The sequence below is a fragment of the Borostomias antarcticus genome (genome assembly GCF_949987555.1).
Source record: "Borostomias antarcticus genome assembly, chromosome: 3".
NCBI lineage: Eukaryota > Metazoa > Chordata > Actinopteri > Stomiiformes > Stomiidae > Borostomias > Borostomias antarcticus.
Window position 1 is genome coordinate 36,917,699 of NC_140236.1, and position 71,004 is coordinate 36,988,702.

General features: G+C 43.9%; 5 protein-coding genes across 9 annotated transcripts; 4 read left to right on the forward strand and 1 right to left on the reverse strand.

The window, feature by feature from the left end:
• The first annotated feature begins 3,780 nt into the window (after window positions 1-3,780).
• Window positions 3,781-19,028, forward strand: pkn2b (protein kinase N2b). Its single transcript, XM_084461821.1, has 22 exons — window positions 3,781-4,302; window positions 8,484-8,784; window positions 9,739-9,896; window positions 10,570-10,693; window positions 10,808-10,962; window positions 12,170-12,383; window positions 12,487-12,672; window positions 12,797-12,906; window positions 13,759-13,902; window positions 14,044-14,119; window positions 14,234-14,366; window positions 14,471-14,600; window positions 14,740-14,870; window positions 14,960-15,029; window positions 15,147-15,238; window positions 15,459-15,635; window positions 15,728-15,790; window positions 15,900-15,976; window positions 16,364-16,506; window positions 16,649-16,756; window positions 16,935-17,015; window positions 17,742-19,028. The coding sequence occupies exons 1-22, from the start codon at window positions 4,279-4,281 to the stop codon at window positions 17,943-17,945; spliced, it is 2,901 nt and encodes a 966-aa protein (XP_084317947.1). The 5' UTR covers window positions 3,781-4,278; the 3' UTR covers window positions 17,946-19,028.
• A 1,938-nt stretch (window positions 19,029-20,966) lies between these two features.
• On the reverse strand, window positions 20,967-25,972 carry LOC311307039 (kynurenine--oxoglutarate transaminase 3-like). 4 transcript variants are annotated; one of them, XM_084435781.1, is made up of 15 exons: window positions 25,888-25,972; window positions 25,114-25,208; window positions 24,956-25,017; window positions 24,703-24,847; window positions 23,995-24,144; window positions 23,815-23,901; window positions 23,580-23,705; window positions 23,274-23,394; window positions 23,094-23,170; window positions 22,868-22,957; window positions 22,576-22,762; window positions 21,833-21,903; window positions 21,503-21,589; window positions 21,302-21,402; window positions 20,967-21,205 (listed from the first exon to the last, which is right to left on the reverse strand). In XM_084435781.1, exons 2-14 carry the CDS (start codon window positions 25,201-25,203, stop codon window positions 21,337-21,339), a joined length of 1,359 nt encoding a protein of 452 aa, XP_084291907.1. In that variant the 5' UTR covers window positions 25,204-25,208; window positions 25,888-25,972; the 3' UTR covers window positions 20,967-21,205; window positions 21,302-21,336. The 4 variants fall into 4 exon arrangements, with proteins under 4 accessions (XP_084291907.1, XP_084291905.1, XP_084291906.1 ...); XM_084435779.1 differs by having other exon boundaries at window positions 20,967-21,402; XM_084435780.1 differs by having other exon boundaries at window positions 20,967-21,402; window positions 25,114-25,205; window positions 25,888-25,971.
• A 904-nt stretch (window positions 25,973-26,876) lies between these two features.
• Window positions 26,877-29,943, forward strand: LOC311307395 (volume-regulated anion channel subunit LRRC8B-like; the record flags this gene model as incomplete). The annotated part of the gene is made up of 2 exons (XM_084436189.1): window positions 26,877-28,943; window positions 29,584-29,943. The coding sequence occupies 2 exons, from the start codon at window positions 26,877-26,879 to the stop codon at window positions 29,941-29,943; spliced, it is 2,427 nt and encodes an 808-aa protein (XP_084292315.1).
• A 574-nt stretch (window positions 29,944-30,517) lies between these two features.
• On the forward strand, window positions 30,518-36,148 carry LOC311307465 (volume-regulated anion channel subunit LRRC8C-like). The gene is made up of 3 exons (XM_084436268.1): window positions 30,518-30,584; window positions 32,293-32,435; window positions 33,674-36,148. The coding sequence occupies exons 2-3, from the start codon at window positions 32,298-32,300 to the stop codon at window positions 35,936-35,938; spliced, it is 2,403 nt and encodes an 800-aa protein (XP_084292394.1). The 5' UTR covers window positions 30,518-30,584; window positions 32,293-32,297; the 3' UTR covers window positions 35,939-36,148.
• Window positions 36,149-43,345: 7,197 nt separating this feature from the next.
• lrrc8db (leucine rich repeat containing 8 VRAC subunit Db) lies at window positions 43,346-45,877 on the forward strand (the record flags this gene model as incomplete). 2 transcript variants are annotated; one of them, XM_084436267.1, is made up of 2 exons in its annotated part: window positions 43,346-43,573; window positions 43,697-45,877. In XM_084436267.1, the coding sequence occupies 2 exons, from the start codon at window positions 43,346-43,348 to the stop codon at window positions 45,875-45,877; spliced, it is 2,409 nt and encodes an 802-aa protein (XP_084292393.1). The 2 variants fall into 2 exon arrangements, with proteins under 2 accessions (XP_084292393.1, XP_084292392.1); XM_084436266.1 differs by having other exon boundaries at window positions 43,346-45,877.
• Window positions 45,878-71,004: the final 25,127 nt, after the last annotated feature.

Genomic DNA, 71,004 nt, shown 5'->3' on the forward strand with positions numbered 1-71,004 from the left:
AGTATTATGTAAAGCTCAAAAGTATTATTATTATAAGGCTATTATTATTATTATTATGATGATTTTACAAATAGTACTAATAAAGTAATAATAATTACAATGCCTGTAAAATAGTGAGTAGAAAAAAAGACATGTCTTTTTTGTGTTATCAGCATTGGCCAATAATTTTAAACATGGTATCGGCCCAACATGTCATGGTAGTACATGTAGGCCCTACATCCCTACAACCGGCCAATGTCTGAATCAGTTTCATACATTCTGACGTGCACGCACTTTCAGTTCAGTTCCTCATTGAACGAATGTGAGATTAGTTGGTACAAAGCTACCTGTAGCTGTAAAAACCAGCTAGCCAGCTATATCTTATCCACATTGCAATCTTATTTCTCTACAAACTAAATGGTTTTATTTTATCACCATACTTTTTCGTGCCATTTTGGGCTGAATGTGTGAATATCAGGTAGGCTACTTGCATTCAGCCCTTAACACTCAGTAACTCACTTCAAATCAAACATCAGCACATGCTTTCCTAACCCACGTTAAGGGCTGCTTGCCCAGGGCGGGATTACATTCAATTGTTCCCTTGTGCTGAGCATGGATGTATTAGGGTCAGTAGCATGGATGTATTAGGGTCAGTAGCATGGATGTATTAGGGTCAGTAGCCTGGATGTATTAGGGTCAGTAGCATGGATGTATTAGGGTCAGTAGCATGGATGTATTAGGGTCAGTAGCATGGATGTATTAGGGTCAGTAGCCTGGATGTTTTAGGGTCAGTAGCCTGGATGTATTAGGGTCAGTAGCATGGATGTATTAGGGTCAGTAGCCTGGATGTTTTAGGGTCAGTAGCCTGGATGTATTAGGGTCAGTAGCCTGGATGTATTAGGGTCAGTAGCCTGGATGTATTAGGGTCAGTAGCATGGATGTATTAGGGTCAGTAGCATGGATGTATTAGGGTCAGTAGCCTGGATGTATTAGGGTCAGTAGCATGGATGTATTAGGGTCAGTAGCCTGGATGTTTTAGGGTCAGTAGCCTGGATGTATTAGGGTCAGTAGCCTGGATGTATTAGGGTCAGTAGCATGGATGTATTAGGGTCAGTAGCATGGATGTATTGGTCAGTAGCATGGATGTATTAGGGTCAGTAGCCTGGATGTATTAGGGTCAGTAGCATGGATGTATTAGGGTCAGTAGCATGGATGTATTAGGGTCAGTAGCATGGATGTATTAGGGTCAGTAGCCTGGATGTATTAGGGTCAGTAGCATGGATGTATTAGGGTCAGTAGCATGGATGTATTAGGGTCAGTAGCCTGGATGTATTAGGGTCAGTAGCATGGATGTATTAGGGTCAGTAGCCTGGATGTATTAGGGTCAGTAGCATGGATGTATTAGGGTCAGTAGCCTGGATGTATTAGGGTCAGTAGCATGGATGTATTAGGGTCAGTAGCATGGATGTATTAGGGTCAGTAGCATGGATGTATTAGGGTCAGTAGCATGGATGTATTAGGGTCAGTAGCCTGGATGTATTAGGGTCAGTAGCATGGATGTATTAGGGTCAGTAGCATGGATGTATTAGGGTCAGTAGCCTGGATGTATTAGGGTCAGTAGCATGGATGTATTAGGGTCAGTAGCCTGGATGTATTAGGGTCAGTAGCATGGATGTATTAGGGTCAGTAGCCTGGATGTATTAGGGTCAGTAGCATGGATGTATTAGGGTCAGTAGCCTGGATGTATTAGGGTCAGTAGCCTGGATGTATTAGGGTCAGTAGCCTGGGTGTATTAGGGTCAGTAGCATGGATGTATTAGGGTCAGTAGCATGGATGTATTAGGGTCAGTAGCCTGGATGTATTAGGGTCAGTAGCCTGGATGTATTAGGGTCAGTAGCATGGATGTATTAGGGTCAGTAGCCTGGATGTATTAGGGTCAGTAGCATGGATGTATTAGGGTCAGTAGCATGGATGTATTAGGGTCAGTAGCATGGATGTATTAGGGTCAGTAGCATGGATGTATTAGGGTCAGTAGCCTGGGTGTATTAGGGTCAGTAGCATGGATGTTTTAGGGTCAGTAGCCTGGATGTATTAGGGTCAGTAGCATGGATGTATTAGGGTCAGTAGCATGGATGTATTAGGGTCAGTAGCATGGATGTATTAGGGTCAGTAGCCTGGGTGTATTAGGGTCAGTAGCATGGATGTTTTAGGGTCAGTAGCCTGGATGTATTAGGGTCAGTAGCATGGATGTTTTAGGGTCAGTAGCATGGATGTATTAGGGTCAGTAGCATGGGTGTATTAGGGTCAGTAGCATGGATGTTTTAGGGTCAGTAGCCTGGATGTTTTAGGGTCAGTAGCATGGATGTATTAGGGTCAGTAGCCTGGATGTATTAGGGTCAGTAGCATGGATGTATTAGGGTCAGTAGCATGGATGTATTAGGGTCAGTAGCCTGGATGTATTAGGGTCAGTAGCATGGATGTATTAGGGTCAGTAGCATGGATGTATTAGGGTCAGTAGCCTGGATGTATTAGGGTCAGTAGCATGGATGTATTAGGGTCAGTAGCATGGATGTATTGGGGTCAGTAGCATGGATGTATTAGGGTCAGTAGCATGGATGTATTAGGGTCAGTAGCATGGATGTATTGGTCAGTAGCCTGGATGTATTAGGGTCAGTAGACTGCGCCAACGGTCTGTCTTCTTCCTGTTTACATGGTAGCCGCTGCTAGGAACGTTGGGTAGAGAATCTAGCGTAGGTGGATTAGAGAATATAGCGTAGGTGGATTAGAGAATATAGCGTAGGTGGATTAGAGAATATAGCGTAGGTGGATTAGAGAATATATCGTAGGTGGATTAGAGAATATAGCGTAGGTGGATTAGAGAATATAGCGCAGTAGAGAATCTAGCGTAGGTGGATTAGAGAATATAGCGCAGGAGTTCAATGGATTCAAACGAAAATAATATAAAATAAAAACTACTGACAATGAACTATCTGGGGCGAGTTTGTCAGCACAAAAAGGGGAACAATTTAAAAATATGTTTTAAAGCAATCACGTTCCACTTTTGAAAAATAGGTAAAATGCGAAAATGCAAATAGCCTATATTTTAACGTGAGCTTTGCTTTGGAAAATTGATTTGCGGTAATGTGATATACGTTGGGTGACTAGTTTAAGGAGATCAAATGCGAAAATGCAAATATCTTAAACTGTTCGTCACAGGCAGTTTTTTCTCTCCCCCGGCCCCTGCAACTTTTGCACTAAACTGACTTTGCACTGACTCTATGTAGTCCAATTGCACTACTACTTTTGGCACTATATTTGTATCACTGCACTTTACAATCCCTGTCCTGTCCTGTCCTGTCCTTGCATCTGTCCATTGTTGTTTTGTTGTAAGCACCAGTGTCAGAAAAAATGCCTATGTATGTAAAAGTACAGTGGCATATATTCTGATTCTGATAGATAGATAGATAGATAGATAGATAGATAGATAGATAGATAGATAGATAGATAGATAGATAGATAGAGTGATTGATTGATATAACCTACAAAACACAACGGATCCACCTATGCACTAGTTAGGCTATAACTAACTGCAAAAGGCATGGCCTATATGCCCACTACACGCACGCGCACACGCGCGCGCACACACACACACACACACACACACACACACACACACCCTACCAGGAGGAAGGGACTTCCTGGGAAAACGACCTGTGGGGCGGCGTGTACACTATGATCACGTGACTGGAAGTGTTATCAACTGCGAAACCCGGAGAGCCAAGTGCGTTCAAACCTCCGGGGCTCAACTTTCTAACTCGGTGAGGAGCTCGTTTTAAACTAGGCCTGTATGTAGGCCTACCCTATTTACAGATTATTTGCCTGTTTGTAGGCCTACACTATTTACAGATTATTTGCCTGTTTGTAGGCCTACACTATTTACAGATTATTTTCTACGCATGAAGATGCTGGGATTGTTTCATAAACCGACATCACAGCCAGGAGAATAGGCTCTAGTGTAACCTAACGTCTGGAGGAAATTCCTATCGCACTGGACGTCACAGCATTGATGTTTTGTTGTTGTTTTTCAAAGAAACCAAGGAAGAAACAGGATGGGAGGAATCTAGTGTTTCCTCATGTAGCCTAACTCCTACTGCGTGGTTTCGGTCCCAGATCCTCGGTCCTCTCTCCTCTGTCCTCTGTCCTCTCTCCTCTGTCCTCTCTCCTCTGTCCTCTGTCCTCTGTCCTCTGTCCTCTCTCCTCTGTCCTCTGTCCTCTCCCGAGTTGGAAAGTTGAGCGAAGATGGCGGCGGACGATTCTCTACAGGTAATTAACTCCATCCGATTTGAGAAATATATCGATTTAACAGCTTTTGGGGCTTACTGAATGTTTGTCTTACTATTATATCTACAGTTCCGAAATAACTGCTTCCTATAAGCCTACATGTATGAATGTCTCGAGTAGCCTACCTGTAAACTCTGATAGCGTGTCGCTGTCGGACAAAGTCTGGGAAGTTGCCAGTTTACAGTGTATCCGACTGAGTCTACAGTGTATCCAACTGAGTCTGTATCCAACTGAGTCTACAGTGTATCCGACTGAGTCTACAGTGTATCCAACTGAGTCTGTATCCAACTGAGTCTGTATCCAACTGAGTCTACAGTGTATCCAACCGAGTCTACAGTGTATCCAACTGAGTACAGTGTATCCAACTGAGTCTACAGTGTATCCGACTGAGTCTACAGTGTATCCAACTGAGTCTGTATCCAACTGAGTCTGTATCCAACTGAGTCTACAGTGTATCCAACCGAGTCTACAGTGTATCCAACTGAGTACAGTGTATCCAACTGAGTCTACAGTGTATCCAACTGAGTACAGTGTATCCATCTGAGTCTACAGTGTATCCAACTGAGTCTACAGTGTATCCAACTGAGTCTACAGTGTATCCAACTGAGTCTGCAGTGTATCCGACTGAGTCTACAGTGTATCCAACTGAGTACAGTGTATCCAACTGAGTCTACAGTGTATCCAACTGAGTACAGTGTATCCAACTGAGTCTACAGTGTATCCAACTGAGTACAGTGTATCCAACTGAGTCTACAGTGTATCCAACTATATCTACAGTGTATCCAACTATATCTACAGTGTATCCATCTGAGTCTGCAGTGTATCCAACTGAGTCTACAGTGTATCCAACTATATCTACAGTGTATCCATCTGAGTCTGCAGTGTATCCAACTGAGTCTACAGTGTATCCATCTGAGTCTACAGTGTATCCAACTGAGTCTACAGTGTATCCAACTGAGTCTACAGTGTATCCAACTGAGTCTACAGTGTATCCGACTGAGTCTACAGTGTATCCGACTGAGTCTACAGTGTATCCGACTGAGTCTACAGTGTATCCGACTGAGTCTACAGTGTATCCAACTGAGTCTACAGTGTATCCGACTGAGTCTACAGTGTATCCAACTGAGTACAGTGTATCCAACTGAGTCTACAGTGTATCCAACCGAGTCTACAGTGTATCCAACTGAGTCAGTGTATCCGACTGAGTCTACAGTGTATCCGACTGAGTCTACAGTGTATCCAACTGAGTATCCATCTGAGTCTACAGTGTATCAACTGAGTCTACAGTGTATCCAACTGAGTCTACAGTGTATCCAACTGAGTCTACAGTGTATCCACCTGAGTCTACAGTGTATCCGACTGAGTCTACAGTGTATCCGACTGAGTCTACAGTGTATCAACTGAGTCTACAGTGTATCCGACTGAGTCTACAGTGTATCCAACTGAGTCTACAGTGTATCCAACTGTGTGCATCAATGCGACACCATGGAGACGCACGACCTTTGATCTCCTAGGCTGAGGGTCAAGGAGGGAATATGAATCATTTTGATCCGTAGCCTAGTCTACTCCTCATCTTTACTTTACGGTCTAGATGACTGGGTTTATTTGACGTGTCTCATGTGACATGTCTCAGTGAGATTCAGTGGGATTGTGGGAATTGTCAGCAACAGGTTCTATAGGCTAGCTCATTATGTGATGGACTACCAATAGTCTAGCTATAGGCTAGCTCACTCTCAACACGCTAATAAGAGGGTTAGTAGGCTACATTTTTGAGCCAAGGATCTATACAGCCTTCCTTTACCACAATGAAGAGAGGGTGGGAGAGTTAATGTTAATAGTTAATGTGAATTAATCGAGCCAAGCATGTTGCCATTCACACTGAGGGCTACACCCCTCTGTATCCTGATAGGGCACATGGCCACCTGTTGTCTTAACAGTGTGATTTAGAATTATGCAATAAGGCAGCGGTTAGGATTTCAGTTCCAACGCTCCTTCAGCCATGGAGGCCGTGTTTGCAGGGTGGTGCTGGGGAGAGGTACTGGAAGGAGGGCGTGTTTGCAGGGTGGAGCTGGGGAGAGGTACTGGAAGGAGGCAGGGTGGAGCTGGGGAGGTACTGGAAGGAGGCAGGGTGGAGCTGGGGAGAGGTACTGGGAGGAGGCCGTGTTTGCAGGGTGGAGCTGGGGAGAGGTACTGGAAGGAGGCAGGGTGGAGCTGGGGAGAGGTACTGGGAGGAGGCCGTGTTTGCAGGGTGGAGCTGGGGAGAGGTACTGGAAGGAGGCAGGGTGTATCTGGGGAGAGGTACTGGAAGGAGGCCGTGTTTGCAGGGTGGAGCTGGGGAGAGGTACTGGAAGGAGGCAGGGTGGAGCTGGGGAGAGGTACTGGAAGGAGGGCGTGTTTGCAGGGTGGAGCTGGGGAGAGGTACTGGAAACAAAAGCGCAAAATCTCTCTGAGTCATTTTCCTTAATACCTGTGGATAAATGGAATGTTTTCAGCTGCTGTGACCTGATCTTTGATGACTGAAACATCAGTCTTCAAGAGGCTGGATGATGTATGGGTGATGGTTGCATGGGTCCTGGCCTGTTTATAACGCGTCTAGGAGTGCTAATCTAGGATCAGGTTCCTCCTCCATCTCATTTCATTCAGGGTCCTATACTCTGAGACACTCGATGGATTCGGGCCCAGGTGTCTGAGCACCGAGCTGTTCTTTATTTAAGACCATCCTGAAACTGATACTAAACCTGTCTATTTGCATCAGTAGGATCTTATCCAGTTTGAGGCTTAGCCGGATTTGTCCTCACCAAACTGCTTATCAGCTATTCTGATGTCCAAGGAACAACCTTCAAGAAAACAAAGGGCATGACTATCTTACTCAACAGATCCTAGTCTCTGGTTCTATTATGGTTGTGTCTCAAGGCACTGGGGATTTATCAGCTTCTACACTTTTTAATGTCTCCCTTAGACTGAAAAACAGGAAGACATTTTACAGTTAAAATGCCCACATCTGAGCTGGTAATATGGTAACTCTGGTAATAACGGTCCTTTTTCTGAACACTATAGTGGTCTTAAAAGCTAATCATTAATCTTTTTACTTATGTGACCTTAGAATACTATGCACATGTATAACTTTGGTTGTGAACACCAAGCTGTGCAGTATGGTGATGAATCTTGCATCCAGGCGCTTGGTAGGTAGGCTAACCTGTGTTTGTGTGATCATTGCAGCCCAAGTTGAAGTGAAAAAAAATCCCCATCACTGATCTTGGTATCACTTGAGAGAATGTTGACTTGCAAGGTGTCAACAACATCCTCAAATTAGTTTTTAAATGAAGACTAGCGAGTTCATGGAGTCACAGTCACAAGGTGTGCTGCTCCGATACAAAATAGTATTCATAGCTACAGTATGTATGCACAGAAACCGGAAGTACAACAGCTATTTGACTTTACGGTAAAGGAATGCTGATGTTAATCCTTGAATTGGTGTGTGTGTGTTTGTGTGTGTGTGAGCGCGTGCGTGTACGTGTGTTGAGGGACTATGTGCAGCAGTGCTCTAGACCTGTTACGCATGTATGCAGCTGTCCGTGTTGAGGTGTAGTCTCTGGCAGTGACGTGTTTCAAGGCAAGGCACTCCTCCCGCCATTGTGTGACCATGGCCCTTTGTTAAGGTCAGCTGGCGTGTTTTGAGGTCAGTGTAAAGTAGTACCGTTGAGAGGCCCCATACCTCCCCAGTCACAGATTAGCGCTGACTTTATGCCATTACATAACCACAGCCACTGCTGATCCATGTGAGACACGCAGGTGAACATTATTGGTTAAAGGGATGACTGATTGTTCAAGACTCAGGATCTTTTTATTGCTGTGTATATGGTTCACACATACTGGGAATCTGACTAGGGTTAAGGCGTACGCTGTTGTACATGACAGTACAGGCGCAGGACAAGATGGGACAGTGCAAATACATAAAACAGTGCAACAAAATGCAGCGCAATGTAGAAATTACGACATACTGTTAAAATTAAAAAATAAAAGGGGAGGCACAATTTCAGTATATGTACTATATACAGAATGGGTTGTGGTGAGTGTATGTACAGTGTGTGTGTGCAGAATGTAGTGTGATGGGTGAGTGGTGTTGTTGCTAATGTTGTGTTGTTGTTGTTGTTGTGTTCTAGGGAGACACCAGGGTTCACATGATGTCTGAGCAGCTGGGTCTGGGTCAGAACCTGGACCTTTCAGACGCCATGGTGCAGCAGAGGCTGGATGAGATCAAAGACCAGATCAAAAGGGAGATACGCAAGGAGCTGAAAATCAAAGAAGGCGCAGAGAACCTCCGCAAAGTCAGCACCGATAAGAAGAGCTTGGCCTATGTGGAGAATATGCTAAAGAAGTCCAGCAAGAAGCTGGAGGAGATGCACCAGGAACTTCAGGAGCTCAACGCCCACATTGTGGTGAAGGACCCAGAGGAACTCCTAGGTATGATAGCGGTAATGTGAGAAACATCAAAATCCATGTACATCCATCTGCCCTCAGATTGTTAGAGAGGGAACCCCGCAGTATCATTCACAGTCTGTGACAGTTAAACCCATTTCTTGTCTCTTTCTGTGCACTCCCACACTCTGAATACAACGTTTGCTTGTGGATTTCAAACCTGCTCCACTCTAGTCACCATTCATAGACGCACAGTCTTTTTACAGCCTCGCTCTGCAGTGTACAGTGTTCCACACTAAATCACGCCCTGAACAAGCACACATTTGTTTTGTGTGAGAATGCATACAGTAGTGCGTACAGTGTGTCTGCCCTCTTTGTGATCGGCCCTGTAGACTACAGGAAGGACATTTGTGTTTACATTTTTTACTAGGGAGTTCTTTGATGATAAGTAGAATGGCCATATTTTTAGCTTGCAAAATTTTCTTATATTGTTTATATACAAGTGTGTGTGTGCGTGTGTGTGCGTGTGTGTGCGTGTGTGTGCGTGCGTGTGCGTGCGTGTGCGTGCGTGCGTGCGTGCGTGTGTGTGCGTGTGTGTGCGTGTGTGCGTGCAAGAACAAGTGACACCAGAAGTCAGTGCTAGAAAAAGGAAGAGGTCCTTTTTATATTGGTGCTATTTTCCATTTCACCTCGAAACGTTTCATAGAAACCTGTTTGGTGATGAAACGGAGCTCGTCTGCACAAGCCCTAACAACGCTCTACCTCTCAATCTGATGATTAATCATGTTGCTCAACTCCTCTTTACACAACAGTGACTGTGGAAAAGTCTGTTCGTTTGTCATCATTAATCCATCCAGCCATGTGACTTTTGCTATCAGCTGTTTATTGGCCGGATACAACACAGCAAATTGATGTTAAATCTCATCACGTAATATTTGAATAATATTTAACGCACTGTTGTTTTGTTGTTGTGATTTGTTGTTGTGTTGTTTTGTGTAGTTTCAGAATGCCAGCTTACACCAGACACCCCCAGCAGTGAGCGGACGAGCACAAACCGCTGCAGATTAGCGGCGCTGAAGAAACAGAATGACATTGAGATGAAAGTGAAACAAGGTGCAGAAAATATGATCCAGATGTACTCCAACGGATCGTCCAAGGTAGCCGCTCTCCCCCATCTCTCTCTGGTCATGGGCTGTTCTGGGGGGGTGATTCACGGCAGTTTCAGGCATGCCTTTAAGCAGCTTGCCAATTGCCCTTCTGGTTTGTTTGAATTTCCTGTTTCTCCACGTTGTTTTGTAACAAAGACGGGCAGCAGTCATTTGTTTGAGGGCCCAACCCCTCCCGTGTGAACGGCTGAGGGAGAGGTCGGTATCAGCCTCAATACTACAGCTCCCACAACCAAAGCAGGGAGGGTGTGACAGGAAGCTGTTCTCTCAACCTCTGTTCTTTCTACCCTTTTACCATGAAGGTCATTTGATTTATTTATAAATGAATGGACAGGGGAACTTTTCATCATTACTATGCACCTGTGTGTGTGTGTGTGTGTGTGTGTGTGTGTGTGTGTGTGTGTGTGTGTGTGTGTGTGTGTGTGTGTGTGTGTGTGTGTGTGTGTGTGTGCGTGTGCGCATGTGTGCGTGTGTGAATGTGTTCTGTGTATGTGTTCTGTGTGTGTGTGTGTTCTGTGTGTGTGCATGTGTTCTGTGTGTATGTGTTCTGTGTATGTGTTCTGTGTGTGTGTGTGTGTGTGTTCTGTATGTGTGCATGTGTTCTGTGTGTGTGTGTATGTGTTCTGTGTGTGTGTGTGTGTGTGTGTTCTGTCTACCTTTGCAGGATCGAAAGCTGCTAGCAACAGCGCAGCAGATGCTCCAGGACAGTAAGATGAAGATGGAGTTCATCAGGATGCAGATCCTCAAATCCAGCCAGAACAACAACGGGAACTTTGACAATAGTGATGGTATGAATATCACTGTGGATTAAACAAACCTCTTCCCAAGAGGACTCTGTACAGTAGACTTTCTCAGAGGGTTCTGTTAGAATGATGAATCTGATGTGCCTCTCACCCACACAGTCTCTGTGACCCGGCCCTTCACCAGTCCTCTGGACCTGAGGATAGAGGAGTTGAGACATCACTTTCGGATAGAATCTGCCGTCGCAGAAGGTGCCAGAAACGTGATGAGACTGCTGGGTTCTGGCAAGATCACCGACAAGAAGGCCTTCTCTGAGGTCAGATAACGAGAGAACACTCTGCTAGGCTCCAGGTTCACTGATTTATTAGCGTCTAGTGTCAGAGTAATGTCTCCAGCACCATGCTCTTCATCAGACTGAGGTGACATAGTAAGACTCCATCTATTGAGGGCAGGACAGCTCTCATCCTAATCTCTATACCCTGGTAATTTCCTCTTGGGTATCAATACAGTACTACTGACCTCAATGATGGAGGTTTGATGTTGGATATATACAGTGTATTAATGGTGCGTTCGTTCGTGGTCGGAGGTGGCAAGTCACAAGTGGCAAAATACCTACCTCCGACCTGTGTGCATTCAGCTATATACCATTATATCACAGTTACCTAGTTATATCTATATACCATTATATCACAGTTACCTAGTTATATCTATATACCATTATATCACAGTTACCTAGTTATGCATTCGAGCAACTGGGGGGATGAGAAACATCCGAATTTGCGACGAGGAAGTGCGAGTTCATGCGGTGTTTTATTTAATCATTCCTAGTAGCAAGTCGGAATTTGCCACCTCCCAGTTATAAACGAACGCACCATAAGCAACGTCCAAGTGGGTCATCATAGTCATGGGGATGGCATAAGCTGTGTAGGCTCCTTTCAACACACAGATTCAAATGGAAGAGTTGGTCGTTATGAAAACTAATACATTATGTGACCATGAGTTGCAATCAGAGTTATGATAACTCTCTCAGGCCGTGATCACACCGACGCATCGCTAAAGACGTGTTCAAAACCACCTGAAACAAAACAGCTCGGTGTGTCTGTGGAGCTGGATAAAATAGTTATCCAGGTTCCCCAGCACTAGAACACGGGTATTATTTGGTTAAACTGATCACGTATTGGGAATCTACACGGTTACTTTCTCGCCTGAAAACGTAATAAAAAATGATTTGATGGGCTGCCTGGGCCAGTGATCAGTGTGATGTGCGTCTCGAGCTGAAAAGTTGAGAACATTTTAACCTTCAACGGGTTTCTAAAATCCGCTAGAAAAAACGCTACCGTCAGCGGAAGAGAGGAGCGGCGTACGATAGGAAGACGATGCGGCGACGCGTTCCTAGCGCCGTGTCTCGGTGTGATTACGGACTTCGGTCTCTGTAACGTCACACAGAGAGACCAGCATGGCTACCATCACAGCACGCTGTCTCCCTGAGTGCCTACCTGATGTGGGCGTGTCCTATTCTCCAGGCCCAGTCCACGTTTAATGAGTCCAGTCAGAAGATGGACCTCCTCAAGCTGTCCCTGGAGCAGAGGCTGAGCGAGCTGCCCGATAACCATCCTAAGAGCGCCCTGGTCACGGAGGAGCTGGCCATGGCGCTGTCCCCACCCCTCAGCCCGCGCCAGAGCATCCGCTCGGCGCACAACCAGTACATCACGGTGGCCAAGCCTGCAGCTCTGACAGGCAAGACCTTGTCCCTTACAACATGATCCACATGACGTCTGCCCTGGACACACAGCCCCTCCCCAGTTCAAGACTCAAGCCTCACTTTTGCCGTGTCTCCTAGGAACCTTGGAGGTGAGGATGATGGGCTGTCAGGACCTGCTGGACAGCGTCCCCGGACGCTCCAAGGCGCCCTCTGCGTCACTGCCCGGCTGGAGCCCCGGTGACAACCGATCCTCGTTGTTGGGCCGCGCCAACAGAAACAAGGGAGCGAGCGGACGGCCCCTCTCCAAGTCAGACGACCTGTCCAGTTGAGTGCTGCTCCAGTTCTGTCGGCGCGCTTCTTGTTTAGCGGATGCTTATTGATTTGACAGGCAGAGAGGAATGTGAGAGAGCTGGAGTCAGTGCTGAGCTCGTCTGGTTTCCCTCCCCAGATGAGATCAGCGCTGTGCTGAAGCTGGACAACTCTCTAGTGGGACAGACGACCTGGAGGCCAGTCAGCAACCAGTCCTGGGACCAGATGTTCACTCTGGAACTGGACAGGGTATTGTTACTACTCTCACTCTAGCTCTAGAGAATTATGTCACTTTCAAGTACCATAATCCTAACAGCTCTCGTAAAAATAAACACTATTTATATCTAATAACAACCCTGTCCTGTGTAAAATAAACATATTTGTTATTGGTCTGATATTGCTTTTCCATGTTTTAGCACTTTATTGATTTTTCACTGACACCTTATTTGTTCTAACAAAAACCAGTCTCAAGGCAGGAAATGAGGGCTGCTGGGTAATCTGAAGCTGTACAACTAACTCTGCATGCCAGGGGCAGCCGTCACTGAGCTTTAGTCCTCCAAAGTCTGGTTTTTAATCAGATACACAACTTCCAGTCTGAGGTGGTCAAGCCACAGGACTGAAGAAGCCTTTTATCTGAATTCACCCTACAACTAAAGAAATCCTACAAGTACTCATCTTCATTTGATATCATGGCGTTACGGTGTCAAACACAAGAATGATAGTTGAGGAAGTGCCCCTACCTCTGTACCTTTCCATCCATCCATCCATCTTCATCCGCTTATCCGGGGTCGGGTCGCGGAGGCAGCAGCTCCAGCCCCTACCGCTTTATATTTGATTATCGTTTTGAATAGAAATAATGAGAAGGGTCATGGCTACTGTTTGCTAGTACTGGAGGCATGAGAGGGCGTGGCCGATAGGGAGGAAGCCCATTGGTTAGAGTATCTGACCAGTGACCGAAAGGTTGCTGGTTCAAGACTGGGCCTGGCCACTTGACCCTCGTTGCTTACTGATTGTGCACTTGAGCAATAAAATAAAAAGCAGCATCTGCCAAAAAAGGACCAAATTAAAAGTGTATGGTACGATGGATCCCGTGTCCCACAGTCCCGTGAGCTGGAGATCGCTGTGTACTGGCGGGACTGGAGATCCATGTGCGCTCTGAAGTTCCTACGGCTGGAGGACTTCCTGGACAACCAGCGCCATGGCATGTGCCTCTACCTGGAGCCAGAGGGCACGCTCTTCGCTGAGGTACAGACCACTTCCCCCGCAGCAGCTCACGATCCTTCATCTTCAACAGTAGAATAGATCTACATGTTAACTGTCCTAACTTATATACAGTATAAATGTATGATCAATTTAATATCTCCTGTTACTGTTTTTCCCCCGCAGGTGACATTTTTCAACCCTGTGATTGAAAGAAGGCCGAAACTACAAAGGCAAAAGAAAATCTTCTCGAAACAGCAAGGTCTCGATAGTGACATCTTATTTGCTTGTAGAGACTATGAATTCAAAGATAATGTGTCATGTTCTCACTTTGTTCAACTGCCCTGCTGTGACCGTGTGTCCTGCTGTGCCCCAGGTAAAACCTTCCTGCGCGCTACTCAGATGAACATCAACATTGCCACCTGGGGTCGTCTTATGAGGAGAGCCATCCCTTCTGTCAACAACTCCTTCAGCCCGCCGGGCCCCGAGCTGGCCCCCGAGAGCACCAGGTCACCACTGACCACACATCTCACAACTCTCCAATCACAGGGACTCGGATATGAAACCGCATGTTGTTGTCCAACTTCTGAGGTTCCTCTCTCTCTCCCCACAGTGACTCTACAGTGACCAAACTGAACGTGGACAAAGAGCCCTCGTTCCCTTCCTCAAAGCGGCACGCTGTGGCTCTGGACATTGACCAGGCGATGTTAGAGAGCAAGACCCCCGATGGACAAGAAGTTCAGGTTGTTATGAATGTGATATTGAATAGTAGTCATGCAATGTTGAATAGTCTTATATCCCTGTAAGGAAAATAGCAATGATCCCTTTTTGATAAATGTCACATCAGTTCTCTTTGAACCTGGGTTCTGGTATGTTTCCCAGGATGCCTTGTCTACGTTTGACTTCCTGAATGAGAGCAGGATCAGCATGATGGGTAAATCAGATCAGGACAAAGATGTGGAGCAGCCATCAGACCACGGGCCCATAGCTGTCCAACACACCACAGAAACAAGGTTTCTCTCTCTCTCCTTCTCTCTCTGAATGCAAATAATAATCTAAGACTGGATGTGAATCTAAATGTGAGACATTTCTTTATCACTAGCGGAGAATTCCAGTTCAATCTGAAGGACTTCAAATGTTTGGCGGTTTTAGGCAGAGGGCACTTTGGAAAGGTATGGTCTTCCTGTCATACAGCCAGTCTGATGTCCATACATGACGTCACCTCCCTCCTCCCTGTGTTTCCAACGTCACAATCATTGTCACTTTCCAATCACTCTTAAATTCAACAGGTGCTCTTATCAGAATACAAAAGCACTGGTGAAATGTTTGCCATCAAGGCCTTGAAGAAAGGGGACATCGTTTCCCGTGATGAAGTGGACAGGTAGGACTGTTCAAAGTAACAGTGAAGCTCAGTGGTTTAAAAAGAATAGCCAGAGTGAACTGCATTCTAATTTCAATTACATACAGATCCTATCCATTTTAGGTAGTCTGCCATCTTTGATGCACTACAAATGTCAAGCAGTTTTTTTAACGGCTGTGGCGATAGGTGTCTGACTGCCGCTCTGATCTGACCTCTGATCTGACCTCTGATCTGACCTCAGCCTCATGTGTGAGAAGAGGATCTTCGAGACGGTGAACAGCGTGAGGCACCCCTTCCTGGTCAACCTCTTCGCCTGCTTCCAGACCAACGAGCACGTGTGCTTCGTCATGGAGTACGCTGCGGGCGGCGACCTCATGATGCACATCCATGCAGATATCTTCTCCGAACCCCGGGCAGTGTGAGTAGCCACACCGCGTCTATCTTCATTCTCTCGTCTGTCCGTTCAGGTAATCAGGCTTTTAAAGCTTCTGTTCTGCCCCCGCCCCACAGGTTCTATGCTGCGTGTGTGGTTCTAGGATTGCAGTACCTTCATGACCATAAGATCGTCTACAGGTGTGTTCACACATTCAGAGGTCTTACAAGACCTATTTGTCACTTTAGTGAAGGTGAAGTAGTACCGTCTAGACATTCCCTCTGAGGTGCGTTTGAATGTCCCCAATAGAGACCTGAAGCTCGATAACCTGCTGATGGACACAGAGGGCTACGTCAAGATCGCTGACTTTGGTCTCTGCAAAGAAGGTAGGTGGTGAAAAATGGAAAGAGTGCAAAATGTCTGCACAGGAACAAGGTGACTCTTCAAATCTATAATTATCAGTTCCATAATTAAGCAATACCACGAGAGGCTGTGTGTTATAGTGATTTTATAACAGCTAGGGGGGTTTTAGCCACTCTGCTTCGTGTCGTGCCTAACAACGCCCCCTAGCTGTTATAAAATCACTATAACACACGGCCTCTCGTGGTTTATTGCTTAAATATCTCTCTCTCTCTCTCTCTCTCTCTCTCTCTCTCTCTCTCTCTCTCTCTCTCACACACACACACACACACACACATCCATCCATATATATATACAGTCTAGTCTAAATCATGTTGTCTTCATTCAGAGGTGTGATGCTGTGCTCCCTGCAGGGATGGGGTTCCGGGACCGGACCAGTACGTTCTGCGGGACCCCTGAGTTCCTGGCCCCCGAGGTCCTGACGGAGACGTCCTACACGCGGGCCGTGGACTGGTGGGGCCTGGGCGTGCTCATCTTTGAGATGCTGGTTGGGGAGGTGAGTGCTTGGCTGTGTCTGTACACTATCAGCTATTCTCATCTGCTTCTGAGACGCACTTCTCCACCTGCTGGATACTGCGGCTCAGTTGACTCAGACTGTGTCGGCAAATCTACTCATCTCTTTTCTCCTGGGACCACAGTCTCCATTCCCAGGAGACGATGAAGAGGAAGTGTTTGACAGTATAGTCAACGATGAAGTTCGCTACCCAAGATTCCTCTCCACTGAAGCCATCTCCATTATGAGAAGGGTGAGCTTTGCCTTGAAGACATCTTGATTTAAATCACAGAATGTAATTTGGATTAGCTTGTCTTGAGTTATTATGGCAATGCTCTTATAAAATATAGTACAATTGATTAGATAGTGTATGTATGATTAGATAGTGTATGTAATGTGATTCCATGTTCTGTGGAACTTTTACATCCCAGCTTTTGAGAAGAAATCCAGAGAGACGTCTTGGGGCTGGCGAGAGAGATGCAGAGGAAGTTAAAAAGCATCCATTCTTCAAAGTATGTCCCCGTTTATTGTTTACAATATATTGAAGCAGTAACTCAGGAGAGCGTGTGGTATATGGCCGATATCCCGTGGGTTGTTCTGCGGTCATAGAGGCATGAGGCGCAGCAGAGTGCCGTCGACCAGCACAACCCGTGGCATATTGGCAATATACCACAACCCAACTATTTCAGTCTTAATATCGATTGTACTGAACTCCGCCAAGAAAGGTAGTTCATAAAACTATCACATTGCTATGGAGTTTCAAAGCGACGAACAATGAGCCCTAGCAACCAAACTAATACTCGTGACCAACCTAGCTAGCAATGAACGGAGTCTAGCCTACTGTACTGTACCTTTGCTGTGCAACTGCGAGTTGTAAAAGTGCTGACAATAAACCAGTAGTAGGCTACAGGGCAGATGAAACAACTCAAATTTCACATTGAATGTTTCCATTTTTCTTGAGGAGAAACCGTAATGTAACCAACAGACAGTTATGCAATGGAACTAACGTTTTTACAGACAGTAATAATTGGCACAGTATTATTTCACATAAAACAGTAAAGGGGCTTTGCCCGTGGTATATCATGGCATATACAACGGCTCTTAACCAATCAGATGGCGAGGTCGGAACTACCCATTGTATAATAATATATGTTATATAAATATAATATATTGTCTGTAATGTGAGTCAGAGAGAAGCGTTGTATCCCTCTGATCTCCCGTCTCTGTGTTTTTCTCAGAGTGTGGACTGGAGCGGCCTGCTTGCCAAGAGAGTGCCTCCTCCTTTTGTTCCAACTATCAAGGACAGAGAAGACGTCAGCAACTTTGATGACGAGTTCACCTCCGAGGCGCCGGTCCTGACCCCGCCCCGGGAGCCCAGGGTTCTGACGTCCATGGAACAGGAAATGTTTGGTGACTTTGACTATATTGCAGACTGGTGTTAGTCCTCAACACTGCACCCTGCTCAACACTGTGAACTGAAACGGAGCGATTCGCCAGCCAGCAGCTAGAAAAAGGACGACCTCTCCAAGGATATCATCAACATTGATTTAGTTGCTGTCTGTGCCATAAGGGATTGAATTGTTTTAAGTGTTTTCTTGAAAACTATTTTTTAACTATCAAGTTGATACAGATAGAGAGAACCTCTTCTGGCATCCAGTCTTGTCTGGACACTGGGATTGATTCAGAATTGACCACCAATACAAATGCTGTCTGAAAACTGGGATAGATTCTGAATTGACCAGCAAATCAAATACTTCCTGCTCATCTGAATTATCAACCTCAGTTCTTTTGCCTACTTTCATATACTACATGTAGGATAGACCGGTGATCGGGGATCAAGTAAATGGCTTCAATTATGCCTGCTAAAGGACGCATACTAAATTCATTATGGTCTAAATGACATACTTGCATGGTAACTACTGTTAGAACACTTGTTTTTAATCCTTGTATTTATTTAAAGTTGCCTTAAATGTACAGTAACACAGGACGTCAGAGCAGTAACCATCACTCAAAACCTACCAAAGTTGCCAAAATGTTTCTTTTCCAGCTCTTTGGACTTGGTCTGGTTCTGAATGACAATCCCCAGTACCATACAACGTGTATTTTGTTATAATGAAAAAGAAAGTTTTAATTTTATACTTATTTTTTAAGAACACTAAAATGTTGAATCTGATGTGTTTTATAGAATATCTGGATGCAGGTGTTTTAAAACCAGAGAGGCAGAGCTAGCAGCTCAGAGTTAAGAGCTGTTCTAAATGTATAGAAAGATCTATATTATTAATGATGAGAAATTATATATATGGCTGGTTTATACACTAGCAGAGTTTGAGTAGCTTGTCACTGTATTTTAAAAGGCATTATATAGTGCTAGTCTGGTTTTGTGAAAGGACAGATAGCACTTGTTAAAGTGATAAATTGTTTGTAGACCACCAACCTGGCTTCTCAGTGTATTGACTGATGATCTCCATCTTTACAGGGTTTCCCAGCTCTGGGGCTCTTGTCATTTCTACGACAGCTAATTTAGACTGTCTCATGATAGGAAAGAGCCAGACGATTGAGATATTTCAAGTAGTTTTCAATGTGGCTTATAGTGAGACCTTATGTCAAAACTATCCCAAAACTCATAAAATACATTGATATCAGAACAAAGTATTTGTCATTTTATTGGGTGACCTATTTTTACGGACATTTCACAATCAAAAACGTATTTGACAACACATTACATTTGCAAGGACTTGATATTGAATAGCCAGTAATGCAGGTCTAACATGACAAACCACCCCAAAGCTCTAGTTAACACATATCTTCAGACAAAGAATAGGGTGGCCTTTAAAAAAAAAAAAAAAGAGCTAATTATCCCAGTATCACTGATAGAATCAGCGAGTTTCTGACTGGAGGCAGCTGGCCCAGCAGGTCCGCCTGGTTGGACAGACTGGAGAGACGGGCCATGTGAAGGGGATCTCCATGCTTTATGAAAGTACTAGCACCAGAAAAACATGGGGGTAAATGGACTGCACATATATAGCGCTTTTATCCAAAGCACTTTACAAGGAAGGCCTATGAAGAACCATGATCGGCTGACATGGTAACACAAACCAAACAACCTCCATTGGACAGAGGACTGATTACCAGACAGGAAGAGGAAAAGGAAGTCATGAAATTAGCCAGTGGGAATCTCTCTTTGCTTCTGGAATAATACCCGAGGTGACTAACGGGAAGGAGGAAACACAAGAGATGAAGCTGGACTTGGGCCAGATACTCCATCTGATAAACAAGCTGACAATCACAAATTATTTATAACTGTGTAGTGGTCCTTTCAGAGTTAACATTGGACAGGGATAGATAAAGGGTACAGCATGCAAGCATAATAGTTAAATATAATATAAATAAAAACAAAAGGTTCCAACTAGGTAGCAGTCATTGGCAATACATGATTATTTCCTCTACTGAGAACCAGTTTGCCTGGAAAGGCCAGTAAATTCATAGTATATGTATTTGCAGTATACTGCAGTATCTATTAGGGAGTATACTGACCCCTAGTGTTAGAAACGCATATCTACACCTGTTAAGAGGCAGAAGACAGAAACTTGTTCCAATATAATAAAAAGGTGGTTTAATCACCAAAACATGTCATCCAGTCTATAAACACAAGTGTTTGGGTGCCTTTTGCCTCTGGACCGTGTGGTAAGTATAGTGTTGTGAGTAACAAAGAGAATAATTAACAATGGTTGAATTGGTAAGCAATGTGGCACAATCACTGATAGTATAGTGGTGTGTTCTCACCCACTTTGTCACAGCACACAAATATCAAATACTTACGGTAAGTACAGGATATTCAAAGTATCATATACTTTGAGGGCAGCTGTAGCTCAGGAGGTAGAGCGGGTCGTCCAATGATCGTAAGGTCGGCGGTTTGAATCCCGGCTCCTCCTGTCGAAGTGTCCTTGGGCAGGACACTGAATCCCAAATTGCTCCCAACGAGCAGGCTAGCACCTTGCATGGGAGCTACCGCCACTGGTGTGTGAATGGGTGAATGAGAGGCCTTCAGTGTAAAGCGCTTTGGATAAAAGCGCTATATAAGTGCAATCCATTTACCATTTACACAAAGCACCATCACACCCTGTAACACCCTGTGTTGAAATCTAATAAGCTGTGTGGAACTGACTTGTGAATGATTCTGATCAATCTGCTCTTGTATAAACTAATATGACAAAAGTATGTAAGCGACGAGCGATTCTCTCTGGGACGAGTGAAAGACAATGTTCACATTTGTAGTACAGCTTTACTTGGCCAAGAAGCCAAGTTATTTTGAACAAATTATCTTTCACAATAACAATCCAAACAAACCAAGTTGGCCATATGGGGAAAACAGTTAATACTGTAGAATACAACTGCATAAAAACAGTCTGTTAAGTCTATTAAATCCCACTATGTTATCATATCATGAAAAGGTAGAGTTTTATAAGTTTTATTTAGCATCCTCTTGAATTCAACAGATGAAAAAGAGACACAACAACAAAGGAATAAATCACGTCCATCATTCTAAAAATATATTAACTTATTGAAGCAACAGTGTCTCTGCAACAATCAAATGTTCTGTATCTATCCAGAATGTTGATTTACAAAATGTCCTCTAGTTGAATATTGCTGTGTTCTGAGGGGAGAGATCCCTAGATGTGTGTGTGGACAAGCAGACCGATCCCTAGATGTGTGTGTGGACAAGCAGACAGATCCCTAGATGTGTGTGTGGACAAGCAGACCGATCCCTAGATGTGTGTGTGGACAAGCAGACAGATACCTAGGAGCCGTGTGTGTGGACAAGCAGACAGGGCATCAAACAGGAAGCTCTTTGTTCCAGTCCTTCAGGATGGCTTCTGCAGCATCAATAGTGCTGTCTTGCTACACACACAAATACAGAGGGATAAATACAGACAGAATGTCCCCTGAGAAAGGTACACACATTATCATGACAACCTCAGTCCTGAGCAGTTCTGTTTACCTTGATGAAGCACAAGCGGATGTATTTCTCAAACTGCTTCTTGGATGCATCCCCACAGAACGCTGTAACTGGAATGGCTGCTAGTTTCTGTGGCAGAGAGAAAAAAGGTGAAGACATTATTTCAAAGCACCCATAACAGCTCCATGGACCGTTTTCTATGAAACTAGACCTTTTAGTTTTCTATGAAACTAGACCTTTTAGACAAGTTGGCGTAATCTGCTCTTACAAAGACAGAAAACAGAAACAACCCTGCATGTTATAAACGTCCTCTTATACCACATTGTAACATTCTATTGCAAAATCTGATGTCAAAGCTTTCATTCACGTTACCTTTTCCTTGATCATCCACTTCACAAACTTGTAGTCATATGGCTCATCTTCCATATGTGACAGATCCTTATCTGCACAGCATGGAGACAGAGGACAGGACAGCTTAGGCCCCCATGGGAGCAATGGTCCCTACAGCATCATTCATTACCTTGTTGAATTACCTTTAAGCAGAAGCTCAACATTACATTCTATATAGCGATGATAGGGTGCAGCAAAAACAGTATTTACTGTATATTCAAAACTTTTCCAAAACATTCTGTTAATTACAAATAATTTCCAGGCTTTGAAAATGTTTTTCTTATAATTTCATAACTTTTCCAGGAATTTCATGACTGTGGGAACCCTACTTGTTAGGGTAAAAACATGGCCCCTAGGCATAGCCCTCCATAGATCACGTAATCTTTAAATGGTAAATGGACTGAACTTTATCAAATTATCCAAAACGCTTTACAATGGCCTCTCATTCACCCATTCACACACCAATGGCGGCAGCTGCCATGCAAGGTGCTAGCTTACTCATGGAGAGCAATTTGGGGTTAAGTATCTCGCCTGAGGACACTTCGACATGTGGGATTCGAACCGCCGACTCCACGATCATTGGACGACCCGCTCTACCTCCTGTGTCACAGCCGCCCTAATGGCTCGGTATATAAGGAAAAACATTTTCCACAGACGAGGGTTTGTGCTCCCTGAGCAGTGCACCGTGAATACTACAGCATCAGAGAGATAAATAATAAACTCACTGAGAGCCGTCACGTCCACGATCATGAAGTAGCCTCCCTCTGGGATGATGGGAGACATGCCAGCGTCCTGCAGGATGGCAGCCATGCGGTCCCTCTTCCCCTCCAGCTCCACGGCTAGCGACGAGAAGTAGCATTCAGGCTGGCCCATGAGCGGGTAGTCCCGGAGCAGGCCCTGGGCCACAGCCTCCTGCACAAACACACGGAGCGGTCCCACAGATCAAGGTCAGCCTGTTCTGAGGAGAATGAATAGACCTCCTATTTAGTTGTATTTTCTATTGTTGGCTAGCTTTACCTGTAAAGGTGTTGGGCAGGTATACAGGGTGTTCTGCATCACGGTCTGAAGGTGCTTTATCAAGTGTTCTGGTCCTATAGACCAACCAAGCTGGCATGCCAAAAAATGGAGATTGATTACTTGTATATACATACGGAAGCATGTCTGTATAGACATGTATGACTATGAAATAGTGGGCATCAATAAGAAACATGTAAAGAGTGAGGTTGGTGTAAGCATTGCCAACCTTCCAGCCTGTTACACTAAAGGTCTTCCCTGCACTGCTGATGGTGACAGTTCTGTCCCACATGCCTGGAAGCGTGGCTACCCACAAGAAGATGGAACAGTCAGCATGCAACCACCCAATAACACAAACCATGGCTATTTCTCATAGTCAATGTTTTCCACAAACAGCACCACAAAGTACCTATTTTGATGTGTTGGTGTCCCTTGTAGATAAGCCACTCATACACTTCGTCACTGAAGCACAGGGTATCGTGTTTGAGGCAGAGGTCAGCGATGACCTGTAGCTCATCCCTGGTGAAGATCTGGAACAGGGTTCAATCATTTTGAAAATACTCACTTACAAGGCACTCTGAGGCTTTTTACGTTACGTGATGTCTACAGTCAAATGTACTGAATGTGAAACAGCTTGGATATGTGCATGTGGAGCAAGTGGGCTAGATAGCAACCACTCAATTTTAGTGCTTCAGAAGAACTATCTTGTACAAACCTTCCCAATGGGGTTGTTAGGGGTGTTGATTATGATGGCCTTGGTCTTAGAGTTGAATTTACTAGAAAGCTCATCTGGGTCAAGAACCCAGTCAGCACTGGTGATGTTTGTCTTCTTGTCGGACTTCTGCGACGGCACAAGAGAGACACGTCTTCAAATATGTCCTGGTCCTCAGTCAACAAGGTTCTGTTCGTTGTCGCATACAACCAAATATGTTGACTGGAAGCACACTTACAAGACGTAGTGGTATAAAAACAGGCGTGGCCCCTGCCATTCGAACCATGGGTACATAACAGTCAAAGAAGGGTTCAATAATTATGACCTAGAGAAAGAGATTGATAGCATTTATTTACATGAAACTCAGATTGATACTCAGGAAATAATGTAGTATTTTATTTTTTTAAACTCAGGATACCTCATCTCCCTCGTCCACCAGGCCTTGCATGCAGCTGAATAGCGATCCATAACCACCCACTGTGACCAGAATGTCCTTGAAAGGATCAATCTGGTGGCCATAGACTTTACCATACACCTGAGACAGAGCCTTCACCAGAGACGGATGACCCTGGGAAGAAGAAAGGAATAGACAAAGACATGCTTCACATCTATACATGGCTGTGGGATGCAATGTACACTGAAAGATGAATTGACAACAACTGGCAAATAATGTACAGGATAGCTGGAGGAGCAGTGCTCAGGGCTGAGTTACACATCACTGGTACGGGTAATAATAGAAAGTTCAGCATCCATGCACCTGGCTGTGGTGGATATCAATGTGCAGCGATTTCATGTCTTATCATACAGGTTAATGAGGGTACGAGATTCAAGATTTCTTTATTTGTACACATACTGTGTACAGTCACAGTGAAATGTTGCTGCCGGCTCTAATATTATACTTGATACGGATAAACTCTAATACTCAATTAATAATTACAAATTTACAAGTTACAAAATGGTGGTGGTGGGGGGGGTATGATATCGTGTTGTAAGTGGTTGTGTTACAGGATGTACACTAGGTATCCTGCTCCTTGGTACTATACGTTAGATAGTCATTCCTGAGTCTCAGGAAGACTCATGTTAATCAAGACTCTGTATCATATTGAAATGGAAGATGCCCTCTTACAAAGCCTCTTGTGTACTGGTTCATCCTGTCCACTAGTGCAGCCTGGGCGAGGCCCTCTTTGATGTACGCTGGGGGAGGAATGTCTGGAAACCCCTGGCCCAGGTTGACAATGGAGGGGTCTGCTGCAACTGAGGTGAAGGCCACCCTGGTGTGAAGACAATTAGGCTAATTACTTCATTAGTCATTAGTCACTGCGTACATAATTAATCAGTATGAGCATTTTCAAACTTCCATGTTCATACGTTCAACTTACCACACATTTTTGTCAAGTCCCTCGATCCTTCTGGAGTTTTTATGTCTCTGTGCCATGACAGCCTGAAAAAATGAGAAATATTCATGGATTATGCACACAAATAAAAATAGTAGCCATGTTCAAAATTAAGAGGCTGGCTTATATATTTTGTAACATACTTGTGATGAGGAACACTTCCTGGTGGAAACTATTTTTACCAGTCGACTTGCAGACCTGTAGCATCGGAGGGTATGCTGAGTTATGTTCATGTCTGCTGCAAATTACAATAGAAATCAGAGGAGGTCCAGATAGCAACACTACTTTTCACATGGTGCAATAAATCTGCCAAAAGAGCTATGATCCCTCATCAAGGGTAGAGGGCGGTCTGACATTTACTTTCACAAATGCATGACAAATCAATTGTTAAAGCATTGTTTAAATCCGACCAATCCCTTATCAATTTCTCCTGATATTCTAACGTTATATGATTGTGAAACACTAAACAGGAATGTCTAGCTAATGTCTGCATGCATGCACTATCTTGCATGCATTATCTTGCATGCACTATCTTGCATGCACTATCTTGCATGCACTATCTTGTGTTTTGCTAATCAAATATTCACCAGATCCTCGCCCCTACTTCTATCCAATCAGAAGGATAGTATTGACTAGCTGCAAACACAGATGTGGATGTGCAACACAACACTAGCGACACAACATCAACCAATGTTTAGCAATTAATGAATATAATGCAATGCCAATTTCGTGTGCGTCCAATATAAAACATTTGTAATTCAACCAAATGCTTGCTAATCTACCACGCTAGTAAGCCCATATAGCATGTTAGCGAGCAGAAGCCATCCTGAACTGTTCGAAACTAATACATAAATTAATTTAGAACTACAGCACATGATCGCTCAGTACCACTACACGCTCAAATGTGGCTCACTCACATCAAGATGATGACTCAATAAAATCAACAAAGATCAACGGTGTGTGGGAGTATTGACTGCGTTAGCACCCAGCAGTTAGCATGGACGCACAGTGAAGGAGACGTGGGCGTGGCCACCTTGCAGCTGGGAAACGCCTCCTCAGTGATGACGCGTTGGGAGGACACGCCTCCTCAGTGATGACGCGTTTGGAGGACACGCCTCCTCCGTGATGACACGTTTGGAGGCCACGCCCACAGGTTGGAGGAAACCGTTACAGATACAAATCACGCAAAAACGTAATATTGTTATCATGATCTGATAAAGTAGTTAGGTCACGCAGAAAGATCACACTTATATTTATTTAATAATAATCTAGATATTGACACAAATACATAAATAAACGCGCTTTACTCTAATGGTATTCAAGTATTAATAATGCTAAAGTATTAATTCAAGTATTAATCGACCCGATCTGACGATCCAGTCGACCGTTGGCTTGACAGCACGCACGAGCTGGTCCCAGGCCAGTTGCTATAGCTCAGTTGCTAAGTCTGATCTTTATTGTGTTTGCTTGGAACTAAAGTTATGCCTTAATGTTATGTCTAGTGGTAGTAGATATTGTTGAAAAGTTGTTTTACTGACAGTTGAGCCAAAATATAATCCAGGTAGGCTACAGGATTTTCTTACAACAAAACTATTAAGTAAAGCTAGCCAGCAGCTGGCATATGTCATCGTAGATATAGTTACTCATGTATGTTTACAGTAGTTTACTCAAGATCCATTTGATATGCTAACTATACTTTATCACTGGTTTTGAAGAATATAGCTATGAAATATAAATATTTAGCTAGCCTAACCTGGTCTCAGACCTGTCGTCTTTAGTTTAGAGTGCTTAGAGAGTTTTTTTTTTTCATTGAAATATCTGGGTTATCAATGTCACAAGCCCACTATAATGTTCCCAGGTTATAGTTACATTTCACTCATCTTGAATCCCATCATAGGTAACCGAGATGCTTTCAGAGGGAGAACTGAAGGATTTTACATGCGGTCAGTCTTTATACCGCGTTCTTCAGCCATGGTGGGACGTCTTCACCCATTACCTCTCCATCATGATGTTCATGATAGGCACCCTGGGAGGCACCCTACAGTTAACCCTCCGCAAGATTGTCTGTGTCCCCTGTCAAATGACATCACAGGACTTTTGTGGGAGCTTCACGCATCGAGGCACTTCGTTGAATGCCAGTGCTGCCGAATCCAGCTCATCACATGTCTTCATGGGAACCCCTAAACTGGATCTTCAGCAGTATGCTTATGTAGATGCTATATGCTATGAACAGCACCTTCACTGGTTTGCCAAGTTCTTCCCCTATATTGTGATGTTACAGACGCTAGCCCTTGTGGTGATTAGCAACTTTTGGTTCAAGTACCCAAGCACCAGTTCCAGGCTCATGCACTTTATCTCCATCCTACACAAATGTTGTGACTCACCGTGGACCACCCGCGCCCTGTCAAAGACTGTTGCAGAGCAAGGAGTCGCTCAGCCATCTATGAGCACGTGCTGTCTTGATGCCCAGGCGTCAACATCAGAAGAGAGCAGGAGGCCAATGGGAACAGAGCTTGACAAAAAGGAAGGAGAGCAGGCCAAAGCTATTTTTGAAAAGGTGAAGAAGCTTCAAGTTCATGTTGAGGAAAAAGACACAATTTATCATGTGTATATGAGGCAGATAGTCGTAAAGATTGTGTTTCTCCTGTTCACCCTGGCGTACGTCCCCTACGCAGCTTCACAAACCCTGTTTGGAGTCGACTGTGTGGTAGAAACGCATGCTTTGATGCCATTTCAGGTTTTTCACTGTGTTCACTCATTGGCCAACATTTTTTGGCTCCTGTCCTTACTGTACACAGCATTGATGATAATCTATGGCTTGACGTGCCTCTACAGTTTTTGGTGGATGATGAGGTCCTCTCTCCGGGAATACTCCTTTGATGCAGTGTGTGAGGAAAGCAGCTTTAGTGACATTCCCGATGTCAAGAATGACTTTGCCTTTATCCTACATCTCCTTGACCAGTACAATCCCCTGTTCTCAAAACGTTTTGCCGTGTTCTTGTCTGAGGTCAGTGAGAAGAAACTAAGACAGCTCAATCTAAATTACCTGTGGCCTTTGGAGAAACTAACTAAGAAATTGGCGCGCAACAAACAGGACCAGGTAGAGATCCATCTTAAGCTCCTCAGTGGAATCCCAGATGCTGTGTTTGATATTAGGGAGCTCGAGGTTCTTAAACTGCAGCTGATCTCAGATGCTCGACTCCCACAGAAGGTCACCCAGCTGGTGAATCTGAGAGAGTTGTGGCTTGACCATTCTCCATCAACAGTGGACCTTATGGCACTGGCATTTCTCTCTGAGCAGCTGAGGATCCTTAGGATGAAAGTCACAGAGGTGGATCAGGCCCCATGGTGGATCTTCAGCTTGTGTAACTTGTGTGAGCTATATCTGTATGGGAATATGTTTCCTCAGGACAATAGAACCTTCACCAATGGCCTACCCAAGCTCAAGAATCTGAAAGTGTTATTCCTCAAGTGCAGTATAACTGCACTGCCAAAAGTGATTACAAACTCACTTCCCTCAATACAGAAGCTTTTCATAGACAATGAAGGCACCCAACTTGCTATCCTGCCAGGTTTGAAGATGATGTCACAGCTCACCTGCTTAGAGTTGCTTAACTGTGATCTTCAGCGGATACCAAGCCCTATTTTCAGTCTGGAGAACCTGCAAGAGATTGATCTGAGAGAAAACAACCTTAAAACAATTGAGGAGATCATAAGTTTTCAACACCTTCCAAAGCTTTTTAGCCTGAAGCTGAACTACAACAGTATCACATACATCCCAGTCCACATTGGAGTCCTACAGAGTCTGGAGTATCTTCAGCTAAGTCATAACTATATCAGCTGTATACCCTCACAACTTTTCCTGTGCAGTAGACTCTTCCATCTTGACCTTAGCCACAACAAACTCTCTGCCATCCCCAAAGAAATACAAGACCTGAGGAGGCTCCAAGTTTTGAATGTGTCCAACAACAATGTAAGGATGTGCCTTAGTTTGCTGTGTATATTCATTCATTTAACATACTGTATATTGAGGGTGTTCATAGAAAGCATTCTTAGTGTGTAGAAAGGTTTACCTGGGCACTTCAACTTATCTACTGAAGTTGTCAGAACAGAGTGTCTTTAGCCTACTTAAATGTCTCAATCACACAGCACAATACACTCTGATGACTTGCACTGAATGGGGTCAGCTAGGGTTGCATAATCTTGACTCTTTTTTTTCAGAGTTTCCGGTTGATAGGCTACAATCTAATCTAGCTATCACCCCTCTAGTTCACTGTGGTAGCCTACAAAATAGATTGTATAAAACTAGTTGTAGCGGCTGCACATACAAGCCTAAACAATAAAGAAATTAGCCCACACATGATTAAATCATTAAAATCCTCAGCTGGTTTATAAACTATACAGTACAAAACAGTCACACTTGTAATCTACAAAGCACCAGGAGGAAAAAGTTGACTGACTTGAGTGACCCTTGACTTTGAGGGATGCTGCTGTGTGTCTGAGTGTGAAGGAGTATGACCAGGTAGAATGTCTATTCTAAAGACTACAGTACATCTTTTTGAGAGGGTCTGTTTAGCTTTATTTTCTGTTTTCTTTTTTCTCATTCACTCTAGATTGACAAGCTCCCAGATGAATTGTTTAAAAGCAAGATGCTTAAATCCCTTCTGCTAAACCACAACTGTCTGTCAGTGGTGCCAAGCCTGGTGTGTGAGCTCACAAGCCTGGTTCTGCTGGACCTGAGGGGGAACCAGCTGGACAGTCTCCCTGCAGAGCTGGAGGGTTGTCTCAATCTGATGCCCAATGGACTACTGGTTGAGGAGGGTCTTCTCAACTCACTTCCCCCAAGTGTTAAGGAAGGTTTCCACAAGCCAGATAAAGAGTACCTTGGCAATTTAGAGACAGGAAGTGAAAATTATCTTGACTATAACCCAATAATCTCAGATACAGGCCACGGAGACAGCAGCCGCGTCTAGGCCTACTCTATATATTGTGCGACTTATACACTGTTGTTAATTAAAATCCAACTTCAAACCTTTGTATGGTTAGCACAGTAGCCTACAGATTGACTACTGAGCAATTCGTTAATTTCAGATTTCAATTCTTATTGATGTGCAAAATACAACTGTAATCTTTCTGTGATTCCACTGTTATTTACACCTAGGACTGGCCCCATTTGTTAATGAGTTTTTGTTGATAGTAATGAACTCTATCCTTATTGTAACCTGGGCTACTGCTGAGGAAAGATTCCCTCACGTGGTTAGGAGGAAATGTCCAAGAGCTATTTTTAGTTTCAATGCCAACGACGATGTAGCCTATTGTGAAGGAATCCGCAGGTATAAATAAATTGATAGTTAAGTAGGCTATATTCGAAACATGGGATATCGTCATTGCTGTTGTAAATAAACGTTTTATTGTCTATCCTTGCTGGCCAGTCTCTCTTTTCTTAATAATAGCCTGTGTATGTGTGGCCCAAACCCCAGTCCCCGCCCTGACACCGCTGGTCTAGTCTGGGATTCACAGGAACGCTGATTCAACCAGCGGGAATAACGGGACGGAAACCACAACCCACATCATCACGATGCTCTAAAGTCTGCAACAGCTGTAACATAATAAGGTATCACTCTCCTGACTTTCTTGCCATATGCATTATTAAGTAGCCTACTTTACAAACCCCAAAAATCGCTACAATTTAGAAAGGCTCGGCGAGCAGATCTATATTCTAACATCCGACTGACGAGCTTCCCGGATAGGCTTTCAGATTTCAGTCCGTGTACACGCACGTCTTTATTAGGTCTAATATTGTTATAGTCACGTATTTTTTTTCTGGTGTTTACTTGCTAAAAGTGGTGTTATAGTGAACGTGTCTTGTCAGCGTCCCTTGTGAACATAATTCGATCACACTTCCTTCATAAAGTTAATGGAGCTTATTTATAAAAGGAGATGTCGAGAGATTGATTGAAGGCAACCATTATAATGCACTGATAGCCTAACATTTTGTGACATGATTTGAAGGAGAAAAGTTGAGGTGTCAGATATGGATTTAGACCAAACTAAATGGTTGCTACTGTATAGTGTAGCTGATTTCATTCAAGACCTCAGATCAGTTCTTCTCTCAGTGTAACCATGATTTAGTTTCCAGGTAGTGTTTTTCCATGATCCCATCTTGGACAGGATTCTGGGTGTGATCCAGACATGAGTAGTCTGTTTTTGTCTGTTTGAGGTTAGCAGCATTTCCTGTTAGGAAGTGGCAAGGATAGTCTGGTTCAATGTTGATAAGACACAGCTCAAAATGATCAAAGGCATCATCCCTAATACAAATATAATTTTGTCATACTCATATGACTATCTTTGTGTCCCTACCATTTGATTTTATACATCATTAGTCATGACTGTTGTTTAAACATCTCCTTACCACCTCCTCGCCGTCTTCCTGAAACAAAGATCTGTTTTATACTGTATTATTAATAAGAAACTATTTGGTTCTATAAGACTGGATTGCCTCCATGGTTGCCTATTTGAACTACTGTAGTATAAACCAGTGCAGTTGTGCTGAAGTAGCACTTCAACTTGAGGCATTCATGTGGAGTAGTGTTCCTTATTCACTGTAGACTCTTCTCACTACAAAAAAAGAAATATGTTTCAGGATAATATTACATTACATTACTGTTAAGAACTGTAACACATTTCTTGATGTGTAGCTGTCTGGTAGGCCTGTTAAGCTTTGAATAAATATATACATTTCAACATTTGGACTGATACACTGAAGATGCATCATTATCTAGGCTAGAGCAAAGGTGACCAGAGACAGACAGAGAGAAGCAGCCTCAGTGATATAAATGATGAGTCACTGCTCATGGTAGGTAGAGGATACACTGCTATGGCTTTAGACATGGCAGGTAGAGTCTACTGGAGGATACACTGCTATGGCTTTAGACATGGTAGGTAGAGTATACTGTAGGATCCACTGCTATGGCTTTGATGCTATTGGGCTGGCCTGGCCTCCTTTACTTGGATAACTCTGACACTTTTTGTTTAACCTTATTCAGTGGTTTAATATTCTTTCATTAAAAAAACATTTACGTTCCATTGGGATCAGTAATGGGTTAGTGCAAATATTTCCCATCTGTGAAGCAAAAATGTTTAGTTTTTCAATTAATGTATAACAAACAGAGCCTCGTTTGGAATGGGCTTTGTTTTGGTTATACTGACTTGTTTCAGAAACATGCAGCAGACGGGGGATAGTTAGATGATGTCAGTGTAGCACTGTTATTACAGATCTTTCACAGGAAGACTGCTGAGAGATGTGCCTACTATCCCAACAGACACCATGATTCCTGTAACCGAGTTCAGGCAGTTTTCTGAGCAGCAGCCTGCGTTTCGGGTGCTGAAGCCATGGTGGGATGTGTTCACAGACTACCTCTCTGTGGTCATGCTGATGATTGGCGTATTTGGATGCACCCTCCAGGTAAGTTCAATAGGAATTGCATGTATGAGATACCAGTATATTCCAATATATTCATTGGTATTTCATAGACAGTTTATCTTGTCAGTAGAATCAGAAGTATGTTGAATCACATTTGGGTCCTGAATGAATAAGGATGCAGTCACAGAGCTAATGTACGTTCAGTCCAAACAGACACAAACAGCATAGTGTTGGGTAAAGCAAGCCACACTGTTTAGTAGGAGTTTACTAACGGAAAGGGGGAGACATTCCATCACCCCACCCCAGAAATGTTCACTGACCACCCCCTCTACATAAACACACAGTGATCCTAAAGGACTGTCACTTCACTGCTCTGACTGGCTATTAACAGGACCTCTTTATTTAAGTGATAGTTGTGCTCTTGGGGATTGCTGCAGAAGTACAGTGTCACTGTAAAGAAAAAAGTATAGAGTGAACCATTTAAAATGTCCATCTGGTAGGTCTCAGGGTTTTAGATTATGAGCCTAGCTACAGGCTGGTCACGTAGGCATTATTTCTGGCTGCGTCTCAGTTTAATTGATTGAAGTAAACATTACGCAGCCCCGCCAGACTGTTGTTTTTAAAGCAGCCGAGCGAATAGGTCAACACTAGTTTGCCGCATTCAAACAGAGTTTGTGTGTTAGAAGGCTAGAGAACTTTCCGCTGCATGTCCAGGGAAATTGCTGTTGGCGTGTAGAATTGTGCTGATCCTCTCCCGTAGGATCTCAGCAGCAGCCTCTGACTTGGCGTTTCCTGTGTTGCGCCCTAACACCACCCTTTACCCTGTACTCTCGGCCAGCGGTGGGATTCAAAGCAGATACAAGACGGTCAACATTTCATACGGAATATATAATTAACACTCAACTCTAAACTGTGAATCTGTTAAAGTGTGAACTGTAAGGAAGGTTTTATAAAATGTTATATGACAGATCAGACAACGCTTACTGGAACGTTCTGTCTCCCCCTTGGGTCCGTGGCATCATCATTAACTGACCATATCCTGTTTGAGTCTTCCTTCCTTCCTTCTTCTTATGTCATAGCATAGAAATGAGAGATCATATTCATCTACAGTACCACAGGCTCAAGGTTGTTATTAACCAGAATTAAGCTGCTTGTTCAGTCAGTTCAGTTGCCATGGTGATATCGCATGCTGGCGCCATCTTGTGGCATACTGTAAAGTATCCTCATGCACTGAGCTCCCAGTCTAATCCCTGTGTGCTTTTCATTTCATTTCATCCCAGGTGATGCAAGACAAAATCATCTGCCTTCCCCAGAGACCGTCCTTGCCAAACCAAACAATTGTATTTCAGAATCAAAGTGAGCCTGGAATGGACTCATCATTACCGTCCCCCACAAATACGTCACCTCTGCCTAAAGAAATGAAGGGCCTGAAGACCAACCTGGACCTTCAGCAGTACAGTTTCATCAACCAGATGTGCTATGAGAAAGCTCTCCACTGGTATGCCAAGTACTTCCCTTACCTTGTCCTCATACACACTCTCATATTCATGGTGTGTAGCAATTTCTGGTTCAAATTCCCAGGTTCCAGTTCTAAAATAGAGCATTTCATCTCCATCTTGGGCAAGTGCTTTGACTCCCCGTGGACCACCAGGGCTTTGTCAGAGGTCTCTGGGGAAAACCCAGAGGAGAAGGACCAGAAGAAGAACAGCGCCAGCAGACCCAACATTAATGTGTCAGCCGGGGAGGGCAATCTGGAGAAGACGCAGTCCCTCAGGTCTATTCCAGAAAAGATAGTGGTGGACAAGCCAACAGCAAGTGTCCTTGATAAGAAAGAGGGAGAACAAGCCAAAGCTCTGTTTGAAAAGGTAAAGAAGTTCCGTCTGCACGTTGAGGAGGGTGACTTGCTCTACATAATGTATGTTCGCCAGACGGTGCTGAAGGTCCTTAAATTCCTCCTCATAATTGCTTATAACGGTGCTCTGGTGTCGGAGGTGCAGATCACAGTCACGTGCAATGTGGATATACAGGACATGACAGGCTATAAACATTTCTCTTGTAATCACACGATGGCTCACCTGTTCTCCAAGCTCTCGTACTGCTACCTGTGCTTTCTGGTCGTCTATGGATTTACGTGCCTTTACACCTCCTACTGGCTGTTTTACCGCTCTCTCAAAGAATACTCCTTTGAGTACGTGAGGCAGGAAACAGGCATTGATGATATTCCAGATGTGAAAAATGACTTTGCTTTCATGCTGCACATGATTGATCAGTATGATCCCCTGTATTCTAAAAGATTTGCAGTGTTCCTCTCTGAGGTCAGCGAGAACAAACTGAAACAGCTCAACCTTAACCATGAGTGGACAGCAGAGAAGCTGCGTCAGAGGTTGCAGACTAACTCTAATAACAGACTTGAACTCCAGCTGTTTATGCTTTCTGGGCTACCAGACACTATTTTTGAGGTGACAGAGCTCCAGTCCCTGAAGCTGGAGATCATCAACAACGTCACCATTCCTGCCTCCATATCGCAGCTGGCAGACCTCCAGGAGCTCTCACTGTACCAGTGCTGTCTAAAACTGCACAACGCGGCCACCTCCTTCCTGAAAGACAGCCTCAAGGTGCTTCGCGTGAAGTTTGACGACAGCAGGGAGCTACCTCATTGGCTCTATGGCCTGCGTAACCTAGAGGAGCTCTACCTCATTGGATCGCTCAGTCCTGACGCGTCAAAAAATGTCACAATGGAGTCACTGCGTGAGCTCAAGTCTCTGAAGACTCTGTCTCTCAAGAGCAACCTCACTAAGATCCCCCAGTCTATAGTAGATGTGACCAGCCATCTGCAACGGCTGTATATTTACAATGATGGCACCAAGCTTGTTATGCTCAACAACCTGAAAAAGATGGTCAACCTAACCGAGCTGGAACTGGTGCATTGTGATCTGGAGCGCATCCCACATGCCGTCTTCAGCCTCACAAACCTACTGGAGCTGGACCTGAAAGAGAACAACATTCGCTCCATAGAGGAAATCGTCAGCTTCCAGCACCTCCGCAAACTCACTTGTCTCAAGCTGTGGCACAACAGCATCGCCTACATCCCTGAGCACATCAAGAAGCTGGGCAGTTTAGAGCGTCTCTACTTCAGTCACAACAAGATTGAGATATTGCCCTCACACCTGTTTTTATGCAACAAACTGCGCTATCTGGACTTGTCCAACAATGACATCCGCTTCATCCCCCCCGAGATCGGTGTTCTTCAGAGCCTACTGTACTTCTCCGTCACCTGCAACAAGATTGAAAATCTCCCAGATGAACTCTTCTTTTGTAAGAAGCTCAAAACTCTGAAGCTGGGTAAGAACATGTTGTCCTTGCTCTCACCAAAGATTTCCTACATGGTTCTATTGACACACTTGGAGCTGAAGGGAAACCATTTTGAGGTGCTGCCACCAGAGCTCAGCCTCTGTCGGGCCTTGAAGCGCAGTGGCCTTGTCGTGGAAGACGTCCTGTTTGAGACATTGCCTTCAGACGTCAGGAACCAAATGAAGGCTGAGTGATACTCAATGCCTTATCGCTGCATAAGTGCCAATTGTCTTAATCTGACAATCCAATATGCCAAAACCGTGGCTTTTACTTTATTCTTAGCTCATGATCAACCACAAGTACCACATCATTATTTTAATTTTATGGGGCTATTGTTATAATCATCAGCAAACATGTTCAGTTTCTGTATGTCATTGTCAAGGCCATGAGAATATTTCATAGTTTTTGTCACAATATAATCAGATGTCTCTAAATGAAAGCATTCTCACATGCAAGATATGCTGTTTCAGAGGATGTCGACTACTGTATATTGATTGCCTTTCTAGTCCATTTACAGTATGTTATTTATTGCACTATTTTTTTTTTTTTTTAGTTCTAACACACCTTTCAATCAACTGTCACACTGAATAGATTGTAGACCTCTATTCAGAGTGACTGTATTTATTAAAGTGGAATAATATAAAATGGTATCCTTATAGGCCTTAGCGTGTCCATAACTGTTCTAATGTAGAGGAGGTGGTCTGGAACCACACTGGTGATGATGTAGCCCTTCCTCCTCATCTCAGTCCATTAATATAGTATAGTATTTTGAAAGGTAAATTCTCTATTTTAAGATAAAACACTTGTACATTGCACTGGGAATTAAGTCCATTATATCATTATATCCCTTTTCTCAAAGCTTCACTAATACGCGTGACCGAAACCCTTTCAGCTTCCTGTTCAAATACATTCAATACAGCATGTGGACCTTTTGTCTTTTATGTGGTCTCTGAATGGGTCACATGTCTTTAAGGAATAAGATCCAGTCCTGTACTTCTCTCCCCAGGTGTTGTCCTACAGAATCTAGTCCTAGATAGTGTGACGGTCAAGTAGCAGCTAGAATAGTTCATCAGTTGTCCCCTGTTGAGGCTACAGGTCAATCCCTACAGAGCATTATGGATCTTATGGAATGGAACTAATGTTGGGAACTTTATGGATCTAATGGATGGAACTTATGGTGCATTCGTTTATAACTGGGAGGTGGCAAATTGCGACTTGCTACAAGGAATTATTAAATAAAACACTGCATGAACTCGCACTTCCTCATCGCAAATTCAGATATGTTTCTCAGCCCCCAGTTGCTCGAATGCACTAGATATAACTAGGTAACTGTGATATAATGGTATATAGCTCGAATGCACACAGGTCGGAGGTAGGTATTTTGCAACTTGCGACTTGCCACCTCCGACCACAACCGAACGCACCATTAGACCAACCAAAGTGTGACATCATCAACATTATTACAAGCTCCAGCACTCATTTGATGCCATATAATCTCAGATGGGATTCATGGCAATGCTGGTTCAGATTTCTCTCCTGTCGCAATGAATATATCTCTATGTGGGACTTCATATTAAACTGCAAGATATTACACTCCAAAAATGAATGCATAAACTTATGATAGTTATTATTTTGCAGAACATGTATTTATGCAAAGCATCAAAACAACCTATTTTTCCCATTGACTGTTAGGATGTAAAAGAGATGTGGTAAGGTGCAAAGACAGTAATGTTTTGTAAACTCTTTTGTATTAAATCCTTGCTGAGTTAATGTTCATGTTGAGGAATTAAAACAATCAGCTGCTTCAACTGGGATTTATGTTCAATATTTGTTTATAAATTGTGTAACTCCTAGTATACAATTCCAAATTCCCATATTGTAGTTGTAGGAGGTGAATTGAAAGTATGCTTGACAGGAAAATACAACACAAGAAAGACATAAGAAATGCAAATTGGGGAGTGGGGGTGGAGTTGGGCTCAGGTGTATTAAATTAACATATTTTGAGGACCACATGTGTTGTATAATCATTTCACTCTGGATGGCAGTGTGGTGCATTGAATGAAACATTGGTTTTCAAGTAAGCATTTTAGCTCTGTCATAAAATGCAATACTTGTTCGTTTGAGTTTAGGAGGGGGAGAAGGTGTCTGATGTGCACCTCTATCTTGTGCACTCATGCTTTGCTAGTAATAATTTTGGTTAATTTTGGTTGAGAGATATATGCAAAGGCGTGAAAGGTGATAAGAGGATCACAGGAAGGAACCAGTCAGGTTGATCTGATGATGAAAGAGAGAGATCTCTCCTTAATTTCAGAGAGAAGATTTCAAGATGTACAGTATATGAACGCATAGCCATTATGGTTGGGAATAATAACAAACTTTTGAGTGAAATAATTATCTTGTCCACTTTCTAGTGCCCCAGGCCTTTGTTCCAATTTTCAGGCAAGCTGCCAAGTCTGAGACAAAAGCAATATGTTCTCTGCTTGGCTTGTTTGGCCAACAGAGCTGCAGTGTGCGGGACATGAGAGAATCAAGAGACAAACATCGAGAGTGATTATCTTTCTCTGTTGTATTTTTAGATTAGTGGATGATAAAGTTAGTTTTCTTTCACTGGTAAGCCTGTGTCCATGCAGTGGGAATTAAGTTCTGTTGTTCTGCTTTCCAAAGCCCCAGGATTTATACCAAGGTCTAAGAGCAAAAACTGGGCATCGAAGTGTTCCTTGGGTTCCTCGCCAGAGAAGTATGGTTTAAAACCTCCTCTGCTACATGACCCCGAACTAACCCTCAGTCATGGGTGTTCTGTATATTGAGTATTTGATCTATACATTGACATCTGTATATTGAGTATTTGATCTGTACATTGAGTATTTCATGTTAAAGACTTGACCTTCCTTGAAATGTTTAGCCTAGGCTATAGAAAACTAGAGCGTAGCTAAAGAAATTACATGTGCATACTCAACTGATAAAAATACAATTATTAGCCTACAGTACTCTTCATATAATAACAGCTGCAATGGACAGAATTAATACTGTAGTGTGGCCTTTGAGGCAAACATGTATCCAATTATTATTATTATTATTATTATTATCTTTAGACTATTTTAAAATATAAGGCGTGTTTTAAAGTATTGCCTTTTGCATAGGCATAGGCTTGTGATATACAGGCCTATAGCCATATGAACTAGCTGTGTAGACATTTTACAATACACAGATGATATTCCAGATTTTCTCCTAAAGTGTATATTGGGATAAATCTCGCTTGGCCACAGTGTGAGCAGCATGTCAATAATATTATTATTATTATAGAAAGCGCATTCCTATTATTCCACCTCCATGTGTAGTCCATCATTTTAAACATCCATTTCCCTGTGCAGCCAGCCTCCACCGCAGCATGTCGCTGGAGAGACCTCCCGAAGCAGAAGCAGAGAGTCTAATCTTCTTAGGCGCCTGCATGCTGTTGTATTGTTGATGCAAGGATAACGGCTTTTTTACGGCCCTATGTTATCGAAACATGGGATGTAGAAAGAAGAGGTCTAATGATGTTTTGGTAGAGGTATCGGGGTAGCAGGACTGAATCAATTGAAGGTGCGTATCCGACAGCCCACTGACTCAGTGACACGATATTCCCGTTTGCCTTATTTTATGTAGGCTAAGGCGTATGCTATAAATAACTGCACCATATGTTGCTATCTTTGTGGGCCTATTGTCACAAATGAAGACTGCCATGAATAACGAAGTTAGGATAGTCCTACTGGTTTAAAAATAATAATAATAAAAAATACAGCATTTAGAGCGCGTGTGACAGGCAGTCGTAGCCTGTAGGCTAAACTGAAGCCTTGTCGAACAAAGATCATAATATGATGATATTTCTATTAATCCCGATATGGTTTTAGAATTAGGTCTACTCTTATTTCAGGTTAATGTGAATCCGATATGGATATGAACCGAAGTGTTGGCGAAATTCAGGGCCCATAGACTGATCTAGTGAAATGAAATCGCAATAAAACATCTTGCAGTTTATTGAAGTCTTAACTCACACGAGCTTCCTGTTCGAGAATCAATTGTAAATTGGCCCAGATTATAAACACATGATTAGTCTAGGCCTGCCTAGCTGACAAGAGTTGAGATGCCAGCTGCCCTCAGAAACAATCATCAACTACCATCTGTAACTGCACCTCTAGCCTGGCGACGTTTTTGTCATCAGAAAATACTCGAGCAAAGCCTCATATTATGTGTGCGTGCTTAGTTTAAGAAATAGTTCAGAATGGCAGAATGGTGAGAGATGGAAAGGATGAATGGTCAGCATTCCTTCTATAAAAGTCAACCACAACATTAGCCTATATTGGCTTTATCCGAACACAGGACAGTGAACTTCACTAGGACAATACACTTTTGCAAGTGAAATAAGCCCACGATGCAGTAGCACAGACTAGCATCCATGTTCACTTGATTGGATGAAAATGCTGTGTCACTATAATACGAGTCCATATGCCCTCAACCGCGCACCTTATGTCAAAAGGCGTCTTTCTGCTCGAATGTGAACCATCACGCAATGTGTACCCGGGGGGCTGGTATTCCCTGTGCTATTCTAACATAGCCATTAGGATACAGCCTGTGTTTTTATGCAGACTATGCGTCAGAGATCATTGGGTTCGTTGATGGTGGGAGGCTATGCAATTTCACTCAGCTGGGCATAGGTCTGCGACACAGTAAGTAAAACATGCTTTAAATAAAGGATTATACAATTAAGGTCATGTGCATCAGATTCTGACGTCTGAGACCTAGTATAAAATTATGTTAGATAATCCTTTCTGAGTTGTGGCATGTAAACAATTGGGCCTTGGCGCCGATTTGAATAGATTTATTCAGCATGTGGCTAGGCTACTGCAAATGTGTGCTGCAGAGATTATGGAGGTTAGAGTCATACCAGTTCATGCCTAAAGTGGGCATTAATTAATTCCATATGGGTTTGACTAATGCTTTGTGGCTCAATAGCCTATAGTGGCATGCTTTTTATTTTGACCTTTATTAGCTGCCAGGGAGCAGCTCTTAGGCTACTGGTGTCAATACCTACAGTATAAAAACATACATAGGGCTGTGTCACCATCTCTTAATGGCTAGAGTTTTCATTTTCACTAATTGCAGGTTTATACTTATATACAGGTTCAATGCATTAATAGTGATGTGGTTAGGGTCTGGATTGCAGCTAATCTTGCTATTTTTTGGGGTACATTTGCACTTCAGGGATTGTGACATTACCATATATATATATAATAGGCTAGTTGGATTTGTACTGTTTTGATAGGATCTGTACTGTTTGATATGGCAATTTCCACTTATGTGCACATTCAACTGATCCAGTTCTTGTGTATAGTCCACATCACTGCTTAGTTCAAAGAAACTGTACTCTGAAGTATGTTTACAGTAAATACATCATGTCCTCAGCCCTGAATAACACAGGCTGGATCAGGCCACAGAATGCTTCAGCGAATCCCTGTTGTCCTCTGTGTTCTTGAGTTCACCACTGGAGATCATGCCATACAAGCCCCATAGTTCATTGATCTGCTTGGGCGTACTTAGCGCCATGATTGGATTTGATGACAATCATCATCTGGTGTATCTGGTCTGACAAATAAGAGTGACCCATAAATGGTCTCTCATCCCTTGACCTAGATTGAAGAAAATATATTGTATTGTCCACCCTTGCATATCCATGAAAGGAGAACAAAACATGAATTGTCCACATATCTAGTAACCTCAATGTGGACAATTCATGTTTTGTTCTCCTTTCATGGATATGCAAGGGTGTGCACTTCCTCTTAAATACCGAAACAGGCAAATACAGAAATATTAGATTTCTCAAGAGGCCCCTCCTATGTGTTGAGGCCACGGGGTAGACCCAGGACTAGGTGGCGGGACTACATCTCCTCACTGGCCTGGGAGCGGCTAAAGATTCCCCAGGCAGAGCTGGGTGATGCTGCCAGGGAAAGGGATGTCTGGGGCCCCCTGCTGGAACTGCTGCTCCGCGACCCGACCCCGGATACGCGGATGAAGATGGAGATGGATGTGCATTCACATGACCTCACCATCACTGTGCTAAACACATCTGACTAAAGCAGAACCACACTCTACTATGCAGCATAAACAAACGGCACAGTGGGATTGCTGATGCCATGGGTTCTGGCTTTACACTTTAGAAAGGTTAGAGTTATGAACAGATTTTTCTTCATAGTCTTTGCTTAGCCGTCAGAGATGGAGGGCATTAGGATGCCATGTGATGGAGTGAACTCACTCACTCTCTGCATGTATGTTGTGTGCTAATTTGGTCAGCTGTGTTGATATCCTGGATGAATTACGCATTGAAGGTGATAAATGGTCTCAGAATGCACTACTCTTGTTATTGTGAGGTCCACAGTGGCTTTCAATCTGAATAAAAGCCAATATAAAGATATATAGGTGAAATAGCAGAAGCACAGGAAGTATTTTTGAATTGTTATAAACAAATAAGTGAGAAAAGTGCTATAGACATCAAAATATGAGGTCCAGTATTTGTATTGGTCCTCAGCGACAGGCATTAAGAACACTCAAGCCTTTATCTGTCTGGGGTGTGATTCAATGAAGGCTTTAAAATGATTTATTCACATCAAAGAAGAACTTCAGAGCTCAAATTAAACAAGTCAGGATCAAGTAATAATGACTTCAACAGTTCTTGGCGCTTAAGAAGAATAGAATGCGTTTGGAGGTGGAGCATGTTAAGACAAATGTTGATAAACTAGCTGGAAAATATGCAGGGTCCTACTGGCCTGGTATGCAAAGTCCCTCCTGTCCCAAAGACTTAGCAACTCAGCTCTCTAGAAGAACATTCTCCAGTGGCACTGGTGCCAATAATTGTTTGGACTAGTGGCACCAGATGAAGTTGAAGTGCCAAATTAGCTCAAGTGATCAGAGATTTGTATACATTTGCTTCGAAATCAACACACACTAACTGTTTATAAGCACTGGCCTGAACATTTAAACCACAGGCCTGTATTGTATCAGATAAATTTGATATAAAGTAATAATAGTTCTATGTATTGCATACATGCATATGCATACTTTATATAGCCTATACTTATACTATAAGATGATTAATAATAAAATAATAATAATAAAATTAATAAAATTTCCTGTCAATAACATTTTCATGCACATGTTTGAAAGGCAAATTGAACACAGTACAATAGCCATGCATTACTGTATTTTTTCCTTATACTACTTCCCATACATACATTTTTGAAAGAATGTCCCCATTAAGAGACTTGAGACAGACGGACATGAGACAGAACACAGCACAGTACTACAATGTGTTGTAGCCTACAGTCAACTAAACCAAACTGTAAATAATTAATTCACAAAGTCCTTTCAAAGATGTGGGCGTTAGCGCCTGCCATTACTCAGCCTTTCCCCTGGATATTCTGTTGGATTATGGAAGACATTGGCAATCTGAATAATACTGTACATCACGTTGTATTTTTTTCACTTAATGCTTTGTTGGTCTTGATGCAATGATAATGGAAACTGAATTGTGGACACTTGTCTTAATCATTTTGTTTTCTGTTGCAGGAATGTTTACTCTCACAGAGGTAGCCTCACTGAATGACATCCAGCCAACTTATCGAATACTGAAACCATGGTGGGACGTCTTTATGGATTATCTTGGTATCGTCATGCTGATGTTGGCAATATTTGCTGGAACGATGCAGCTAACCAAAGACCAAGTGGTTTGTCTTCCCGTTCTGGAGCCGACCTCCGAGGATCCAAGCGGCTTCTCAACGGCCCATCCCCCAGAGGCAGTGGGAGGCACAGGGAGCGGGGCGAGCAGGGTCACCCTGGCTGCAGCGCCCCTAATGACTAAAGACTTGCCGGACAACGTTGTCCATCAGATTCACTTCACACAGGCAGGTGCTGTTGGGCAGCCTCACCCAACAGGTGTCAGAACAAACCTGGACTTTCAGCAGTATGTTTTCGTCAACCAGATGTGTTACCATGTGGCCCTTCCGTGGTACTCCAAGTACTTCCCATACCTTGCTCTCATCCACACCATAGTTCTAATGGTCAGCAGCAACTTCTGGTTCAAATATCCAAAGACTAGCTCAAAAATTGAACATTTTGTTTCAATACTGGGAAAGTGTTTTGAGTCTCCTTGGACAACGAAAGCCTTGTCAGAGACTGCTTGTGAGGACTCTGAGGAAAACAAGCAGAGACTCACTGGCGCCTCCTCACTTCCAAAACATCTGTCAACCAGCAGTGAAGAGGGAAGTCCCAACCAATCCACCCCGATGCTAGTGAAATCTGGGGTCAAATTCTCAGCTGAAAAGCCCGTTATTGAAGTCCCATGCATGACCATTTTAGACAAGAAGGACGGTGAGCAGGCAAAGGCGCTTTTTGAAAAAGTAAGGAAATTTCGTGCTCACGTAGAGGACAGTGACTTGATTTACAAGCTCTATGTTGCGCAGACTGTGATCAAGACAGTGAAATTCATTTTGATCTTGAGTTATACAATGACATTTGTTGCCGCCATTGATTTTAACCACGTTTGTGAGCCTGACATAAAACACTTGACTGGGTACGCAAAATTCCACTGCACACATAACATGGCATTCATGCTAAAGAAGCTGCATGTCAGTTATATTTCTCTCATATGTGTTTATGGCCTGGTCTGTGTTTACACTCTCTTTTGGCTATTTCGGCGGCCGCTCAAGGAATATTCATTTGAAAAAGTCAGAGAGGAGAGTAGTTTCAGTGACATTCCTGATGTTAAGAATGACTTTGCTTTCCTCTTGCACATGGTTGATCAGTATGACCAGCTATATTCAAAACGTTTTGGTGTCTTTCTCTCTGAGGTCAGTGAGAACAAGCTGAGGGAGATCAGCTTGAACCATGAGTGGACATTTGAGAAACTGCGACAGCATGTTACCCGCAATGCTCAGGAAAAGCTGGAGCTTCACCTTTTCATGCTGTCAGGTGTGCCAGATGCAGTTTTTGACCTCACTGATCTGGACATCCTGAAGCTGGAGTTGATTCCCGAGGCCAGGATAACGGCTAAGATATCCCAAATGATCAACCTCCAAGAGCTGCACTTCTACCACTGTCCTGCCAAAGTTGAGCAGACTGCTTTCAGTTTTCTTCGTGACCACCTCCGTTGCCTTCATGTCAAATTCACTGACGTGGCCGAGATCCCCACCTGGGTGTACCTGTTGAAAAACCTGAGGGAGCTGTACTTGGTTGGGAATCTGAACTCAGAAAATAACAAAATGATTGGCTTAGAGTCTCTAAGAGACCTGAGGCATTTGAAGATTTTGCATCTCAAAAGCAACCTAACGAAAATCCCAACAAACATCACAGATCTCTCTCCACACCTGATCAAGCTGGTGGTTCATAACGACGGTACGAAACTCTTGGTTCTGAATAGCTTGAAGAAGATGATGAACCTAGCAGAGCTGGAGCTTCATAATTGTGAACTGGAGAGAATCCCTCATGCTATTTTCAGTCTGACCAACCTTCAGGAGCTTGACCTGAAATCCAACAACATCCGCACCATCGAAGAGGTCATCAGCTTCCAGCACCTCAAGAGGCTGATATGCCTTAAACTTTGGCACAATAAGATCATCACCATTCCATTGTCCATAAGCCATGTCAAAAACCTGGAGTCACTCTACCTTTCACACAACAAACTTGAGTCTCTGCCTTCATCTCTGTTTAACCTGCTAAAGCTGAGGTACCTCGATGTTAGTCATAACTCGATAGTGGTGATCCCCATAGAGGTAGGGTTCCTGCAGAACCTCCAGCACTTCGCCATTGCAGGCAACAAGGTTGAGGTGGTGCCCAAGCAGCTGTTCAAGTGCACCAAACTGAGGACGCTATGTCTCGGACAAAACTCTATCGCTGTCCTTCCAGAAAAAATAAGCCAACTGGTGCAACTAACAAATCTTGATCTGAAGGGGAATTGTCTCGACCGCCTGCCGGCCCAGCTTGGTCAGTGTCGTCTCCTCCGCAGAAACTGCCTCGTTGTGGAAGATCATCTCTTCGACTCACTTCCTTTGGAGGTGAAGGAGAGTATCAATCTGGAATCTGTTTCTTTTGCAAATGGAGTGTAAAGTTTTGACGAACAAACAGTGGCCATTTCCACAACTCAACAATGTACATACAGTAAAGAGTTCACTTTTGGACGATTGCATGTCACCAAGAAGGAAGGTTTTTGCTCAGGCCTGATTCTTCTTGAATGGACAGATTATGTAATAAACCTGAAAATAGCACTGTGTTCATGAGGAGAGCAGGCCTTGGGTACTATCGGAATGGACAAATGCTTGTGCAATAACTACTTCTGATATTGTTGCTGTTAGAAGGGCATTACTAGTTTGAGGGAAGTGGCGTGCTGCTCCTCTACACAATTGTAAATGGCAGTATAGAAATAGATGCCAGGAGCATCTCTGCTGAGGTTTTTTTTTATTTTGCTTGAATCTATGAATGTCAACTTGTAGCAATTAGGGAGTATCACTTTCTTCTTAAGAGTTTCGACAGTCCTAGCTACCTTTTTATATGATGTTCATGCATTTAGGGTGACAAAAGGGTAAAGACATCTGTTGTCTGTACCACATAGATGGAACCTTTTCTTCAAGTGTTTAGCTGAAATATGGTCTTGGCTGCTCACAAAATGTCAATATGCATGAACTGTATGATAACGGTCCATTTCATTTTTTCATAATAGCGTCAGTCAAATATTTAGCCTATCCTTTGAAGATATGATTTTTGTTAGTACATGTCTCCTTACTCATTGTTGAGGTCTTCTAGTGAAGAATGAGCATCTTCAAATGACATGATCAGTAACTGAAATTGTATTTTGTTTTTGCATTTTTAATCTTAATTCATGTCCAATGTTAGAGCTCTTCTTTCGTTTTTTCTTTAGTGGTACTCATGTTTTCATCTTTAATGGACAATAGAAAGAAATAGGGATGCAAACATATTATTTATGGTGTAAAGGGTCTGCTCACTGAAATTAACGATATGTCATGTAATTTTTACAGTGGTCAGACCATTCTGCTTCGTCCTGAAGGCACATTTCATTTTTAAAACCTACTGATTAAACCCTGTTCTAAAACGTAGCCATGAAAAAACACATTTGTGTAATCCAGGCCAGAATAGTTGTGTGCTGTGAGTGGCTGCAATGGCTATGCCCCAGGCTGCAGTCTAAAGAGCCCCAAATTGTGTTATTTCAGTCTTATAAATCATGGGACGGTGCACAGATTTGATATATTCAACTTCTCACAGGACTACATCACATTTGAGAGGATACAAGGTAAAAATTGTAATTTACAATCATATTGCAGTTTCCAAGAATGGAAAAGATACCTGTCTAACCATGAATGTGATTTACATCTCATATTTTAGGTAGAGAATGAGATGTGCCCCCCTCATTTCTGTAGCTTGGTTTTTCCCAACATACAGTATTTTTATAATGGTATACACATTGGTATATAGCATGACTACCTAACCAAATGGTTAGGATGAGGGATTGATGATCCATTGGTTTGATATGTTAACCATGTCCATATTAGACTTCTGATTGATAATGCTTGACAATCTGTGTGTGTGTGTAAGCGTGCGCAAGAGCTAGCGGGTGAGAGAATGTGTGTGTGTGTGTGTGTGTGTGTGTGTGTGTGTGTGTGTGCGCACGCCTGTATAATACATCATTACACACATCTTAGTATTCCATAGTTGATCACAATTAATTTTCTTGTAAAACTTTGAGTTGACTATTCAAGTTGTATTCTTTTGATAATCAGATTAATATGATGTATGTAGAACATTAAAGGATATGTACACTGAATTTCATGTTTAGCCCTATTCCTGGCTTCCCTGGCATGTATCTGACTAGTACAGGTTTAAATATTTCTGTTTTGTGCAGTACAGAGTTCTGTGTCAATAACGTCGGCGTGCACCCTGGCTCGTTGCTAGCTATGGGCACACTCAAAAAAAACTCTAAAAAGTATGATATACTTTGATTTCAAGTTCAGGAATTCCATGGTTTATGCTTAGGGAAGCCAGGAATAGGGCTAAACATGAAATTCAGTGTAGGCTACTTATCCTTTAACAAACAAACCAAATTTGAGGCAACTTGATCAAAATACACTGGCATACACTAATTCTCACTTTCAAACAGACCATTCCAAGATAATGGATTCAATGTTGGGGAAGAATCCTGTTTGTATTAGCAATTGTAATTTGTGTTTTATAGCTAGCTGGCTTCCCGAGGGGCATAATACAGGCTAGTAGCCTATTAATTGGGCACAAAGCTTCATGCTGTTCATAAGAATAATGCCAGTGAGGAGTATAGCAATGACATGTGCAGTTAGCCTACTGTATATTGGCTAGATTACTTAGGCTACTGATCAAATCCATCCTAATTATACATTTGATTTTGATCATGTACTGCAATCGAGATGTTTTCTTTTAATAACAATAAACACAATTATATTTAAAGGTTATAGACTTTCATTGTAACTTGGATTATCATGTTTGTGTCATATGGGTCATGGGTGTGTAGGTTACTGTATATCTGTCCGGTTTTCAGGTGTTCCCCTGGGCTCAGATGATGCTCCACTCCGTTCTGTTAACACAAATTCATATAAATAGCAGTTAAGAAACAACACATGGAATCAGCATTAATTTACTTTGTATCAAGCCAAAATACCAGTAAAGGTCTGCGCTCTGGTTCTGGCTGATGGGAGATCAAACAGGTGCGTATAAGGTCAAACAAAGACAGCGTGGTGCAGATCCAAATCATCGGCCCATACAGTGTTAAAAATGAAGAGGCATCCAAGATACAAAATGTTTCACTTTGTACTTTTTCACTATGCTTTAAAAATCCACATTTTGAATCTTGTAGCCTCTTTTTAACAGTGTGGAGGCCGTTCCTCACTGTGCACCACTTAGTATCAAGCCAACATGTGGGCTTCTGTATCCCAGACCAGAGGAGCTGTGTAGTGATGTCTTGCATGATAGTGCCCCCGTGTGGCAAAATAACCTTAGCCTCTACGCATGTTACTTTATCACGAATTAGTCCCCAAAACGTCCCCAATAGGGTCCTATTTGTTTTCTCAAATACCTCGCTGCAAGGAATTATTCAACATAGTAATTGAAGATAATAAACGAGTGTTCACTGACATTTACGACGTAAAATAAACACGTATGTAGACGTAGCTGCATAATCCGAGAGCTAAAGAGAGGTGCGTTTAGGAGAGTGGCTAGACGTGACCTTTATACTGATACACATCACTGAATATATACCCACTTTAAAGCAATTTCTGGGTGGGTATTTTGGTAGAAGTATGTTGGTGGAAACGGCTGCGGATGTTTCTGGGACTTTCCAGAGAGATACCCTCCAAGCTCACTCCAAAACCCGCCTATGGCCATTTCATTCCTCATGAGAGGCAAATTAGTTGCTGTGATTTTCGCGGTGCACTGAAATAGACTTGACTTGAAACAGATATTTCAGATACATGTCGCATAGTCTATATTTTTATGAGTTTAGATCTATAGAGGTTCATCAAACGAGGACACAGCCAGTAGGCTTGTGTGGACTACTGACATATTTATGTGCTTTTCCCCCCCGATTTGAACCTTGTCATCTGTTCTTTAGCTCTGCATCATCCAGCCAAAGGGCCAATGATCTTTTGAGATCAGGCGGATGGGGAGATGCCAACTGTGGATTTAATTGAACCAGGCATGATCTGACGCACTCAAGCTTCAACAAAATACCTACCTGGGTACCCGACCTTACTCCTCCTCTGCTGACCTCCCAATGCCCATGAGGCCTACACATGCCCCTGTCCAATGCCCATGAGGCCTACACATGCCCCTGTCCAATGCCCATGAGGCCTACACATGCCCCTGTCCAATGCCCATGAGGCCTACACATGCCCCTGTTGGCTCTAGGGATGGCCACCTACCCTCCAGATTTGGAGGTCCATGTAGTGATAGGGGTAGTGTGCTTACAGCAATACAGTCAGTGGAAAATGAATAGGGGTAAGTATGCTAGTTTTACTCTGGTATATTGACATTTTGGCTAAATGGAACAATGGATTGATACCCATTGAATATATAGTAGGCTACAATGTTTTCTTTCCCTCTGCTGTAGCCCTCAACTCTATCTGGGAAGCACAGACCATCTGACCGTAGAGTCTATTAGGACTTCCATCCTGGCCATTCATCTCTCTGGATGAAGAAGAAAGAAAGATGATGGTTTTAGCCTTGATGCTTGATTGCTCTTGTAGTAATCAAAACTAGTTTTATACATAATTTGAATAGAACAATAGTAGAACAATGATCTACTTTCCCCCTCAGTGACTACAGAGGAGGGGACACGCAAGCTTACAGACTTCAGAACAGAAGGATGAACTATAAGAGAAATATGAGGATATGTACAAGTGAGTACAGCTGCTATGAAAACTATAAGAGAAATATGAGGATATGTACAGGTGAGTACAGCTGCTATGAACACACCGATACCTCTGTTTACTGTGTAGAATATAAACCCATTCATTTTGATTTCAAAGCAAATCACGTACTGTATGCTAAATAAATGCACAGGATCATTTTGAAAATGGGGGTTGTCTGTTTATCAAATTTAAAACCATTTTCTCTATATTTATTTGCAGTCTGGCCTTTACAGTTTGAGTGCATTCTCTAAATACAGTACATTTGAAGATAAAGATATCAAAATATGCTTCAGAGGGGCATCTCGCTGTGAAACACAGGACTACATTGGGAAGCAGGCTAAATATGATGGGGGAGTAATCAAGCTTTTGCAAGCAAGTTCACTTTTAACTACTTAAATTCCTGTCTCTTAATGGTGTGTTTTATGGAAAATCTGCATTTAGGAGTCTATGTTAAGTAAGTTTTGGAAGACAGTGGCGGCACAAGGCTGACGAAACTGAAAGAAGTTATGAAAGGTACCGTTCTCCGACCAGAACCTTGAATTTATGAGAAGGGAAACTCTACTTGAACCCATACTGCTGCTCCTCAAGATTAACTCATGAATGTCTAACCCCCCCCACACACCCACCCACCCTTCCAGCAGGGGTAACAGAAGATGACTACATGAGGAAGATGGAGATGATGAACTGTGCTGCATGTGAGACCCACCCATGGATGTATTACCCACCTAACTAAACAAACAACAACAAACAGACATTCTCTCCTCTGTTCAGTACCTTGAATCTTCAGGCCTCCTCCAGAACAAAGCACCTTGTCTTCCAGCCCACTGGACTTCTACTGGGCCCATTACCTTCTACTGGGCCCATTACCTCTGGACTTAAGTTCATCTGGTGATTTTTGATGGTCTGTGCTTCCCCACATCAAATGTGTATAAAGAGAAGCTGAAGAGGGAATGAGTGTTCACTGCAGCCACCTTAACAGTGGCAATATGAAAACTAGGTTAAGTATCCATCAAACACGTTCACCAGATGAACTGTGTGTATATCTCACCCCTTAACTGTCAGATGCATGAGCCATAGCAACATTACATGCCTGTGTCGCTTGGGCGAGGTCCTCAAGCAGTTGTGAAGTCTTGTGAGGCGTGTTTTATATCAGCGATACCACGCAATGGTTGAAATTAGGTTGATATGTTTCCAGGGAGGAGATCCTTTCACTAGTGATGTGAGGAGCTGTGAGATGATGGTGACCAGGGGGAGACCAGGGGGAGAGCAGTTCTACGGAAGACGAGGGGTTTTCTGTGCCTCTGCCGTCCCCTAGGGGGGTGGAACACCCCTGTTAAACTGTTGGCTGCAGCTGATGCCGTCTTTGAGTAGAACAAACACACGCTGGATGGATGTAACTACAACAGATTTTGTGAGGTTGGTTATGAAATATGTTCGTTGTTGCAATGCTATGATTGTCCAAATCACTTGAATGGAATGTGTTAAGCTCTATTGATGAACAGTTTTGCATCACATCTGTGTGTGAAGTATCTATCATTCACAGTTAGACCATGCAGATTCAGAGATGCTGTTTAATCATCCCGTTTGCAAGAGAATATGTATGTCTCATTCAGGGACATACTGTACGCCCCTGAACGGAAATTATTATACCGCTTCGCCTTGAAGGATGAATACATGCCATGCAACCTGAGGCAGCTTTGGTTGGGAGGCTGTGGGTGGGTGACTTTGAACTGGCCTGACAGGGTGGTTGTTTGGACTCTTGTTATCATGTTAAAAACACATTCCAGCCCTTGTTGGGTGAACATCGTTATTTCCTTGGAATCAAGGAGTATCCTCGTCCCTCGTCACTAGCATCCATATTTGTGAGGTGACCCACCAGGGCAGACATGGACGTGGACTCGGGACTTGGCCTGGAGACAGCGCATGACAAATGGTCAAAGTCTACTGGCGTCTCAATCTGTGTCTCTCCATTATATCGAAGCCGACGCATCTGCCTGGAGACAAAGTTATTGCTTTAACGACCTGGTGTGCGTGGAGAACTCCCAGGCATTAGGCCAACAGTATGTGTAGGAATTCGTTTTTGCACCAATTACATGTATGCAATATGTACAACCATATAATAAGCAACCATCTACTGCACATGAAGAAGTCCGGGGGGCGCTAACATGTACATAACCAAATGGATCTATTTGTGGCAACACAGTGTAGGCCTGCCGATGAAGATAATTCAGAGTTTCAGTGAGTTACCCAAGCTCTCTTCTGAGTTGCACAGAATTGAATCATGCATCCGACATGGATGAGGTCTTGACGATGCGTAGAGTTGTCGTGGGATGGCGTGTATATGACGGTAGGCTTGAGAGAGGTAATAGAAAGTCTCCTGCACACCTCGATAAAGTCTCTTGACAGGTGCGTAGGCAGAGGACGTGCAGTATAGGAAACAGTTCCCAGGCTTGAGAATGGGACATAGCCCATCGGTCTGTGTTTTGACGGCTTACGGGTGTGTGTTCAGCTTGGTTTTGAAGACGCATTTGAATGCTAGCACGGCATCCGCCTGGAGGGGAAGGAGCAGATCTCCAGCGATGGCACTTTGTAAGCACTTGCACAACTGATGAGCTGCAATTATGTTTTAATGATTTCTGTAGGGCATCTCTCTCTCCCAGTGTGAGACCCGCCATCCCCTCCCTCCTTCACATTAAGACGTAGAGTATTTTAAAAACATTTGGTGATGAAACCCTCTGCTCTGTGAAGTCCACTAATTACTGCACCTCATGTTGGCACCCGCAGTTGGCAGCTTTGATGTCTGGTGCCCAAGGATGATCGTTGGGGGTGCGGATCGACGCTGATTGGCTGTAATTGGGACGAGTTGTTTAAAAAAGGGCATCGCATGACTTTGACGGCCGCGTTGCCCTTCCACTGCTCCGAGTCTCCGCCCCCCCTCCCCCGCTCTGTGCCCACGGGCATGGAAGCCTTGTCACTTATTAAGGAGACTGTAGCCATCAAGTGACAGATGTCCTGATGTGATCTGTCTGCGTCTTTGGCCTCTGCCTGTCTTGTTAGTACACATGGTGGAGGTGGGTGTGGGGGGGGGAGCGCTGTTGTTAGTACACATGGTGGAGGTGGGTGGGGAGGGGAGCGCTGTTCTCTAATAACTGTTAGGTGTGTTCTTGTTAGTACACATGGTGGAGGTGGGTGTGGGGGGGGAGCGCTGTTCTCTAATAACTGTTAGGTGTGTTCTTGTTAGTACACATGGTGGAGGTGGGTGTGGGGGGGGAGCGCTGTTCTCTAATAACTGTTAGGTGTGTTCTTGCGAGGCCCCCTTCCTGGGCGAGGTGAGCCCAGACTCCCCAGGTGATCCCCTTAGCGACACGCTCAGAGCACTTCATCTCTACGCCCATATTTGGGGCTTCCTCCCCGTTCTCTCCCTGTGGTGTAGACCCTGACGTTCGGGGTTCATTGCCACTGAAGCATTTCTAAATCTCCATTTTTGCTCTGCTTTGGTCCCTGCTTGACAGAGGCAGATGAGGGCTCGGGGTTCCTGGGGTATGGATCCCACCCTCCCCCGTCCTCACACCCTCCCGGTCTGCAGCGCTCCTCTGAGAGACACATCCTTTTAGCTTCTTCCACAGGTAAAATTGCCAAGGACCTTATGAGCCCCAGGTTCCCCTGGAGGTAAAATCTATAATGGAGTTTTGATTTGAGCTACAAGGGCCTTGAGAATGGACTTCTCTAACTACACGGCTGCCTTGCAGAAGGTCAACTAAACTCCAGGCGGACACAACATCAGCTGCAACAGTGCAAGCAAAAGACAGAACAATGAAACAGTTTTAGCCCAAAAAAGGCGAGCTGTAGACACAACTGTTAAAAATAAAAAAAATCGAACGTACCTGACAACAACTTACATTTTCACATTTTCATTATGAATTATTCAGAAACATCGGAAATGACAGCACATTTGAACCATATGGGGCTGACATCTGGCAGGTTGAACCTTTACTGCTAAAAAGCTAATTGACATGTTACCAGACAAGGATTATTGGTGGTGAAGTCACTGAAAACTCTTCATATCATCAATTTGTTTTCTATTATTGATTGAAGAATTGATAAGCAGCTCTACTCATAGAAACATTTAGGAAATAATGCTTTCACAGTCCTTTTCCAACCAAAAGATAGATGGCGCCCCAACCTCAGATATGGAGTGACTACCCCTGGTGGAACTGAATGCAACATCTCACATGATTTTGTCCTTGACATAGTCGATTTTAACATTCCATAGTTTAAATGTAACCATAGTAGTAAATGTGGTCCAATTTTATCAGGTAAGGATTTCTGATTTTGGTGCAGTCATCAAAACCATTACTTGTTATATTATTTAAATTCTAAAATTCAGATCTTAAAGGAGTAGTAAAGGGAAAATGCTTAGTCCTGTTTTAAGGTCACTTATGATCATATACAATGGTTCAGATCAAAACGTTGACAAAACTAGCACTTTTGAGAAAGTCTGATAATTGCTCTACCACCGTTTAGGTCATACAATGGATGTGGGTGGGCACCTTGAAAAATCTTTCAAAAAACATGTTAAACTCTCAATTTCAAAGACAAGAAACTCACCGAGGTGTTAGTTGGCGTTCTGATATATAATTTGCCATAAAGTAAGATTCTAGTTAATCTGGAAAAGGTTTTTTAAATATTTAGCATAGAACTATTTAGTCGCAGCACATACACGTGTAAACATCCGCAAACTAGGTAGCCTAGCAACATAAACAATAACAATAGCTACCATAAGTAGTTCCGCTTCCTGAATCCCCTCTGTGGATTGATCTACACATCTACAACGGTCGCGTCAATACATGACCAAAACGGTGGTAGAGCTATTATCAGACTTTCTCAAAAGTGCTAGTTTTGTCAACGTTTTGATCTGAACCATTGTATATGATCATAAGTAACCTTAAAACAAGGCTAAACATGCATTTTCCCTTTACTACTCCTTTAATTCAGTTCATTGTCTCCCAGATAAAGGTTATTGTGTTTTAATTTAGGGACCTATACAGTACTGTATACAGTACCTAAATATGAGTTACAGTACCTACAGTATATCACAACATGTACTGACTTGTTTGCTGGGTGTCAATTTATAAATTTGAAATTTCTCACAAATGGTTTATTACCACACTCTTGATGTATCCTCTGCTGACTTGATTATTAAATTATTCATCAACTCTTCAGAAAGCTGTTTGCTCTGCCTCAATTTGTGCTTGATATCAAAACAGGGAATCACTTCTCCACTGCAGCTATAATCTTAATCATAATATAATACACTTAACATAAGTGTTTTAAATTCAAATGAAAAAATTGCTTGTCTAAAAGCAGCAGCCTTATGCCCCAGTTCTCATGGGCTGTGGGTCTGTCAGGATGATGCAATTGGACATTATTTCCTATCAGAGGCCTCAGAGACATAATGCTGCCTGACAGTAGGATTGTGTCTCTGACAGCACCGAACCTGTTGAATTCTCTCTAAATACTTGCCACTGCAATGAGTTAAACTCCCCCTGGAGGCTCGGCAGACTTCTGCCTTTGAACAAACACCCAGGGGATGCCAGGCTGGAGGAACCAGGAACCGCCGGTCTTATGGAGAAGGCTGTTTGGGTTTATCTAATAGCATGATGGGTAATTTCTCTTGCCACTGCGGAGAGACAAAAGACAGTGGAAAAGAAGGCAGGGAGTATGTTTAAGAGTGAATCTTTATCTGAGCTTAATTTCCCATGCTCAAGCAGAGCGAAGGATTTTTTCCCCTCACAGATCTCTTTGTCAGATCCTACCTACCCTTGGTAGACCCGGGGCGCTCTAAGAACATACGCCTCACCTCGGTTTGCCTTCCAGCCCACTGCTCTCCAGCGATCGCTCCCTTCCAGCCCACTGCTCTCCAGCGATCGCTCCCTTTTCCCGCTGGCTTCTTTGTGTTGGAGAAGAAGAGTGAGCGTTTTGGAAATCAAATCTCAGTTTGTCAGAGTAAAACTGGAGCAGACTTCAATTCGAATAGATTTGCCTCAACATAATTGTTTTCAGCATATAATTCACACACACACACACACACACACACACACACACACACACACACACACACACACACACACACACACAAACCCCCATCTTCCCCAACCAAATGTAAAACAGTGTGAATTCTATTTCCTGGGAGTACCCCTCCCTCTTAGCGCTCCAATGAGAACAGCTTCAGTACCGACGGATTCAAATGGAAATCATGATCAGAAAGTCAGAAGCCAGCGGCTCTCCTGAGGGGAAACAGTCATTAGTCCCTGATTATCAACAGACGTGTTCTTATCAGTCTCCTACTAGTATCCATCTATAACCTATTAACCTGCTAATCACAGTCACATTTGTTCCTGGTTTATTACTGTCTTGTTAATGTCACTGTCTTGTTCCTGTCCGTAACCTGTCACAGTTTGTTACTCTGCCGATCCTGACAACCCCACACACCCCTACCTGGTCTCTGATAGGCCAGTCACGTCCCAGAGAGGACCAGGCAGGTACAATAGTCACGGTTGTCACCTGGGACTGCACAACACTGCCGGGACAAAGGAAGTCTGGTGAAACACACGAGGTGAGTGCTACAGAGAGGGGGCTTTGGGGGGCCGGGGTGGAGACGGGGGGGGGATAGGAGGTTGCAGAGTCCCCCAGCTCCCCGCCTGTGATGACCGGAGTGTCCATCAGGAAGGTCTCACGGGTGCCCAACGAAACAGCAGCGCTGGCAGAAATAAAGAACAGCCACCCTGGGAAAGAGCTTTTTCTCCCGCCAGACGTGGAGTGATGGATTGGGCTGGCCGCTGCACACAATGCATTTGTGAAGAAAGGAGAAAAAACAAGGTCTGGCAGAAAAACACTTCCACTTTACTCCTAGTTGGCACTGAAATATTAAACAGTTCGATTTTTATTTCATTACTCCACATGTTGGATTCAGAGATCAAGAATAGACGGTCAAAAAAGGATGGACATACAACAAAATATCTCAAATCTGACAGGCTTCTCTTACACAAAGAAAGGTCAAGTTAATATTTCAAAATGCCTTTCTGTTTTTCATCCCATAATCTGATAGAGTATAGTCTACTATTGAGGCCCTCAAATGACCATAAATAACCTTGGAAATATCTTTGTGGTCTTGCAGAGGCCTACTGTACCTAATTCCCCCTGCGACGAAGCTGGCTGCCCTCTCTGACTGAACGAAGCTTCATTCAACTAAGGCACCGGGCGAGAGACACCTGCTTAGCAGAAGAGAGAGCATCTGCTGAGATATCCCCCTCCAATAATTGTTTATTAATAAGTAATCTGAAGAGATAACCTATCTTTGATTATTCACCAACAGCTTTTTAGGGATTTCTTCTTTTCCATCTAGGTTGTTTTAATTAAGGCATATTTTTCTTAGATTAGCCCTCTGAGGAGCAATAACTCAAATTCCTGTATTTATGGAAGTAATAGGTCAGAAAAAAATGCTAAACTGAAATAATTATGCAGTCCAACACTTTGCTTTGAGAATAAACTGTCTGAAACCTGATGAAATATGAATGTATGCTGGGTGCAAAGATAGTTAAATATTTACAACCTCATGTTAGTCTACAACCTCTGTAAAGATGCTAGTCAACTGCAATAATTGCTTTGCTGCACAACGTGGCACTTAATATATTGGTTCATGGTGTACAGTATATGCATATGGTGTCATTTTGCATTTATTTCATTTTTTTCATCATTGGTTATGGACTATAAGTAAATAGTTTGTGTGTAAACCAAGTATAAAATCCATATGATGCAAAGACACCTTGATTTAAGCATGCTGGTGTTTGCATCTCAAAGAGCATCCTAGATCATGGATGTTAGGGTGCAGTACACTGGAGCCCATAAAGAATGTGGGGAGGAAGCCCCCTTGGGGACTGATCCTAGAACAGGAGACTGCATATTTCTACGCTAAAGAAGCTATTCAAACCCACTAAAGCCTGAATTATTAAAGACACTGTATGTTTTTCAAAGGCTTGATTTAGCTTTTTTGGCGTGTGGGGGGGCAGGGGCTGGAATGGGTCTTGGGGGGGGGGTGGTTGTGGGCTATCAAAGTCAAAGCCTGGATTGTTTCTTTGCCCCCTCCTCCCACCACTTGCCTCGTCTGCTAAAATGGCCTTTTACTTTCTAAGCATGCTTTTACTGCCTTTGAAGAGTTATTTTTGTTGATGAAAAGGATATGCCGCTCTGGTAAAGTGAACCCCAGCTGTTCGTAAGGTGGTTTAATACCCAGTCCGCCCCCCCCCCCACACACACACACACCGTTTGCTTATAAATTTATTATCAGTACAGTATACTAGTGGTCTCATGCCTTAGCATAGCCTGGGAGCTAAGTGGCAATGTTGAGTATAGGAGAGAGAAAGAGGGCGAGAGAGAGAGAGATAGAGAGAGAGAGGGAGAGGGAGAGAGAGAGGGCGAGAGAGAGAGAAGGCGAGAGAGAGAGAGGGTGAGAGGGCGAGAGAGAGAGAGAGAGAGAGAGAGGGAGAGAAAGAGAGAGAGAGAGAGAGGGCGAGAGAGAGAGAGAGAGAGAGAGAGAGAGAGAGAGAGAGGGGAAAGTAGAGACGAGTGTGTGCTAAAGGTTTTAAGACGTTAACAGTTCCAGACTGGCTTCATCGATGCAGCACTTGATTCCAAGATACAGTACAGAGGCCTCACTTGTTAACATGGTGTATGTTAATGACTTGTATTAGAACTGATCAATCTGCTTTGGACGCTAGTGTTTCCCATCGCTTTGAAGTGCACGCATTGATCTGGGAGAATATAGGGGAATTAAACAATTGGTCCTCTAAAGTGTTGGGTGGGGCTATTTGTAACGGGAAGCTGCGTTTGTGTTCGATTAAGGAATTCAGCAACAACAGCACAATTATAAGAACAACACAAACAACAACAGCCGTAGCAGCAAAACACGGGGGCCATGCAGACTTAGCTGTACAACCCCTGAATGAAAAGCCCATAAAGACAATGTTATTCTATGCAAAATGTGACATGGCTCTCATCATTGGAACTGCATTAAAATAACGCAGAATAAGACTATCCTCCTGAGTAAAAGTTGACCAAGAAAAACATTAAATGTGAAGTTAATTATTATTTGCATGCCTCAACATGTGTCTAGCAATCTGAAAAGGCCAAGGCCTTGAACATGTTGGGAGTGTCCAGGGTGAAGTGTTGCACTGCCCTTGTTTCTCCTGTGCCAGCTGTTCTTTCTCCTGAATTAGCTAGCTGGGCTTCCCGAATGAGAGATGGAGGAAATGGGGGGTGGGGTTATGTTTGGATTCACAAACTGAGAGCACAAAAGATGACCTGAATGTGTGACCTCTATTACAATTTTCCATTTGAAATCTGTTAATAAGAAACACATTCAATTTGTCTTCATCGTTTTTGTGCGTGGCTGTAAGCCAGTGCACTATAGATAGCGTTTGTCGGGTTGTCACGGCCTCCCCCCTCCCTTACTCCGTTGAATGTTGACCTGCATTTCTCTGTTGGCACCACAAGAGGCAGTAGTCCCAGCACACCCAAATAAAGGAGGACACCAAAATCAACCCGCCGATTTCCACTGTACAAGTTATATAATAATAAGTCTTATTGTGCTGGATTAGCATTGGAAGCATTAGAACTGATGTGTCCAGGTCCATCTTAATTTATCAGACATTATTTCATGTCATTTCAATTCACAGCTATTTCAGTGGCATGACTAGCTTCCGTCCTACCAGTCCTGAACAGAAACAAGCCAGCCACGCACATAAGCCAGGCTTGACCTGGCCTGGTTTGTATCACTCTGAATGAGATAACATGGACTTCTTTGCATGGAATTGTCATAAATAATATAGATACGGACAGATTCCATCTAAAGGTGATGGATGCTATGTTATAAACATCATCAAGGCGTTTTATCATCAGAGGTGTTTCTTAAGCTTCATGCTGAATGACATCCAGCTCTGCTGACTACAGACACATACAGTAGAAAGGTGAGGCCTCTCGTTGCTATAGACCCCTGCACTGATGAGAAGAGACTATCTGCGGACTGGCAGACTACTAGCAGACTACACAAGACCCACACTTTACTACATGACACCCTCTTGTGAGTGTGGTTGTGCTTTTTGGTACCTAAACTTAACTGTCGCTGTGAAAATGGACACAGGGTCATGTACAGTACTACTGTAGTAGTAGTAGTAGTAGCGTGTCCTGTAGTAGTGGGTGTATTGTGTAGTAGGTGTGTCCTGTAGTAGTAGTAGTAGTAGTAGTAGTAGTAGTAGTAGTAGTAGTAGGCGTGTCTGTCCTGTAGTAGTGGGTGTATTGTGTAGTAGGCGTGTCTGTCCTGTAGTAGTGGGTGTATTGTGTAGGAGGCGTGTCCTGTAGTAGTGGATGTATTGTGTAGGAGGCGTGTCCTGTAGTAGTAGGCGTGTCCTGTAGTACTACCTATCTACAGTAGCTCTGATTGATCACTATTAAATCATTTCCTTTTCCTTTCCTAAAATGGGGTGGGCATGAGTTTAACCAACCAGCCAATAGAGTGTTCTCCCTGTCCTGTCCCCGCCCCTAAAGATGGTGGAGCCCTTGACAATGGTAATTAAAGCAATGCTGCTGGTCGGATGTCATTGATAAAGATTGGAGCAGAGGCACCTCTCAGTGGTGTCAGCAGCTGACTGCACCCTCATCCCCTGGATCCCTCGTCCTTTCATCTCCCAGTCAGCCATGAAAAATTCATCCAAGACCTCCAGAAATATTTATTGTGAAATCTTATGGAGAAGTGGGAGCAATGAAAGATTCATGGCCTTATTGGTCTCAAACTGCTGTGGACCCCTTAATTAATTTGATTGCTCACATTATACAATAAATTCCTTAATACAATATTTATCTGGCCTTTTTTTCTCTCTACCAGGACTGATCAAATAGACACATATTAGAGGCTAGCCTCCAAGCTGCAGCAGGATTATTTTCTCTTTATCCTTTTTCTGTCAGGTTTTCCTGGCAGAGGCCGATACAGTGCATCTCTCTCCTATGGGAAAGATGATTTAGGTCCAGAGGCATCCTTTATCATCGAATTAATTTACCCCTCCTCACACAAGGCAGCATACACCTCCCTACACTAGAGAAGAGAGGCTTTATATTCTGTATGAGAATAAGAGAACTGACCATATACTAGTTCCACAGTGGATAATATGCTTTTACATGGCTCAGGCGAAAACGCCAAGGTGAAGGCAATGCTTGTCCATTTTACAAAATCTGTCTAGATGGGACAAATGTGAGGAAACCCCTGTGCTGATATATATTCGGTGTCTCTGGTGTGGGTACCTGAGGTGCGGTGGGTTAATCAGTTGGCTGTGCAGACCCAGACTAATGCCCGTTCACACTGGTATCGGGCAGGCCTGCCCGCTGAGACCTGGTACCGGTCCAGTCCTGCAGCAGATGTGAGCCTGGGGGGAGCGCCGGGTCAGGGTTAATGGCTGTACAGCGGCGTCATGTTCAACACGGTGGAGGTCCACCCTCTCAGTCCCGGGGGGGGTCAGAGAGGACATTAGTCTCACTTCTGTTCTTCATTAGCCCTGCTAATTAAAGGGCTGCTCTGCAGGGGTGGCAGCTTATGGACTCTCGCCAGCCTGCCTCCTCTGTTCTGGAAGGGACCACAGAGATCCTGACATTCTGGAAGCTTCTGGTCAGCTGGTGACGAATATTTGTTAAATGTTTTGTCAAAAAACAAAACAAAAAAACAACAACAACAAAAAACATTGCATTGGAGTTTTGTCAAATCAACTTCCCCAGTCTAGACCCCACAGGTGCACATCCCTAAATTAACTTTCACCACCCAACATGTACATTTGGTCGATGGACACTGACAGGTCCCATTTCCTGCTTCGAGAAAATACTCTTACGGGTCCTTTGCTGTCATCGATGGAAGAGTGACCGGTGACATTACCTTTGGCCCCCACCCGTCATTGGTGACCATGTGAAGGACGCCTCTCCCAGAGCCGGAGGACTCGGAGGAGAGGTGCTCCCTGCTGGGCCGGGTGTCAGAGAGATGATTGCTTCCTGACCTGGGCTGGCTCTCCATTACATCCGTAATGAAACCTCCCTCTTCCTCTGCAGACGCCTTTAACTGGGGAAGGTGCCTTGCTGCACGCCTCCCGCTTTGATTTCACATGGTTGCTGGCATTTGATCCATAACGTGTCTCTTCTTCTCTGACGACGCGTCACGCGCCCCTGGGACCTGCTACGGTGGCACAGTAGCCCGCTGGAAGGCTTTGGTCCTGTCAGTTTCATCTCCGGCCTTTTCCATAGCTCTTTGATGAAGCCCTTTGACCAAACCCAAGAGTCCCATTTTAAGGACCTTTATGACAACCTTATCCGTCACCAAAGAAGGCGGCGACCTTGATGTGGAAAACGAACCTAACTACCATCTCAACTTTCTTTTACATTGCAGTAATTTAAACAAAGCGACCAAAAAGTGCCAGTTCATCTAATTCATCTGAAAACAACAACGGGGGGGGGGGGGGGGGGGGGGCTCACTTCCACAGAACATTCCACTGGTCTCTCAAATGTTCCGTGTTTTACCTTTGTAGTCATTGTTTGCGTAGCATGAAGTCATGAGGCCCTCTCCTGTAGTAGGAACCAGACTGGGCTGTACCAGACAGCAGGGCGATTCCTCCTGTAGTAGGACCAGACTGTGCTGTACGAGACAGCAGGGCGATCTCTCCTGTAGGAGGAACCAGACTGTGCTGTACGAGACAGCAGGGCGATTCCTCCTGTAGGCCGCCGGGGTATGGATCTGTCATCCTCTGCTCTGGGGGGGGGAGGAGAGAGAGAGGAGCGGGTACAGTGAGCAAGGGAAGGGGCGCAGAGGGGGAGGGGCGGAGGAGGGGGGGTCTTCTGAACAGCGCGGGGACATCATCCCATAACTCCCCTGCACATAGGCCTGTCTGAGAGGTCCCATTGATCAGCACTGAGGCTGCTGTTCAGCACTAACCGCTATCCTTCATCCCGACTGTCAGGAAGCCATCAAGATGAAATCCCGCGGCTCGACGGCAGGCCCGAGAGCGCTCTTCCCTCTGATACCCACAACCCCAATAGGCAAGGGAGCGATAGAAAAAGAGCCCAGTAGAAAACTAGAACTGCTGCCACGTCTTTGGCAGCCATTACTGCGTTTTCAGTGACACAGTTTTTGATATGTCACCTTGTGATCTGATGGCGGTTTATGCTGGTCTCGCCTCAAGGGGTTGGGGGGTGGGCTGCGCTCGCAGGAAAGTCTGAGGAAAAACCAGCACTTTGCATTCAATTACTCCCCACTTGGTGCTTCTCCTGGCCCACGTGAGGAAGAACGTGAGGAAGACCGCGGACTAACGGATATCCAGAGGAGCGAGCTCCCCTTCCTCATCCCAACTGTCAAGATAATGTACAGCAGACTTTCTTGGATGTTGGTTGCCATGTGAGTTATTGATTACCCCCCCCCCCCCCCCCCCGCCCCCCCCCCCACACACACACACACACACACACACACACACACACACACACACACACACACACACACACAAACACACACACCTCCCCGCTCAGAGAGACATCATTCCGGGGCTTGATGGAACAAAAGGGAGGGCTTGGTCCCAGAGGGGACATGTGTACAACTCTGTACACGCCACTTTACACTTGCAGTCACTGTCGGGAACATACAGAAGAATTCAATTTACACTGCTTTTAGACTAATGTAAACATACAGAACAGAAAGACGTGCGAATCTCCAGGGCCCAGGGTCGTTAAACCCAAGCAGTCTGCAATGTGATTTGCTTTTCCACAAAGGATGTGTAAATTAGAATGGAACTATTTAAAAAGCTTTTCAAGCACTGACTGTGAAAACACTGTATTTCATTGAATGTCTTAAAGTTCAAACTACTCTGAAAGGGCTGCCAAACTTTAAACTCAATTAAGTCTTATAGATAAGACTGAAAATACAGACGTGTTCTACATGTAGGTTCTATTGTATGGAAATGAAAAAAGGCATAGATGGATGTGAGCATCTGAAGCACATGACAGACTTTCCTGTGAATGCTGTCGTCAATTAAAAGGCCAGTAGTGTTAATAAATTCGTGTCCCTGCAGAGCAGCTGAGTTAGTGGAGGAGTGAGAGTGAGGGGGAGTGATCCCCACGGAGGCCTGTCAGCCTGTCCAAAAGCCTTCCTGACTCTACTAATCCCCAGGACTGTGAAGAAGTCCCTCTTGCGATTAACTTCCTAATGAACATGCAGAGAGACAGCAGGGAAATAGGTCAGAATAACGCTTGCTAGGCAGTTTGATAGACTTTTGTCCTCTAATGTTATATGGATTAAAAATTCCTTGGATACTCCCCCAAGACAAACATTTAACTAAAACATTAGGTTAAATAGATCACATGGGTATTTTACCCTAATCACAAAGATATCCCTCTTAAATGGCTCAGAACAATCCAGGACACTTAAAATGCAGAGTTTACAGATTATGACATATCAACAAGATCAGATAATATGTACTGAAACAATAACTCATGAGAGCTTTAACTTGGCTGCACCTCGTGCCTATGACCGCAGCACAACCTGTGGTATACTGGCCATATACCACAACCCTCGAGTGAGTTATTGCTTTTATACAATGGTTACACCGTCTGGAAACATTTATGAGATAACTACCTACTATTTCAGTGTCTTAATATCGATTTTAGTGAACTCCGTCAAGAAAGGTAGTTCCTAAAAACTATCACGTTGCTATGGAGTTTCAAAACGACTAACAATGAGCCCTAGCAACCAAAACTAATGCTCCTGACCAACCTGGCTAGCCATGAAGGAAGTGTAGCCTACTGTACCTTTGCTGTGACCAACCTGGCTAGCCATGAAGGAAGTGTAGCCTACTGTACCTTTGCTGTGACCAACCTAGCTAGCCATGAAGGAAGTGTAGCTTCTGTACCTTTGCTGTGCAACTGTGAGTTGCACAAGTGGTGATGATGAGTGGTAGGTTACAGGACGGAAAGAACAACTCAAAATTGACATTGAATGTTAATATTTCACATAGAACGGTAAAGAGGCCCGTGGTATATTGTGGCATATACTGTACAACGGCTCTTAACCAATCAGATTGTGAGATCGGAACTACCCGTTGCATAAAGTACAGTAGTTGATCTACATATCAACAGAACAGAGTAACCATCTTCAGGCTACTTACCAGACCTGGGTCAATTACACTGATCAATTACTTGAAAGAAATTGAAATGGGTTTGATTTGAGGCACAGTTGGAATGTATGGGACTGATCCATTGATTTCATTGCACTTAGTAAAATCAAGTTCAACCCAAGTTTTTGACAGTATTAGCAAATAGTATTTGACCCAGGTGTGCTGCATACACACCAACATCAGTAGGCCTACATAATAGTTTGTTTGTTTGGGTTTTGTTGATAGTTTTGTGTTTATATTTGTATCCGATAACAGAATTATTCCCTTGATGCCGTCATCATTATGGCCTCCTGTTGGGGTTCTTGTCCTCGTCTCTGTTGTGTCGGGAGGAAGTGCTTCTCACAGGCGGAGCCTAACCAGCTCGCCATCGGCAGGATGGGTTTTTATACTCTGTGTCATCAAAAGCAAATCAAACGGAGGGATTGTTGCTTTTGATGTAAACAGATTAAATCATCAAAGATTTTAATTGTTTCTAAAATGCTTTCAGATCTTCAGTATTCCCTTTGCTGAGACTGGCTTCCATCTGTGTCCCAAACACAGAAACAGGAAGGATCGAACACACACACACATACACACACACACACACACACACACACACACACACACACACACACACACACACACACACACACACACACCTACACACCTACACACACACACACACACACACACATATATATATATATATATATATATACACATACACACACACACACACACACCTACACACACACACACACACACATGTGGTTGGGGAGTTTGAGCACACCTAGGGGAATGACACAATGAGAGAGCAGACGAGCTCAACTCGTATGAGTCCATAAAAGAGACTGTGCTAAAGCTTCCTTTCACTGGCTAGTGGGGGGGAAGCTGGCTAGGAGGCCAGGCGGCTGGGAGGAGAGTTTATTCACCTCACTATAAAGGCAGAAGTCTCTGTATGTCTACAGCATCTGTATGGATGTCTGTGTCATGATTATCTTGGGAACCCGACACTGTATGAAGTTAATATTCGGAAGGTGTATTGCGCCAGTGGTCTCAGTGGGCTCAGCACTCAAGGTTGTTTGGATCAGTGGTTCTCTAGAAGGCTGCAGTCTGTTCCGAACACGGGGCACTAGGACCCAGAGCGGTTCTTGAGAAAGCTGCATGCAGCGATACGTCAGACGGGCAAAACATCCAAAACATCCAGAGTAGGTTTTCATCACCGCCACATCCGAGGACGGCAACAGCGTAGACACTAAAGCCTGCTTCAGGTAATAGTGCTGAACAGTTGCTGTGTAGTTGGTTGCGCCATTGCATTACATTACAGTCATTTAGCTGACGCTTTAATCCAAAGCGACTTACAATAATTGCGTTTAACGTAGGAAAAGTCAATGTACTACTACTTGCCAGAGCTCACAAGTGCATTCCCTTTCTAAAACAAGTGACTAAGGGCATAATCTAGTGCTGAAGGCAAAGTGCAAGAATAGCAAACAAAAAATACAATATTGTAGGTGCTTTAAGGGAAAATGCATGTTTAGCCCTGTTTTAAGGTTACTTATGATCATATACAATTGTTCAGATCAAAACGTTGACAAAACTAGCACTTTTGAGAAAGTCTGATAATTGCTCTACCACCGTTTTGGTCATACAATGGATGTGGGTGGGCATCTTCAAAAATCATTCAAAAAACATGTTAAACTCTAAATTTCAAAGACAAGAAACTCACCGAGGTGTTAGTTGGCGTTCTGACATAATTCGCCATAAATAAAGATTCTAGTTCATCTGGAAAGGCTTTTTAAAATATTTAGCATAGAACTATTTAGTCGCAGCACATACGTGTGTAAACTTCCGTTTGAACTGATTCCGATCTTGCGCAATGCCTTGAAGTAGTTCCGCTTCCTGAATCCCCTCTGCGGATTGATCTACACATCTACAACGGTCGCTTCAATACAAGTCAATGGATTTCATAAAATGATCAATAAAACCCTACAGGATTCATACTTTGCGGCGAATTTGATGTCAGAACACCAACGGACACCAATTACCCCCTCGGTGAGCTTCTTGTCTTTGAAATCGAGAGTTTAACATGTTTTTGAAAGATTTTTCAAGATGCCCACCCACATCCATTGTATGACCAAAACGGTGGTAGAGCAATTATCAGACTTTCTCAAAAGTGCTAGTTTTGTCAACGTTTTGATCTGAACCATTGTATATGATCATAAGTAACCTTAAAACAGGGCTAAACATGCATTTTCCCTTTACTACTCCTTTAAGAGGGAGGATTGTGGTAGTACCTCTTAAAGAGGTGAGTTTTGAGCCTGCGGTGATAGATGGGCAGTGACTCTGCTGTCCTGACGTCAGCAGTTCATTCCACCACTGTAGGGCCGGACAGAGAAGAGCCGTGACCTCGCAGTAACAGGGCAACCAGTCGCCCGAGGTAGCAGAGCATAATCTCTGGGGAGGGGGTGTAGAGTTTGACCATGGCCTGGAGGTAGGACGGACCTGCTCTGTAGGCTAGTACCAGAGTTTTAAACTGGATGCGAGCTGCTACAGAGAGCCAATGTAGAGAAGAGAATGGAGAAGAGAAGATGTGGGAGAATTTGGGGTGGTTGAACACCAGACAAGCAGCAGCTTTCTGGACAAGTTCTAGGGGTTTAATGGCTGACGCCCTGGCCCCAGCAAGGAGGGAGTAGCAGTAGTCGGGAGACGGGAGGTGGCCTGGATGAGCACCTGCACCATTTTGTCAGTGAGGAAAGGGTGAATCCTCCTGATGTAAATGTAAAATGCGAACTTCCAAAGTCTGGACTAGCAAGGACGAAAGTCCGAACTTGTGCGAACTTGGTATTGGAAAAGGGCCATCGTGTTCAGCAGGCCAAAAACACCTTTTGTGAGGTCAGTGACCCTTGACCTTTGACCCCCACGATCTAAGCAGTTCATCCTTGAGTGCCAGTGAACATTTGTACCAAATGGGAAGAAATTCCATCAATGCGTTCCCAAGATATTGCATTAACAAACATCGGACGGACGGATGGACGGACGGACAACCCGAAACCATAATGCCTCCGAGGCACAAAAAGGAGAGGACCCAGGACAGACCCTTGTGGAACCCCCGTATTCAGACTACATGGTTTTGACATTGACCCTCTCCATGTCACCTGGTAGGAGCGGCCCGTCAGGTAGGATGCAAACAGGGAGATGGTTTGTTCAAGAGGGGGGTGACTTGGACAGTCTTAAAAGTATGATTCAAGAGATGCGTTGATGAGGTGGATTAGGAAGGGAAGGAGTTTTGGCGCACTGAACAGCCTGAAGGAGAGTTGAGGGGACAATGTCTGAGGAGCATGTGGGGGGTGGCTAGATGTAACAAGGTTGAGGACCTTGTTAGGGGAGAGGGGAGGAAGGCAGGGTAAGGTGGGACGTGGAGAGGAGGGGGGAGCAGAGAGGGTGAAGGTGGAGAGGTGAGGTTGGTGCATGGCGCATGATATTGTTAACTTTCTTGTCAAAGAAGTTGGCAAAATCGTCAGGGAGAAGGGAGGAGTTGGGGGTTGGAGTAGTGAAAAGAAAGTTTCAAAGAGTTTTTTAGGATTGGAAGCAGAGGTTAGAATTTTAGAGCGGAAGAAAAAAGCTTTAGCAGCAGATAGGGAGGAGGAGGATGCGGAAAGAAGAGAATGGAAGTTAAGAGGGTCCTGTGGGAGTTTGACTTTTCTCCATTTACGCTCAGCTATTCTCAGGTTCCGTCTATCGGCCAATCAGTGCTCTAAGAGGAAATACACACACCCACACACACACACACACACAAAAGCAGTTGAAGTTAGCGTGTGATAGACGGTGATAGACAGATGGTTCATTCAATCACCTGCCAAGTATTTTACAAAGTGCCTGCCCTTTCCCAAACATTTTCCAACGGATAGTCCCTGGATGGTTATGTGAAGCAAACCATCTGGTTACATACTAGCAATACTGGAGACCATGGCCCGTTCTGCAGGGGCACAATGTTATATACCACCTAGCAGCCAGAGGGCACTGTACGCATGTTTTAAACGGGCACTGCACTAGTATTATTTAAGGGGCATCAAAGAGAGGGAGGATTTTACATTTGCATAAAGTGTTGGCTAGTCTCTCTATGACTGTGAATACTACAGGATCACTGATAATGATGATCACACAGCTACAGTAACAACCCCCCCCCCCCCCCCCCCGCCCGCTTCCCCCAAATTAGAAGTCAAAGGATTTAAGGAGGAAAAAGTTGCCTGAGTGATAGAAGTGCCACAACTCCTCCCTGCCAGTAATCTATGCCTCTCAGTCGGCCTTGGCCCCTGCCTCAACCTCTGCCTTTTATCTTCCTTTGTTGGAGTGGCTGCAATGAGACACACACACACACACACACACACACACACACACACACACACACACCCTCCTTCCTCAATCGCGGCTCCGAAAAAGATGATTGCCTTCTGGTAACAAACCCATGCCCCACCACCACCACCTCCACCTCGCCCTCTCTCTCTCTCCTTCTCTTTCTCCTTCTGCCTCTCTCTCTCTCTCTCTCTCTCTCTCTCTCACTCCCTGGCTCTGTGCTTAGCAAACATCAAAGGGACCTATCATACCCCGATGGTTTAAATGTTTTAACAGGGAATAACAGCCGGAGTACATCCAGACCCCTTGCGTCCCACAGTCATGTCACCGCGTGTTCCCACGACGATCGCCAGGGGAGGGGCCCCGGCCTCGTGGAGATCTTTCTGGTCGTGCTTGTTCCCTCCACAGGACCACGAGGGGCCCCGCCACTGTGATCAGGGGCCGGGCCAAATTCTGTTTGAAATGAGAATGGGCTAATTTTCATCAGCCTCCCTCACGCTGGGGGAAGTCCCAGGTGTCCCAGCATGCCAAGGGTCATCATTAGAAAACGTCAGCCTGCGCACCACAGCGTCTCATGGTAGTGTTTCTCTTTTAGTTTTTCTACCCTTCTCTCTTTGTTAAATTTATAAACATTAATGAAGAAAATTTACACAACCCATGCAGCTCCTTCTCCAAGGCTCCCGAGTCTCTCGTTTTTTTTTCTTTCTCTATCTGATTTTTTCTTTCTTTCTCATCTCTTTTCATTTCGCCCCCTTCTTCCTGGCACGGGTTGGTGTGTAAACAAACAAAATAGTTACAGAAAATCGGGAGACGACCTAGCAAGAGATGGGAGGGGGGGCTCATTTCTGATTTGAAATTCTGAAGGATTCCATGATCAAAGAGGGCTCAATATCTCTCAGCTGTTCAAAGGGACTTGTATAAAACAAATGTGATGTGACCGAGAATAGAGGCTCTCATTAAGAGCTAAAGCAGATAACGACAGGTAAGATGAGGAGAGGCGTCACGCTCTAATTCTCTCCCCCCACTGAACAGACATTTGTTTGCTTTTGCTTGTTTTCGTGCGTGTCTTCCTCATGCTTGCGCTTCCGTTGCGTTTGATATTGATTAGGGAGGGAATAGGAGAAGAGCTACGCAGGGATTTCAGGCACCGCTACCCTTCTCTCTTTTGTCACAGACAGTCCTTCTGTTGTTCTCTGCCATGTAGGA

Bases quoted from the DNA above. Each gene is read 5' to 3' on its own strand.
- LOC311307465 (XM_084436268.1), top strand. From the start codon at position 32,298: ATGATTCCTGTAACCGAGTTCAGGCAGTTTTCTGAGCAGCAGCCTGCG. The intron at 32,436-33,673 runs GTAAGTTCAATA...ATTTCATCCCAG, and splicing joins TATTTGGATGCACCCTCCAG to GTGATGCAAGACAAAATCAT.
- pkn2b (XM_084461821.1), top strand. From the start codon at position 4,279: ATGGCGGCGGACGATTCTCTACAG. The intron at 9,897-10,569 runs GTAGCCGCTCTC...CTACCTTTGCAG, and splicing joins ACTCCAACGGATCGTCCAAG to GATCGAAAGCTGCTAGCAAC. The intron at 10,963-12,169 runs GTCAGATAACGA...CCTATTCTCCAG, and splicing joins ACAAGAAGGCCTTCTCTGAG to GCCCAGTCCACGTTTAATGA.
- LOC311307039 (XM_084435781.1), bottom strand. From the start codon at position 25,203: ATGAACATAACTCAGCATACCCTCCGATGCTACAGGTCTGCAAGTCGA. The intron at 25,018-25,113 runs GTATGTTACAAA...TCATTTTTTCAG, and splicing joins GGAAGTGTTCCTCATCACAA to GCTGTCATGGCACAGAGACA. The intron at 23,171-23,273 runs GTACTTTGTGGT...TCTTGTGGGTAG, and splicing joins ACACCAACACATCAAAATAG to CCACGCTTCCAGGCATGTGG.